This window comes from Zingiber officinale, chromosome 5B (assembly GCF_018446385.1).
Source record: "Zingiber officinale cultivar Zhangliang chromosome 5B, Zo_v1.1, whole genome shotgun sequence".
In the NCBI taxonomy this organism is placed as follows: Eukaryota; Viridiplantae; Streptophyta; class Magnoliopsida; order Zingiberales; family Zingiberaceae; genus Zingiber; species Zingiber officinale.
In genome coordinates, this window is record NC_055995.1 from 1 (window position 1) to 58,511 (window position 58,511).

At 36.2% G+C, this 58,511-nt stretch overlaps 9 protein-coding genes across 13 annotated transcripts; 2 read left to right on the forward strand and 7 right to left on the reverse strand.

The window, feature by feature from the left end:
- Positions 1-35: 35 nt before the first annotated feature.
- Positions 36-735, reverse strand: LOC121987950 (the record flags this gene model as incomplete). The annotated part of the gene is made up of 2 exons (XM_042541652.1): positions 269-735; positions 36-185 (listed from the first exon to the last, which is right to left on the reverse strand). Coding segments are annotated over exons 1-2 (366 nt in total), but the record flags the coding sequence as incomplete, so codon positions are not given.
- A 1,221-nt stretch (positions 736-1,956) lies between these two features.
- Positions 1,957-6,923, reverse strand: LOC121983759 (18S rRNA (guanine-N(7))-methyltransferase RID2-like). Its single transcript, XM_042536363.1, has 9 exons — positions 5,831-6,923; positions 5,657-5,732; positions 5,223-5,306; positions 5,050-5,105; positions 3,613-3,669; positions 3,371-3,420; positions 3,139-3,291; positions 2,587-2,728; positions 1,957-2,240 (listed from the first exon to the last, which is right to left on the reverse strand). Exons 1-9 carry the CDS (start codon positions 5,924-5,926, stop codon positions 2,076-2,078), a joined length of 879 nt encoding a protein of 292 aa, XP_042392297.1. The 5' UTR covers positions 5,927-6,923; the 3' UTR covers positions 1,957-2,075.
- A 6,604-nt stretch (positions 6,924-13,527) lies between these two features.
- LOC121983760 (KIN14B-interacting protein At4g14310-like) lies at positions 13,528-16,953 on the forward strand. The gene is made up of 3 exons (XM_042536364.1): positions 13,528-15,492; positions 15,593-16,194; positions 16,260-16,953. Exons 1-3 carry the CDS (start codon positions 13,627-13,629, stop codon positions 16,789-16,791), a joined length of 3,000 nt encoding a protein of 999 aa, XP_042392298.1. The 5' UTR covers positions 13,528-13,626; the 3' UTR covers positions 16,792-16,953.
- Positions 16,954-19,197: 2,244 nt separating this feature from the next.
- LOC121987951 (CRIB domain-containing protein RIC1-like) lies at positions 19,198-20,952 on the forward strand. The gene is made up of 4 exons (XM_042541653.1): positions 19,198-19,261; positions 20,208-20,311; positions 20,478-20,559; positions 20,606-20,952. Exons 1-4 carry the CDS (start codon positions 19,198-19,200, stop codon positions 20,950-20,952), a joined length of 597 nt encoding a protein of 198 aa, XP_042397587.1.
- Positions 20,953-21,262: 310 nt separating this feature from the next.
- LOC121983761 (mRNA-decapping enzyme subunit 2-like) lies at positions 21,263-25,208 on the reverse strand. The gene is made up of 8 exons (XM_042536365.1): positions 25,046-25,208; positions 24,680-24,831; positions 24,217-24,344; positions 23,247-23,345; positions 22,833-22,985; positions 22,087-22,190; positions 21,920-21,990; positions 21,263-21,684 (listed from the first exon to the last, which is right to left on the reverse strand). Exons 1-8 carry the CDS (start codon positions 25,123-25,125, stop codon positions 21,497-21,499), a joined length of 975 nt encoding a protein of 324 aa, XP_042392299.1. The 5' UTR covers positions 25,126-25,208; the 3' UTR covers positions 21,263-21,496.
- A 1,748-nt stretch (positions 25,209-26,956) lies between these two features.
- LOC121983762 (serine/threonine-protein kinase GRIK2-like) lies at positions 26,957-34,972 on the reverse strand. 2 transcript variants are annotated; one of them, XM_042536367.1, is made up of 13 exons: positions 34,830-34,972; positions 33,054-33,150; positions 31,112-31,398; positions 29,727-29,801; positions 29,604-29,648; positions 28,897-28,971; positions 28,681-28,768; positions 28,479-28,603; positions 27,698-27,793; positions 27,548-27,614; positions 27,357-27,472; positions 27,193-27,271; positions 26,957-27,101 (listed from the first exon to the last, which is right to left on the reverse strand). In XM_042536367.1, exons 3-13 carry the CDS (start codon positions 31,394-31,396, stop codon positions 26,986-26,988), a joined length of 1,167 nt encoding a protein of 388 aa, XP_042392301.1. In that variant the 5' UTR covers positions 31,397-31,398; positions 33,054-33,150; positions 34,830-34,972; the 3' UTR covers positions 26,957-26,985. The 2 variants fall into 2 exon arrangements, with proteins under 2 accessions (XP_042392301.1, XP_042392302.1); XM_042536368.1 differs by lacking the exon at positions 33,054-33,150 and having other exon boundaries at positions 34,830-34,928.
- Positions 34,973-38,042: 3,070 nt separating this feature from the next.
- On the reverse strand, positions 38,043-42,226 carry LOC121983763 (histone-lysine N-methyltransferase ASHH3-like). Of its 3 annotated transcripts, none has more exons than XM_042536369.1 (12): positions 42,073-42,226; positions 41,839-41,974; positions 41,526-41,637; positions 41,122-41,221; positions 40,048-40,126; positions 39,760-39,931; positions 39,612-39,692; positions 39,342-39,519; positions 39,194-39,221; positions 38,958-39,048; positions 38,425-38,476; positions 38,043-38,334 (listed from the first exon to the last, which is right to left on the reverse strand). In XM_042536369.1, exons 1-12 carry the CDS (start codon positions 42,082-42,084, stop codon positions 38,263-38,265), a joined length of 1,113 nt encoding a protein of 370 aa, XP_042392303.1. In that variant the 5' UTR covers positions 42,085-42,226; the 3' UTR covers positions 38,043-38,262. The 3 variants fall into 3 exon arrangements, with proteins under 3 accessions (XP_042392303.1, XP_042392305.1, XP_042392304.1); XM_042536371.1 differs by having other exon boundaries at positions 38,043-38,338; XM_042536370.1 differs by having other exon boundaries at positions 41,839-41,971; positions 42,073-42,219.
- Positions 42,227-43,469: 1,243 nt separating this feature from the next.
- Positions 43,470-46,458, reverse strand: LOC121983768 (beta-glucosidase 18-like). Its single transcript, XM_042536379.1, has 12 exons — positions 46,116-46,458; positions 45,927-45,993; positions 45,787-45,845; positions 45,616-45,691; positions 45,466-45,540; positions 45,283-45,370; positions 44,942-45,194; positions 44,750-44,865; positions 44,426-44,669; positions 44,213-44,315; positions 44,002-44,110; positions 43,470-43,909 (listed from the first exon to the last, which is right to left on the reverse strand). Exons 1-12 carry the CDS (start codon positions 46,251-46,253, stop codon positions 43,720-43,722), a joined length of 1,518 nt encoding a protein of 505 aa, XP_042392313.1. The 5' UTR covers positions 46,254-46,458; the 3' UTR covers positions 43,470-43,719.
- A 4,576-nt stretch (positions 46,459-51,034) lies between these two features.
- LOC121983767 (beta-glucosidase 18-like) lies at positions 51,035-54,214 on the reverse strand. 2 transcript variants are annotated; one of them, XM_042536377.1, is made up of 12 exons: positions 53,910-54,213; positions 53,746-53,812; positions 53,617-53,675; positions 53,446-53,521; positions 53,296-53,370; positions 53,109-53,196; positions 52,768-53,020; positions 52,568-52,683; positions 52,243-52,486; positions 51,963-52,065; positions 51,743-51,851; positions 51,035-51,637 (listed from the first exon to the last, which is right to left on the reverse strand). In XM_042536377.1, the coding sequence occupies exons 1-12, from the start codon at positions 54,048-54,050 to the stop codon at positions 51,448-51,450; spliced, it is 1,521 nt and encodes a 506-aa protein (XP_042392311.1). In that variant the 5' UTR covers positions 54,051-54,213; the 3' UTR covers positions 51,035-51,447. The 2 variants fall into 2 exon arrangements, with proteins under 2 accessions (XP_042392311.1, XP_042392312.1); XM_042536378.1 differs by lacking the exon at positions 51,743-51,851 and having other exon boundaries at positions 51,480-51,637; positions 53,910-54,214.
- Positions 54,215-58,511: the final 4,297 nt, after the last annotated feature.

Here is a 58,511-nt window from a genome sequence, read left to right on the forward strand (position 1 = left end):
TGCAAAACTCAAACTGTTGGCTACAGAAAACGCACCTCAACTAATCGAAGGCGGATGCTCTCATCGGCGAACTGAACATCGGTGAGGTTTTGACCTCGGAGCCCTCGCATCAGCGAGGCCAGCTGCTCGTCCTCTTCCATTTGCTTCCGCACCTTTTTGATCTCCTCCGATACGTTACCGAACCTCTACCAATTTCCCACCAAAACTCCACAATAAATAATCAATCTCAGCTTTGCAAAATTAATTAAAAATAAATAAAATGTCTTACATTCGACGCAGCGCCATTGACTGAACCGGAGACTGAACTCGAAGGAGTAGAAGACGAAACGGAAGATTTAGTGGCCACGGCGAAGACTCTGATACTGGAAAACCTAGATCTGAGATGAACTGATCGATGCCGGCGGGTCCTCCGATGCGAGGAGGCCGCTGCCGCCGACGGCGGGCTGTGGAAGATGCCGCAACTGGAGAGCCGAGCCACTTCCATGTGAGAAATCCAAGCTCTCTCTCTCTCTCTCGACTCGTGTAGAGAAGAGAGACGACAACGGCGCAGTAACACAATTGAATGGCGTAAGCGCCGAGGATCACTGGCTTTTCTGGTGGGAATCTCCGGACCGTAATACAGCCACGATGATCCAACGGTCCACAGGAAAAGAATCAGCTGTAAGATTCGTTCTGGCACATCTCTTACAGCATCGACCTTGTCCACAAGTTTTCTTACGACGCTTGTGAGTTGTGGTTGTGGCTTCTCGATTTCTATTTTTTTTTTATCATTTTCCCCTCTTTTTCTATTTTAAGGGCGCGAAGCGAACGAGTAAGACTGGAAAGAGTAACAGGTGCCACGTGGCAGCGTTTAACCCACGGAAACGCCTTTGACGACGGGAGTAGACCACGTGGGCCTTCGTTGTTCAGGCCAAGCCGATAAAATTTGATTATAAATAAAAATAAAAAATAATATATATATATATACATTCAAAAAAGGAAAAAATGTATAATTACACGGAGGAAAATACAACACCTAATTAGGGTTGATCCGGTGGTAAGGATCGGAGGTCCACATGGGAAGGGGTTAACGACACGGGAGAATCAAAGTCTCAGCTGAGCAGGGAAAGTCACCTGCCCGACCGGCCGGAGTAAATCCTGGGCCAGCGTGAAGATAGCTCGACCTCGGGTCGAGCTTCCGACGCTCACGAGTTCTCTTATAGAGGAACCGTTGTGCCGAGCGACGATCCGCTCGGCCGAAACACAGATCAACCAGCTCGTACTCCCGTTCGAGTATGCGATCGATCGACCTTCTCGCCCGGTCCGATGCGCATACACACTCGAGCGCCCTGGAGGCCGAGCGGTCATCCCGTCCAGCCCAGTAAGAGACAAAAGACTTAAAAGAGGACAAAAAGGGCAGCTAGTGATATCATTCTCGAGACATCGACCGGACAGTTGCGGTATGGCGTCAGACACGCTTTTCTGACACAACCATTCTAAGGTATGCTTTGAGGAGCGTGCACGCCTCGAGGAGTGTGCACGCCTCGAGAAGCATGCACGCGCCTCTTCGAGGTCCTATAAAAGGACCTCCAGACTTCGACGGAGGTATGTTTTTCTCATCTACTGTAGCCACAGTCTCGTTATTTTACCTCTGCTTCATCTCGCTGTTGCCTGACTTGAGCGTCGGAGGATCGGCGGCGGAAACCCCTTCCTAGCTCAACTTTATTGCAAGTTCATCGAAGGTCCACGTCACTGCGAAATTCATCCAAGGCAACAGAGAACACCACGTCTTCAATTTTCATCGACTCAGCGCTCGGACAGAATCAAAGGTAAACAAAAGTTAGATTAACTCGAAGCAACTATTGAATTTAAAATTTTAATACGATTATTTCAGTATTTCAAATTTTTTAAAAAAAATTAATTCAAATTTTATCCTAATTAATTAGTATTTTATTAATTTGATTTATTTAATTTTTATTAAAAAATTCGATAAAAATTCGATTTATTAAATTTGGATTAATTACAAAAACACTGTCCCAAAAAAATTATACGGTTTTTCATGATCCGAAGCTCTGTGAATCTCGATCGAAGAACGGTCAAAATCGATCCTTGCGCTTTCGACCAGTGTGTTTGGTATCAGGAGGGACATCGTATCCCTTTTTCCTCATCTGTTCCTTCTTCTTTAAGATCCATTCTCTACCTTTCCCTTTCTTCTTTACCTTCAACTTCTTCCTCGGTCGGTTTCGATCGTATACATCAACCTGCATCCAACACCAAATGGACATTGAGGTAGTTCCATACAATCATGCACTTGAAACACTGGATCTAGGACAATTTACTGCTATTTCTACTGTAAAAATTGAGTAAATGTTCCACTGGATCCCAAACTTACACACACTCCAAACTCTGAATAACTCAGCTGTAAAGGAACAGTTGTGAGTTCTCACCAAACTCCCAAGTGTCACTAGACTCACTTAAATCAAGAAAGAACCAATGGAAAAAGTACAAGGGAAATCGGTAGCATTGCTATACATTTTACTGCCTAATGTTTACTAAATGATATGAGAATCAATCTAAAAACAAGTATGTTAGTCCATGAATTCTTACTGTTTGGTTGTCATCAGTGTCGGCATCGCTTTCCTTATCTTCACTGCACACCTCGCCATTTTCACCTTTCCCCTTCGGCTGGTAAGTTTGAGCCGAGGGCAGACCACAAGTAAGAACCAGATATTCTTTCCGTGCTTTTGAGCTGTAATTGATAGTTGATATTCATAGGAATTGAAGTATTTCATCACAAAGACTAGAGAACTATATATAAAAGGCATTCCTCTTTTGTTCTGATGAAATATTTCCCTCCCCAAAAGTGCGCACTGATCAAATTATTTCGTCGATTGAATTTTACTTAGCGGTTTACAAGCCCATTGCTAATGCTTTGATAGAAAATTCAAGATCAAGCCTTCTACTTTTTCCTCGAAGTCAATGATTATTCCACATTTTTTTCTTCAAGAAGGAACTATAAATATTTGGTGAAAACTGATATCTGTTCTATGTAAAACATAATATGGCATCTAAACTATCAGGAGTTATCAGTGCTGAGGGAGGATGTCATAGGGAAAAATATGCCACAAGTTTTAAATAATTGAGAATTTAATTACGTACCTATGCGGCCAATCAACAACAATGCCACCGGAAAAACCCGCTCGCATGGCATAAGTCGAGATCATCTCATTTTGATCCCTGTTTTCTGCATAAAGTTGTAATACAGCTCTCGCCCCTCTAGCCAAACATCGGTATAGTGAGCCAAAGAATGCCCTAAAAGGCACAGTGGAATGAGTTGAGAATAGATGAGAAACTGACTAGAATGAAGTGTGGTGTGTAATCAATTGCTTACTTTAGCCTCGTTCTTGGCTCATGTGAGGACTTGTCAGCGTAGCATAACCACTGAATTTACACACAAATATGGTAAGTTTCACTAATATCAATCCAATTTAACTGTTTTGAGAACAACAACAGAACAATAAAATGGAAAACAAATAAATAGAGAGCCAAGTTGAATGAAGTTGATTTTAAAGCCACTCCCAATACTTCAAGAAGGGCAAACTTCAAGAAAAGCTTGTTCAGCAAAATACACACCTGGACTGCTGAAATACTGATCGCACCGTCAACAACCCCTGGCCGTAAGCCTAAGCCCTGCAATCAGCCTTTTAGTTAAAATAGCTTAACTAAGATAAATTCAAAGAAACAATTGAGCAAACATTCAAGCCCATAAGTCAGCACTTCAAGGAAAAATACCATAGGATATCAGACTGAAAATAACATAGGGCATCAAACAAAAACCTCAAACCATCAGTTACTAACACCAGACAACCCAAATTCAGAATAATGATAAAATATGAAATCTACAAGTTGAAGGATTAAGTCCACATTGGTGGGCTTAAATCTCCATAATATGAGCTTACACTTGATTAACACACATACAAAACCAATCGTCATTAAGAAAACTAAACCCCAATTAAGTAATCTAATGCTTAATGCATGAAGGGGGATTTAGATTATTGGATGTGAATTCTGTTGAACCCCGTGGTTGTTTTGATATGATCAACCAAGTTAGGTTAGGTCATGTTTGTTATTTGATCCCTATGTCTAAGTGTGCAGGAGCTTAGAAGCGCAGGAAGTCGAGCGGAAGACGCAGCTAGCGAGAAGGACGGCACGGGAAGGGAGCCAACGGGCTCAGTGCGTCCGAAGGACGAGGGAGTTGCGGAAGAGGTGGATGGTCCCTACATGATGAACTTGGTATATAAGGAAGAAGCTTCCTTTGATTTGGGCATCTTGAATCAAGAGGTTTTGGCAGCTTCTTCCTCCTTGGACTCTTCCCCATTGACACTAAGCTTTGGTTGCCACCCAGTCATGTAGAAGATCATTCTGCGCTTGCAGGAACTCCGACAATAAGTATGAAATAATGGCCCTTGCGATGGATTCAGGTTAGCCTTCGCTTGCCATTGTATTTGGATTTCAGTTTTCTTATTCATTGATGATAGCTTTCAAAAGTTTCAAAGAAAATCATCCTTACAAATATGAAAAATCGACTGAAGATGAGTAGATTAGTGGTTAAGAGGATCTCAACAAATAAAGTGAAATTAAAATACATGTCCTTGTTCAATTAACCATAATATTAGCCATTAATGCGTATTTTATTTGGGGATCAAATGAAGTTAACAGATACACCATAAGTTTAACCAAGTAATATTGTGAGATGCAGCAACTGTTTCACAACCAACCCCATGCTCTGCAAGAGATTCTATATTCTCAAAACCAAGAGTCCCAAATGACATGATCATTTCTACAAAAGGTCATATGCTGACTCCAGACGCCCTCACATGGCTGGTCCAACAGCTAGAGAGGTATATCAGGAATCTGAGCGGGCCACCACATGGGAGACCATTTCCTCCGGCTTCGCCGGCCCTTGCCTATTTCTACAATCTACCATGCGGTGACCCATTCGTCTATGCCCTCGGGGCCCAAAATGACATGATCATGAATCTAGGAAGGATAGAGAAACTGAGTATTCACCTGACCCATATCTGCAAGCAAAAGATCACCCTCTGCTTCACCCTCTAATGCAACATCTGAAGATAACCACCATTTACACAATATAAATAATGAAAAGATGAACAACCTCTAGGACTTAAATGGATTTAGGTATATAAGCAAGCTTAATGTAAACAAGCAACAAAACAACTCACCCAACATTGAACTTGAAATATCATAGCCAAGCCAATGATGCCCATTTTTAGATAGAGTATCACCACTAAGCCCAGATCCACAGCCTAAGTTATAGAATAAGTAAAAGGGCAAGGAGAAGAATCAAGAAAAGTATGTGAGTATACATTGAACAGACGATATAGAAGTGTGAGTTTTTACCAACATTAAGGGTTCAAAATCATAGATTTATATCAGAAAAATGACAATGGAGAATTTTTGGCATTGCAATTCTCAAAACACAGTAAAATCAAGCTAAAACTAGCAAATCCCAATTAATTTTAACCAAACTCAATCAGGAAAAAAAAAAATAATAAATGGTAAAAGTTACTACAACCAAGAAGAACTCATCAAATTAATAAATCATCCCATCAAATACAGTAAGGAAAATGCATTGTTGAAGTAAACCCAAACTTACCAATGTCTAGCAGAAGCCTGGGTATGCCATCATTTGGTAAGGCAAGTAGTTCAAGTGCTCGCTCAGATATCTTTGCCTAAAACAGTAACAATGGACCCAAAGAACCAAAAATCTTTACATCTAAAATCAAAGAAAAGAAATAAGCAAGGAAAGAGGTGAAGAAACAGAACATACTTGGATTTCAATGATGCGAGACGAAGTCGTATACTTGCGTGCCTCCACCTCATTGTAGAATATCTCTGGCGGAGCTTGGAGCTCTGGACGTGGCATAGCTTCTCTTGCACACTGTGACACCAACCACTAAACAGAGTTGTGCTGGCCAATATATGAGCTATCAGCTATCTCCAATGCCTGAGCTATCAGCTATATCCAGATAACATAATGCACATTTTTCACTGTAAAACTCATAATTCCATTTATAACCTTCTAAATATTTAAATTTTTCACACAATCCTGATCATAATCAGTCAAATAAAACTAAATTACTGCTAATTAGGATAAAAAATAGTCTAAATTGTAAAATAATATATCCTATTTTTCATTAATTATAAAATTTCTAAACATTAACAAAACTAAGTTATGTCATTAGATAAGAACATTTATATAACAATTATACAATATAAAGTTGTCTAGCACAGTAGCATAAATACAAAAAATAAAAATAAAAGAGCATAAATACCACTATCTGAAAAAGCTTCATTCGATATAAAGGAAGGATACTTTTATTCTTGACATTTCCTAGTGTACAATCCAACTTAATGGCACCATAACAGAGAAACACGCCATCAAAAGGCATCAGCTATCTCCAAGCAACTCAAAAAGAAAGCGAAACAACAATTCTCCTTAATAGCCTATCTACGCCTATGATTTTGAAAACCATAAAATAAGGAAGATATGGACACAAATGTGCAGTGACACAGATATAGTTGTATGAAGTTCTCTAGATTAAAAAGTTTAAAATTTATCTTCGATTCCAACACTTTTCTTAGGGTGTACCTGACTGGCTAAAGAAACCCAGGCACAATCTATAAAGAGGATACCCTAATAAATGGGTACCCAAAATTCATATTCAAGTAAAGACAGACATCAAGTAACAAAAAAATGATAACACGAATACAATTAATAACACAAACACAATGTTGACAACAAGATAAAAAATATCACAAACAAACATGGAGGATTAGACAAACCTAAATCATGTTGTCAACTACAAAGCTAAAATAAAAAATAAAATTTTTACTAAAAAAAAATGTGATACCTCTCTGTAGCTGATAGAACTAAAAAAAAAAAAAAAAGTCGCGAAGTCGACGAGAGACAAATAGGGCGTGAGTACCGGAAACTAAGAGACTGGCCGGAGCGCCGCGTGAGAGCTGCAAGCTCCAGTGGGGCGGTAGCGGAGAAGTAGACTTTCATTCGGTAATTCGACAGGGAAAAGGATACTTAAAACCTAAACCGGTTCAGACAAAAATTTAAAGGATACTTTTTCCTTTTTATTATCCAAAAAATGCATTTTAATTTATAAAAATAAATTTTAATCAAAATTATTTTTATTTAATCAAAATTATTATTTAATGCTATTATAAAGTATGCTCTTTCTATTTTTCATTTTTTTAAAAAAAACTTTATTCTAGAACTATTATATAAATTTTAATCAAAATTATTTTTATTTAATCAAATTATTATTTAATGCTATTATAAAGTAATAACTTTACTTTAAAAAAATTATAATACAGTGGCAAAAGATGAATACATCGTCCCAGCGCTTCCGCCAATCCATCCTAGGATCAATACGGAGGGATTTCCCTCCTCTTCATTTATCATTAATCTTTTCAAAACTAAATGGGAATTTGCATTGTCTCAAATAACATTTCGTCCATGCACATGCAGTGCTTCATTATCACATATCACAGTATATTCATATTTAATCACACATTATTTTAATATTAAACTAGCTAACCTATATTATATTAATATATTCATTCTCACATATTTATTTTAATATTAATACTCATTATTATGATCGGTTACTCATTCATTCATTTTTATTCTTATTTTACATTAAATAAATATTATTTCAATTTTATTTACTCAATTTAATTGACCATATGAATTATTTGTGGGCATAATGATTGCACCTGGATTAGATTAATAATTTTTTAATATGGATAATTGATGAATATGGACTATATATATGAATTATTTGGTAGATATGAATTGTTTGGATAATTTGATAAATATGAAAAATATAGATAATTTGATGAAATTTATGAATTTTGGAAAGAAGTATTTTCTAAAAAAAATATTTTTCTCATGAAAAATAGTAGAAAGAAAATTTTTAAAGAGATTTAGGTATTTGTACAATTGAAATAAGTTGTGTAAGATGATAAAATTGTATAGATGAAAATTTATTTATTTTAATTAAAATAACCGTTAACCAGCCTTATGTGAATTTATTAGCTGTTGTGTGGATCTACCAGCTATTTAATTTTTTCATTTTAACCTCGTTAAAAATATACCACTAATATAATTTTATTTGTTGGTTTTTAATTTTAAATTTTAAAATTAATTTTTATTTGTTGATTTTTAATTTGTAATTTTTAAAATTTTATTTTTTAAAATTAAAAAAAAAAAATCTCTCACCTGGGGCGTTTCTACGCACCAGATGAGAATTTTGCTTTGTGTTTTGTTTTTATTTTTATTTTTGTTTTTTTGACATTATTTTTTTTTGACAAGTTGGATTTAACATGTGACTCATATTGTTTAACACTAATAACATGGAAGCCTTCATCTCTATTTAAAATTATTATAACGAATAGTAATTTGTTTCCAAAACTACTATAATATATAATAATTTTAATCAAATTTATTATTAATAATCTTGGTTAAATTATTCTATTAAATAAAGTTACTATATATACAGCAATTATAAAACAAATAATTATTTATTATAATAATTTTAATTAAATCTATTATAATAGTATTAAAATAATAGCACTTGCGGGTTGAAAAAAAGAAAGTGACACAATAAAGAGTATGGCATATGAAAACGAGCTCCCTTTCCTCTATAATTATTTTTATTTATTAATGCAGATATCAATTCTTATCATCCAATTAATTATAGAGCTAAACGATTTGGTTCATAATTTTTTTTCATCAATTATCCTTATAATAAATCCTGACAGATGACCAATGCTATAAAATTTTCATCCTCGCAGCTACATTTCTATGGTAAGGTACAAATATTCATGATTTAATATTTAAATATTCATGATTTAATCCCTAGTTATAATATATTTATAGAATTTTTTTTTTCAAATAAGGGGGTGTCATCCCGTCCGAAAGTCGATGAGATAGATGCTGGAGATGCGGTGCTCCCGCTGACCTCCTGTAGACTTCGCTTCGACCTGCAATACAACCGACGTCAGTGCCGAGTCAGGGAAGGAGTCTCCGATGATGACTTTCCGACGCTCAAGTCAATCTCCGGTGGAAAAGAAGCAAAGAGCGAAGCAACAAGAAGACTATAGCGCAATAGTAAATATCGCATATCTCCGTCGATACTTAAACTCTCCTTTATATAAAGCTTCGGAAGCACGCGTGCACGCTCCCCAAGGTGAGCATGCATCTCAAAGCTTCCCTGAAAAAGACTCGTCAGTAAAGTGTCTCTGACACAGTACCTTAATATGTCGAGCATATCTCTGAAGCGACAGTGAAAGCTTCTGTCATATAATCCTCTGTATGGCTATGCCGACTTTCAACAATACTAGCTCCCAAAAGGATGTCGAAAGATAGCCTTCTGTGTCTGTTGTGGAATAGCCGCTCAGTCAGAATTCCACTGTCCACATGCTGTCCGTTGTCAGGCCGAGCGGGATAGCTGCTCGGCCAGAAGTCCATTGTCCGTATGCTTTGTTGCTGGACCGAGCAGGATAACCGCTCCGTTGGAAGCCCACTGTCCGCGTGCTGTCTGCTGTCGGACTGAGAGGGATAGCTGCTCGGTTGGAAGTCCACTATCCGCATGCTCTGTTGTTGGGCCGGTGCTATCACTTGGCCACTATGCGTGCTTGGCCGATGTGCCTGCTCGGCCTAGGTGCGGACTCGGCTACGGTTTCTGCGTACTATTCCCTTTATCGTCCTCTTATTTGAGAGTCGAGTGTTTGATTGCTCCTCGTGTCGAAGACGATGGGTTAGAGCCTAATGCCCGGTCGGAGCATGATTCGCTCGACCGACCGATGTCATCTACTTGTTGATCATCTTGACTTTGACCTTCACTGTAGCAGTAGGGTAGAGTCCTTCATTATCACCATATCAGGGTACAACTAAAGAATACTAGATTTCTGGACTGATCATAGCGTACGTTTTCCGATTTACTCTGACAACTAATGAAAATTTTTTATAGAGTCAAGTTGATCATCTAAACATAATCAATAAAATTAACTAAAATTAATCATGTTATCAAATTTTCAAAGTCTTACTTAAAATTTAACCCCTCTTTATTCGAAAAATCTATCTCATTTTTTTTACCGTGGTAACCCGGGAGTACATTTTCCTTTATAACGTTCCATTATTTGTGTTGATGTATAGGTAATATATGAAATCAATAGAGACAGTTCAACCTTTCTTAGCTTTTTGACCAAACAAATCCAATCTTTCAAATTTCACCCAACTTTTAAAAGGAAAAGGAATTATTGAGAAAAAGGGTCCTTCTCCTGTTTAATTGAATGGAACAAAAAGTGAGAAAAGAGGGTGATGGACCAATTATTGTACCTCCTTTTCCTCCAAAATAAATTACACAGGTTAAAGTTAAAAAGAAGCGCAACATCCTCTCAACGACTTTTCTTCCAATTTTCCAAGTAAACAACACTATAAATCATTAGGATTGAAAACAAGCCGCGTCAAATTCTGAGTATTCATAAGATAATCGAAACAAATTTTTGAAATGATTATTCAAATTTAACTTAGTTTATTTTTTATAAATTTGAACTTGTTTAAAGTTTATCTTGAGCTTAATTCGTTCATATATTATCAAACTTTCAATTCAACCTTAACTTGAGTTTATTTCGAGTTTGGCTTGATTTTGGTTCAAGTTTAATTTGATTGAATGTTATTGAACTCTCAATTTAAATTTATTTGATTATTTGAAACTTTTAGTTGTTCAATTGATTATTGAGTTTAATAATTTAATTTTATTATTTATTTCACATATTGAAAAGAGTTTTATGAATGAATATGGTGTATCAATATTGTTCATCAATATTATTTAGAAATATTAATAAGTTATATATATATATATATATATATATATATATATATATTCAAATTTTTTTATTTAATTTAATAAATTATATATATATTAAACAAAAATAAATAAACTATTATTATCAAACTGAATACTAATTTTTTCACGAATATCTAATTTATTTATATTTATAGACCTATAAACCATGTTACTAATGTTTAACATAAATTATCTATAAAAAAAACTCCAATAATAAATGCATGCCCCGGCATCATATCCTTTATCACTCTTTGGCTTCTTTTGCCGTGCTGTGCATGTTACTGTCCCCTCGTGACCGCAGCATCATGAACAAAAAACAACTACACAAACACAAACAAAAGAGATTTTTTTTTTTTTTGAAATCTTCATATTTCCACACAAAACTGGTGATTAATCAGATAAAATGACTGTGAGCACACAAAAATATTGATCGTCTGTATATTTGCATGCTGTTTTGAAGACAGAGACCGATCACAAACACACTCAAGGACCTTCAATCTTGGCCCACAAATATAATAGATGAACAAGAGGAGCTGGCCTCTGCCACAATCACAATATCGAAGATGAAAACTCTGAGAACTCACAGTAACTGTGGAGGAGCGACTCAAACTGAGCAGAGGAAGTGGAGCTGTTGGGTCTCTTCTGTGGACGTAGCTTCATGGATGATTGAGTCGAAGAAGAAGAAGAAGAAGGTGAAAGCAGAAGCCTGTGGCTGTTGATCTCCATCTGGATTTGAGGTTGCTGGAGCAAAGCAAACAGAAGAAGGCAGAAGAGAAAGCAAGACAGTAATGCATTTGATCTTCCATGTGTTGCCATGCAGGATTAAGTTTCAGTTACTGAAGTTTCAGAGATTTCAGTGTTCATGATGAATAATGAACCACTTGAAACACTGGGAAAGAAAGAGAGAGAGAGAGGTGAAAGATGGAAAAGGCTTTGGATGTTCCCAAGCTGTCAATGAGTATCCGTGCCTCTGTATGATAATGTTTTGTAGCCATTGTCTGTTCAAGAAGTGTTTGTCCAAAAAACAATGGAAGGAAGCATTTGTCTGAAAAGCAGAGTCTGGCCAATGTGGGTGCAAAAGTGATCTTCTATTCTACAGCTTTGGGACCCAGAGTTAATTAAAACAAGATGCTGGGAGAGAGCTTTATCTAGGATGATAATCAGATTTTAATATTTATCTATTTATATCTATTGAAAGATCAGATATTTTCTATATTAATAATTTTTTTTACTTTTCATTTTATTATCATTATTCAATAAAAATATATTAAAATAATTATTATTATATTATATGATCATGTCCGAAAACCAACGTGATAGATGGTGGGGATGTGGTGCTTTCGTTGACCTCCTACGAATTTTACTTTGACCTATGGTGTCAATGCCTAGCTAGGGAAGGAGGCCTCGGGGATGACCTTCCGACGTTCAAGTCAGTCTATGGCGAAGAAGAAGAAGCAGTAAACGGAGCAATGAGAAGACTGTAGCGCAATAGTAAAATATTGCATACCTTCGTCGATGCTTGGACTCCCTTTATATAGAATTCCTGTAGCGTGCGTGCATCTTTTCAAGATGGGCACACACCCCAAGTTTTCCTGAAAAGACTCGACAGTAAAGTGTCTCTTACACAGTACCTTAACAAGTCAAGCATATTTCTGAAGTGACAGTGGAAGCTTCCGTCATATGATTCTTTGTCTGATCATGCCATTCACCGTACAATTCTTTGTCTGACCATGTTGTTGTCAGCGACACTAGCTCCCAAAAGGATGTTAAAAGATAACCTATTGTGTTTGTTGCTTGGTCAAGCGGAATAGCCGCTTGGTCGGAATTCCGCTGTCCACATGTTATCTGTTATCGGACCGGATGAGACAACCGCTCGGCTAGAAGTCCACTATCTACATGCTTTATTGCTGGGCTGAGCGAGATAACCGTTTGGTCGGAAGTTCACTGTTCACATGCTCTGTTGCTGGCCGAGTCGGATAGCAGCTTGGCCGAAAATTCACTGTCCAAATGTTCGGGTGATGTCGAGTCTGTTGCTAGGTCGAGTGGAAGAGTCGCTCGACCCGGTTTCTGCATACTGCTCCCTTTGTCATCTTCTTATTTGAGCGTCGGGTGCTCGATTCATGGCCAAGTCAAAGGTGATATCAGATCAGACTTTTCTCTTCCCGATCAGGACCTCATCGTCCGGTCGGCAAATGACTTCTAAACGTTGACTATCTTAATTTTGACATTCTTTAAACTCCACCATCCATCGTGACAATAGAATAGGACCCCTCATCGTCACTCTATCTTTATATATATATCATTTAATCAAATATATGAATTGAATATCTAATATTGCGACATTCAGATCTGATATCAAATCTTCCCCTCCATGAAATTTAAAGAAAAATTTCATCCTTCACTTTATGCAAAATAAAAAGGCAAATCACCTCTATGCGCCCGTCTTTATTTTGAACACTGTGCGCCTTCCCATTTGTCAGGTAGTGAGGGCGGGCAAGTTGGGCCGGTTCTTTGCCTTTTATTTACATGGGCCTAACCATCATAGTCGGCCCATTAAGTCTGTTACTTCAATAGGCTTCGTATTCTCCCGCTCGATTCGCAGCTTTAAAATTCAAATCACTCTTTCCTCTTTGTAGAGAGAGAGAGAGAGAGAGAAAGGGGGGATCTCCAGATCTGGCCGGTGATCGCCGGGATCCAGATGTCGACGCGGCTCAAGGAGAGAGGAGGCGGGGGGAACAAGATCATGGCGTGCAAGCCGAACAACAAGGGACCACTCAACTCTACCCTTAACGATAAGCGACCTGTCTCCGCTCCCCGGAGGAGCACCGTCGCCGTCGGCAAGGAGAACCCCAGGGACGTCTCAGTAGGGAGGGCCTCTTCATCCCGTCGCAAGGTCGAGGAGAAGCCAGCACCACCATTCGCTGCCGTACGCTTCTCCACGTCGTCTTTGCCGAGAGGTAAGTCCTGCAAACCCTCCGATCTGGTGTCTGACATCCGCGGAGATCGCCGACCACCTAGGGTTTCCACGTCCGACCAACTGGGAAGAGCGCCGGGGCGGGATCTGGAAGCAGAGGCTGGAGGGCGGAAGAGTTTCGGCGTTTCGGGTGCGTTGCTGCCGGGGAAGGGGCTTTACGACCAGGCTTTGATGAGAAATGCTGAGAGATTAGCGACTGCGACTGGCGGCGTCTCGTACCTTCGTAACCCTAAGCCTAAAGGAGATACAAAGTCCTTGGATTTGATCGCAGAGAAACTAGGTCGCAAGAGTGATGGCGATTTGAATGCAAAAGGATCCTCGAACTCCTCGAAGCAGAAAAATGAACCTCCTTTTCTGGAGAAGAAGGTAACAAATTTGAAGGAAAATGCATCTCTGCAAAATAGTAAGAATAAGACCTTTCTGGTCTCAAGTTCAAAGGCTATCGATGGAGAAACCCCAAGATTTTTTCCCAGTGGCCTGAAGGACACAAGTTATGCAGTATCTAATCCGAAACCTCAGGGTCAAACTGATGAAATTGTTGCTCATGCTACAACATCAAATACGAAGAAGGAAGACTGTTTGGAAGTACAATTGGAGCCGTCAAAAGATGTAGGATATGATGTTAAGATCAAGGATATTCCCTGTGAGGAGGAGCGTGTTGATTCAGTTCCGAAAGTTGAGGTTGCGCATGGACGATCTGCAAATATTAGGGTTTTTGAGAAGTCGAATGATGATGTCAAAGGTGCTCGAGTTGTGTCCAAATACCCTAGTAAGTTGCATGAGAAGTTGGCGATGTTGGAAGGAAAAGTTCAAAAAATTGCATCTGAAATCAAGCGGACGAAGGAGATATTGGATGGCAACAACCCCGATGATTCAAAGCTGATTCTTTCTGATATCCAGAGCCAAATATGTGGAATCGAGAAAGCTGTTGCCCATGCAGTTCGTGGTACTACTACATCTCAACAGGATTCCTCTAAAGTCATCAAAGCAAACTGTGAGGATCAAAACAACTGCGTACCTGATCACACAGATCAAACAATCATTCCGAGCTATACAGTTAGAGAATTGAAAAATGACGTGATAGAAGCAAGGTTCTTCCCGCATCATAAGTTTTTAAAGGACAGGAACTCATCTGGCATTTTGGGAGGTCATGGTTCAGATCGCAGTGATTCAGATCTCGAAGATGGTTCATCGTGTTCTGTTGGCGAAAATCCAATTGCAATGAAGTTCTTGGCTTCTCTAGATTTGGAGCAAGGTGAACCTAGCAAACATGTGAATTTGGCATCTGAGCACATGACTGTACAAGCGAGAATCATCTCTGCAGCAGAATATGCCTCAAAGAAGATGGTCAGCGACTATTCCATGGGGGGAATTGAACTCGTGGCAGATGAAAATTTTGAAAAAATTGACAACCTGGAGAAAAAATCTGCATTGATGTTGCATGAACAACCTAAGGGACCTTACAAAGATCAGTTGTGTGAGATTGGACAGAAGCCCTCGACTGGCGGATGGTTTGTTTCTGAAGGAGAAGCTGTTCTTCTTTCCCATCACGATGGATCCTGCTCGTATTATGACATGACTAACTATGAGGTGAAACATTCAACTTTTATTACTGCTATACATCTTCCCCCTTTGTTTTTTTTTTTAAAAGAATTTCTCGTTTACACTAACTCACTTTTCCATGTTTCAGTTCAAGGCTGAATACAATCCACCATCAGCCATGTCGAATAATTTGTGGGGTGATTGTTGGTTAATCCGAGCACCAGGTACAGACGGATGTTCCGGGAAATATGTCGTTGCGGCATCAGCTGGGAATGCTTCGGAATCTGGATTTTGTTCATGGGATTATTATACAAGAGAAGTAAAAGCATTTTGCATAGGAGATTCAACAGATAACTCCCCATCGCCATGGCCATCTAGGATACCTCTCGGTTCGCTAAGTAATGCCAGTCTGAGAACATCACAGCAACAATGGTGGTACAAGCCTTGTGGCCCGCTCCTAATCTCCACTGCCACCAGACAGAAATCTGTCAATGCTTACGATATCCGCGACGGAGAGCTAGTGATGAAGTGGGAGACTAGCAGCCCTGTGATTGGGATGGACTACTCGAGCCCTCTGCAATGGCGAAGTAGAGGAAAGGTGATCGTAGCAGGAACTGAAGCCATCAGCCTTTGGGATGTCAACTCTCTAAACCCACAGCCGCTATTGTCTGTTGCCTTTTCCGGAAAGAGGATCTATTCACTTCATGTAAACAACACTGATGCTGAACATAGCGGCGGCATTCAACAAAGGTTATCCTCTCCCCTCGTCAACTTTTTATAGATAAATTTGCAACTCTCAAATTTGTTAAGTACAGGGTGAGTTCATCGGAGGTGGAGGGCAACGATGGTGTCTTCTGCACTCAAGAAAGCATCAATGTGCTCGATTTTCGGGTTCCGTCCGGTATCGGGATCAAAGTGTCTAAGCACGGAGGCACAGGCCATTCGATCTTCTCTCGCGGAGACTACATATTCGTCGGGAGCACCGAGGGAAGATTGCCCATCAAAGCCTGTCCGCGATCCCGCATACAGCATTACTCATTGCGCAAAGGAAAGCTCGTTGCGTCGTACCAACTGCCGGAATTCAATTCCCACGCTCACCACTCCTCGCTGACTCAAGTTTGGGGAAATGGCAACACCGTGATGGGCATCTGCGGGCTGGGGCTCTTCGTCTTCGATGCCTTTCGTGATGAAAATTCTCAGACCTTTTGCTTCGACCGAGGGAATACGATAGATGTGAAGGAAACAATCGGCCCCGACGATTTGTACTGCCCTACTTTCGACTATTCTGGATCGAGAGTTCTGGTGATATCGAGAGATCGCCCTGCTTCCTGGAGGTATGTGTTATGATCAGGTATGGACTAAGCTATAAGTTTGTAGTGTAAGAATGCCTTGGTATTGCTTTTGTTTTACGTTTGGTGGTTCTGCGAATATCTTATTTTGAATGCCTTCTATATGCAAGTGAAATTTTAACAGTAGATTCATGGATGCCCAGTTTCTTAGTGATTTTGAGCATAGGTTTAAAATTAAATTGCTGTTACATTTCAAATCTTTAAAACTATCACTTCGCTTAACGAGGTGATGATGTGGGAATTCTCAACTCGACATAGATTAACAAAAAAAAAGGACTGTCTATTTTGACATTTTGAGAAAAAAAAGAATGTAAATGTAAAATTTCAAGTATCATCGTACGCTTCTTGATTTGATCAACCAGCTAAATAAGTTTTTTTTTTATATACATAAAAAAAATATTTGACTAATCAAGATTAAGTTTGCCACTATGCAAAATGTGCAGAATGTGTCTATGACATGCAAATCACGCGTAAAAAAATAGCCACATTACTTCAACGTGATGCAAATCGCTACTAATCGACTGACTTGCACAAATGATACTGTGAGACGTTCGAGCAGAACAACATCTTATATTTGTTATCACCAAGGAGAAAAATGCACCATAGCCCGGGACTTCAACTTGAGTATCATCTTTTATTATTTTTTTTTTATTTTTAATTATCATCAAGTATTCAATTTACACTAATTAATCTTTAGGATGATTGATCAGACTCCACATAAATTTCTCATTTGATTCAGGATAACTCGAAAAGTGTTCGTAACGAATGACTCATCCATTGAACATTCTTAGGTCAATTGCTGATTATTCAAACAGAAGTATTATTAATTTTTAGTTGACATAAGGTATCTAGTTTACGCTGACTAATTTTGGAGGTAACTAATCCGGCCATTGTCAGTCCAACATTCTTATGTGAACCGTTCATTAAGAGAAATTCATCTATTAATTTATCGAGGTTGGGACTTGATCCTTAGATGTTTGAGAAACTGAGAAGGCGTCGATGCACCATTGCCTCAAGGGCAACATGAGTATCATTAATGGAACAAAAGTGAAGCCGTCATTTTAAGAATCCCTTTAGGTCAACCCCACACTCTCTGAAAGGGGATAAATCATTGAGGTGCATGGGGGCATTTGTTCTAGCGCAACATCCCTTTGCATGAGAAAAATGAGACACCCAAGTAAGATATTTTGAACCAGTTAAAAATATATTCCATGATCGATTAGAGTAATTATCCATTCAGATACTAACTATGTTATTTGGTAGGGGGCATGTGGTCCCCAGGGCATAGCACAGATGGAGAGTGTATGGTTCTGTGGCTGAAAGGTCCAGGGGTCGATCCCCGGGGTGTCACTGCCTGGGGTTAACGTCTCCGCTATGCACTTTCCACCTGTGTACCTGTATTTACCTCCCTCCATATCCGTGGGACCGGCTCTAGGGGAGCCGCTGATGTGGCAGTTCCACATTTTTTTTTGTAGGGAGCATGTGAGTATCATTTTTTTTAGTTAGCACTAAGTATCCAATATATACCGACTAATTCTGAGATCATCGATCCTATAAAAATTTTTCATCATTTATCAAGATAAATCAAGAAGTATTCATAATGAATGGTCAATCAACCCATTAATTTTAAATCAATCGTTTATTAAAAAGAAATTTATCGGTTTATCCGTTGAAACTAAGATTCAATTAATAGATACGTGAGAAGTTTTAAAAAAAAACGCACCATTGCCCTGGATGGGCACACGAGCATCATCGTTGTTTTCTTAGCTCGATATGTTTATCCAGTATATATCTCTCTTATTAGAAATATCCACGACTCCACCATTTTTTCATCAATAATAATAATACTAATAATAAAAATAAATAAATAAATAAATAAAAATATACATTTATATATTTTTAGAAGTGTAGGCATCGTCCTCTAATTAGTTAGCGGCGTTATATTTCTTAACCATCTAATTATTTGTCCCGTTGATTCAGCAAGTAACTTCTCGACCTCTCTCTACTTCCCGCGCTTTGTGCGTTGACACCAAAGACCTTCCAAGAACTAAAATAGCAAAACCTAAAATATAATAATAATAATAATACTTTTTTTTTTAAATAAAAAAAAACTCCACTTGAATCCTTCTTTCCCTAATTTAATCACTTCAGCTCCTCTCTAACAAATTTTTACATTGTCTTCTTTCCCATTCTAATTTCTCCATGCCATTCTTTTCATTCTATTTGCCATTTATCAAATGCCTTGATTTATAGGGTTTTCTTTTTTTTTTCTTTGTTTTAAAAGATACAAATTAAATTTGATTGGAAGTGGTAAGAGCTTGTTAAATTATATTGGTTATAAATTTGATTCTTATTCTTTGGTTGCCGTGGTTTATGCAGTTAGAGCTAACTGCGTTTGGGCAACATGGGGACCGGGATGAAGATGAAGAACATCCTCAAAGGCCTTCGTTATATTTCTCAAATATTTGGTGCGTTTTTTTCATAATTTATATACACTTTTCTCTAAATCTATGGATGAAAAGGATGATTTTTTAAAATAAATTATTAAAAATCACATTACATTTTTTTTTTTCATGTTTAACCATTTCTTTACTCTCCCAAATAGTTTAACAATTTTGCTACTATGGCACCCTAAAGCGTAAGAATGTCTCTCTTTTTCTTTCTTTTTACAAATTTCAATTATATTTACAAGCTTAGTCTTGACCTCATAGTTCAAATCTCCTGAACCTTAAATCCTGATTTCCTCTTGTCTCTCCAAAATGACACACTACACTTCGAATATCATTTCATTTATACCCATAGTTTAAATTCTGACAAAGAATAAGATAAAGAATATCATACTGAACATACTTAAGCTTAAAAAAATTTATACCAAAAAAATAAATTCAATCGAAACTTACAATTTTCATGAAAAATGTTAAAAACAACCCCCCAATAATTATAAAATACCTATATTTTATTAAAAAACCACATTGAACATACTAAAACTTAAAACAGCACTAATTTATTATTTTTGGTGTTGTGAGCGTAAATAGATATCCAAAATGTGTCACTTTATAGAGGTCTGGTATTTGAATCTCGATAAAGCCGAGATAAATATCTCCCTTGTGTGTTAGTCACTATTCCAAAGACTAGTAGTCACCCGTGATTTTCCTCCTCCATGTTAGACTTGAGACGGATTGGTAAGGATACTGGGAGCGAGCGTATTCACTTTTTTACCATCAAAATTTAAGATCCAAGAGATCTGAACTATTGACTCCGAGACTATGTTACAATAGTAAAAAGTGAGATAATTACACATATTCGTGGTTCATCAGGACTAATCTATATTTTTATAGGATTAGTTGATCATCTCTAATATTAGTCGGATTGTTTTTAGTTGGATAATTTTTTTTTTAATTTTTTTTTTATTAGATGAAGAGGAAGAACCGGAGATGCAAATTGGTCACCCCACAGACGTCAAGCACGTGGCGCACATCGGTTGTGACGGTCAGTCCATCAATAATTCTCCTACTTGGGTACGTTAACTACGACGAGCTCAAATTCCATATTCATTTCTACATTTTTTTAATTTTAATTTCTAGGTATTTACTTATTTTAAATTACACCCCTAGATATTAAAAATCTACCCCTCTAAATCTTATTATTTTCTACATTACCGCTACATTTATAATCCTCTTCCAGATGACCGAGTTCCGATCGCCGGCGGTGGCCGCCGGCGCAGCTGCACAAAACAAGGCCGAACCAGGTTCATTCCGTTTTCGCTGTTAGCTCGATGTAGCCGCCTTATCTCACTTCGTTTTCGCCCGCAGATCCCCACCCGAGCGACGCGCCGCCTCCGCGGTCCTCCCCCGGCCTCGACGGCGGATCTAACCGGAGGTCGCGCCGCTCGCAGCCTGCCGGAGGCCGCGCCGACAGCGTTGCGGTGGCGGAGGACGAAGGGGCCAAGCAAGGGCGGAAGAAAGGGAGCGGCGAGGATGCACCGGCCGCGCCCAGGAACCCGCAGCGGCGCAAGCCCAAAGGCGGCGCTTCCTCCTCTTCCTCCCACGCCAGCGGGGCGTCGACGCGGCCGAAGGCGGCGAGATCGGGCGAGCAGAGACCCGACGCGGTGAAGCCCGCGGTGGCGAAGGGCGAAGCAGAGCCAGGGGAAGAGAACTGAGGGTTTTAATTGATACAAACAGCGGCAGCCGCAGCGGCTGCAGGAGGCGAATAGCGGACGAAATTACGTCGGAGGAAAATTATAGGTGCTAATTTGAAAAATGCACATAATGCAGTATAAAATTATAAACAAGTCCTTTTTTGATAGTAAGTTTAATTAAATTAACTTATTCACCCCTTGAAATTGATCTATTCTCTTTTATTTTTGAGATCTAGTTTATCGTTTTGATGTAGAGATCTCATTTTCGATTTGGTTCCCTTTAATTAATTACATTCGAAATACATTATATTTATACCAACCTATCGAGAGATATATAAGATCCCATCATTTATGCATTTATAGATTTTGCACAAGAGCAAACAAGTTCTACGCTCACATCTGAAGGTTCTAAGTGGATAGATTTAGTGACATAGTTCATGACTTACTAAAAAGATATATATATCTTTCTAAGTGGATAGATTTATCAAATTTGAATTCTTCTGCTCATGGCAGCAGTTGCAAGTGCAATGGAGGATGGAGAGTAGTTTGTAAGATGGAGCACACCTCAGTTGGCAGCAAAAGCAGCTTCCATTGCCTGTAAGATACTCGCGGCGTCGAACCTGAAGTTTCTGAAGCTTTTACCAGGTCCGTTATCGACTTTCTGAGGTCCAGATCCAGCTTGAAACAGAGAATTCTCGGGTACCACCGTTGCCGCGCCTTCGGAACTGCCCTTGGCCTTCCATACACTGGTTACTGCAAAATTAGAGAGGAAGCATTAAATCAAAGTCTCCTTCTGTAGTTTGAGGTTCATCACTTCTGGAAAAAGGCACTGCATTTCTAGTTCTACGGAATCGAAGATCTTATGCCTTTGTTAAAAATGCTAGGTGAAACTTGGTGATCGTCATCGGCGTTGGAAACATAATTCAAAGGATGAAAAGTGAAACTATGCGAATGAAAGAAAAAGAGAAAAGAGTCTCATGCACTGGACCTTTAGAAGATGCATCTGATTTCTGAGTTACTGGAGGAGGAGGATGTGCAGTGATCCATGATTTCAGAGATCTGCACACAGAAGAAAACAAGAGACTCAGTTTCGTAACAAGATCACACGAATACTAAAATAGAAATAAAGAAAATAGAATGGTACGAGATACTGACAACAAAAAGGGAGCAACCATATAAAGCTTCAACCCATTTACTCCGCGTGACATTACTTCATCGCTAGCTGGTTGAAGTTCGTCAATACGGTGCCATGAGATTTCCTACATGAGACGAAAGAAACTATTTTGAATAACAATGAATAAGGTTCTTCTTTTTAATAATTCCACATGAGACGATATAATTGGCTTATCCAAGTGATAGCAAAAGGAATATATAAGCAAAAAATATACCACAAGCAGATCTAGAGCAGTAGGCGTATTTAGGAACTGAATGATAAAAAACAACTAACATACAGATGATTGAGAAAGGAAGTTGTCTCGATCAATTTCCAAAATATTATAATAAATTGCAAAGCAAACATGACGAATTTTGTTCTGCATAAGAGATTTCAGTTTACATATAGTTGTTTTCCTGTCTGTTGTTAATTGTCCATTACTGTAGATTTTCTGAAGAAAATAAGGAGATGCTAATAATAGCAATAGACAAAGAATGTTAAAGTTAATTGCGGAACTATAGTAAGTAAAATCAAAGCAGAGAACATTAGAAAGGAAAAAGAATCCTAAAGCTATATAGTTGCTGCCAAAAACATGAAAAGCTTAGTCTGACTTTGATTTTTGTGAAAGCCTAGACAAATAGGCTGTTCATAGAGAGATGCAAAGTAGACAAGATCTTGCCAATCTATCAAATGATGCAAAGATTTATTGATAAAAGGATAATATTAGAAAGTTTGTATTATTGCATACGCTGATCTCTTTTTTTGTTAGAGGAGCAAAAACTGTGTCCTCCTTGACTCCAGTGACTATGTAAAGTCGCACCCTTTGCTGACCAATTACTACCTCAATATAGTCGTCCATATTCAAAAGCTTCGAAACATCAAATCCTGTTTCTTCAAGGACCTGCATTAATCATTACGTGAGCAGGGAAATGAATAAATTATACATGAAAGCCAACCTGAACAAACATGTAATAGAGATAAACAATACTACAAGAATGAAGAAAGTGGAGGATTTGGATGTCAACTGATGATCAGGACAAGATAATATTTTCTCCAATAAATTTCTAACCAAAAATATTAGTAAGTTTGCATAACAATTTCTTTGAAATTTTGCATCGAAACTACTTCAACGAAAGGCAGAGTTGCCAGGATATGGATTTACTTCACGGACTGCGCATGTGTGATCTTCCTCATCTTTGCTCTTTTTACCGCGAGGAAAACTCCAACTTGCTCCAGATTTCCAGCCCTTGACAAGTAAACACTGAAAAGAACCATTACCAGATATTAGATGAACAGCTAGTCTCAGCCATATGAACAATCTGTAGATGCTTTACATAATTCTTTTTAAAAAAATAATTGTCAGCCCTCACTTGAATAGAAGTGTTCCTGTAACATAGTGATATTGATATTGTGACTTAAATCAGAAATGATGGAGTGAGTAATGTACAAAACGGTTGTCTCTTCACAACTCTATTCAAGAACCGTTTGTCAATAGCTTTATCAAATTCTTCAGTGCTTCGCATTTCACTAAGCTATATGACAAGTTAGGCAAGATTGACACCCATGGTCCAGCTAAAGGACTGTTCAACCAGTTTATTTTATTATTATAGCTAGACAACTTTATCGGGTTGTTTGCATGGTACATTGTATCCCACCTCCTCTGATTTGTAGAGGTGACTAACTCAAACCTAAGAAATATTTTCCCTTCATCAAACTTTCTGATATTTGCAAGCGACAATGAGAGTACCTTTCCTAAAAAAAAAAAAGAATGGTTTTTTTTGTCAAAGAAATAGAAGCTTGATATGAAAGGTGTATTATCAATAAAACTGGAGTTGTATGCATAAGTAGACTATTTAGGCAAACTACATGGACCTTTGTCTTTTTGAAAGATTTGACAGTTTTATTGGTTAGCAATTGTTTATGAAACTCTTTTCTTTCTCCTAAACTTCAGAATGTAAAATGAATAATCAACATATAAACACAGTTATACCCAATTGAATAAAGTATTTGCTTCAAGGATCTATGATAAGGCACTAATGCAAAACAACAAGATGCTGTTATCTTCATTTCCAATGGAGCAGAACAAAGACTGAAGAGAGCCAAGAAATAATGAACTGCCATTTGTAACTTACCCTGTCGTAAGATTCATCCAAAATGATTGCACCAGTCACTGGAACTCTAAACTTGTAAGAAGTGAAGTCCTTGTATATGTCATCAATATGTGCAATATATGGTCTTAAAGCAGCACAACTCTTAAACACTAAATATAGTCAAAGAAAACTGTAACATGATTTGAGAAGAATATATAAGGTGCATAAGAATGGTAACCCTATGAAAAGAGCCCAAATAAGTAGAAACCTGGAGGATAAATCATTGAAGAGAATATATCTACAAGTCATGAACCACTTAAGACATAATATATACAAAAACAACCAAATCTAACAAACCCAGCCACTTGCATAAAGAAGAAGATAAAAACAACCGATTAGAAAAAATCAAGTTCGTACATAAGCATATAATAAAAACATGAGCTTCATCATATGCCGGCACTTATTTTAGATTAAAAACTAAGAACATTCACAATTTACAGGATACTAAGAGAGGTGAATTCCCTGAAGGAAAGGGACTTTAGAGAAGGATTCTGTTCCACCGAATTGTCTTCATAGAACCAGTGCGCTTGCTCCAGAAGGAATAAGATTCGCTCGAACGACTCCAGATCTTCTTTTGGGACGTTCAACACAAATCGACTGCAGAAGACACGAGTGTCAAACAAGGGGGAAACGCATTCATGCTGGCTACCAGATGAGAACAAAACTCTGAAACTCAATCAACAAAATACAGCAACAGGCAACAAAATAAAAATAAATAAATAAAAGAATCGTGTTCAAGCAAAGTTATAGAATGAACCCTAAATAGAAAATACACGAGATAGAAGAAGAAATGACCGATAGAAGGAAGCACCTGCAGAGATCGTCGAGGAGCTCTTGAGGAGGAAGAAGATTCCTCATGGTGGAACTCGATGACCGACTCGGCGCTGCCATACACACCTCTAAGCTCTGTCTCTCTCTCTCTCTCTCTCTCTCTCCCTCCGAAGGGAAAACCAACCGAGAAAAAGGACAACGGTTTTAACAATAACAACCCTCAAATATAAATATTCACCAATATAGTACTTCATATTGGAAAATTGCGCTTCAACCCTTACTGAAACTTTACGTTAGTTTTTATTTCCACAATGTCCCTTTAATTTTAAAATCTTCAAAATATTTCTACATTGCATGGAATATGAAATTATTTTTTTATCCAATATAATACAAAATAAAATAATAAGCTATGCAGTTAATATGTTTATCATAAAATCATAATTTTTTATTAGTAAATACCATTATAATTTTTTCAATGTCGATTATTAGTTAGTAGCTTCATTGTTAACCATTTATTTTTATTTAAAAAAATGATATATTTTTATCTATAATCGGTGAAGATAGACAGCTGATGAGATGACGTGTATGAGGACAACAAGAAGACCTTGAACGGTAGAAGTCTTCGGCTGCAAACAAACCTGTCATGTCACAAAGAATGGAGGGAGAATAAAACGTCAATAGACAAGACAGAGAGAAGTCTATAGTATAGTCATGTAATGCTCAAATTAGTAAGGAGACTAAGTGAGGGTAATCGAAGAACAGTGATAAGGAATAATGATGAGCTCATTGAAAGAACTTACTTATGTATGAGGAAGAGACCCCTTATATAATGTTATTTTCTCTAGTACACATAACGAGACATATTGCTATAATAAGATCAATCATGCTGGCATATTGTCATCCTGTCCAAATTATATCGATTCACTTTTACATAGAGACGACAGAAGCGTATGCTAGTTGCCAGAGATATCCTAGTGATTCTCTAACAACTATTATACATGGCGTTAAAAGAGATATCGGGCTAATGGGTCGAATGGATTGACGGACAGCTATCCCGTAACAATGGGATTTTTGGAGTTTTTAGGCTTTAATGGGCTCTGGTGAGATTCATGCAGCGGCCATAGCCTTTCATGATATCTGATCGAACTTTTCTCCCAATCAAGTCCGATTGAATAAGAGAGACTGAGTGTTGACTTTCAATAATTCAATTTATCCGAGGGCTACCATCTACTCAACCAAAATATCCGATCAAACCTAAAGAATCCTTTCTCCAATTGAAAATGGAGTCTGGTCGGACCTGCAGAGGGAGATCTAGTGTCTTGGGCCCATGAGCTAACCACTTAAAAGTATCCGTTCAGATCTATACAGAGAAACCTTGAGGGTGTGACCACCATGGGGGGGGATCGATGGTTGTCTCCTTTTGTCGACGGTGAAACCCTTAATATTATGAGATTTCACCGATAGAGATGAAGAATACCGCACTTTGTTTATCATGATCGTCCCTTCATACTTGAATTTTTAGATCCGTCACTACTTGAGAGGTTAAGTTTGAATGGTCTATGTCCAACCAGGACTTATGGAATTACCCCATTACCCCTCTCTTCTTCAGGGGTTAACCCTTCTAATCAGTCTATAGGTTGGCTCAAGGCCTAAGTTGATACTATTTGACTTCAATACCCACTTTGGGAGACCCACCCGACTCACCGTACCATGATACAAGTTCTAAAATTACACTAGCCACTTTGACACCAAGAGAAAATGGCATTAAAAACACTTTCATTGAATAACCTTATCAAATCATATTAACACCATCCCATAGCAAGCAAGTTAAACACAAATTTCCACCTTACAAAAAAAAAAAAAAAAAATGAAAGAGATGGGTAAGATTATATAGCACAAAGTTACTCACTGTTGATACAATCACTTTTATTACGCTTTTTGGTTATAACCGATGACCCAAGGATGCTCCTACTAAGCTCTTCAAGTAGAAGACTTTAGCCTGCTGCACCTACACAAGTACTGTGGGATTGGACCGTCATCACCGATGACCCAAGGATGCTCCGATACGGCACGCAAGGTTAGCCGAGCTTTAGGATCTGCGGGGCAAAATATCATGAGTAGAGAAATGGGAGGAAGAATGAGGATAGTGATATTGATAAATATTGAATGAATGTAAACAAGAAAAACCTTTGCAGAGAAGGCCTTCGATTAAATATCGCAATTGTGGATCTACTTCGTCAGGAATAATTAAGGAATTGTTGACGATCTACATCAAGAGCTAGATTTTTCAGTTGCGGTTGTCAGTTAAAGCAAGTAAAGCAAAAAATGATTCGAGAGTAGTTTGTGTGCACCTTATCATATGTGTCCTGGAGGGTTTCTCCTAGAAAAGGATATTGGCCAAAGACCATGCAATATAAGGTAACGCCAACTGCCCATGTATCGGCAGCCTTACCGTGATAGGTAACATCTGTGTGGAAATAGGAGAAGATGATGTATAAGTTTCATGTGGGATATTGTTAGAACATGATATTGTCATTCATACCTAGACAACATTCAGGTGCCGTGAAAACAGGAGTCCCAGGCGATCTCCTAAGTACATCATTATCATCCTGCAGTTCATCCAGGCTTGTATGAAATGACAAAAATATAAATGTAAGCACAGCGGTTTGAGTTAATAGGTTCCAAATAATACCTCAAAAACTTGGCTAACACTGAAGTCCCCTATCTTTATATTGTTGCTTCTAGTCACCAAAAGATTATCAGGTTTAATATCCCCATGGATGACATTCTGAGATTCAGAGAATGAGCTTGTCACAGCAAAATTCAACAGCCAATAACACGAAATAATCTGTCAGATTAATGTTATTCTTTGAATTGAATTCATTAGATGAGAAACCCAGGAAACAATATATTGCTAACTAAATTCTATAGACTACACAAGCAACATTCCCAATCTTGATCTGGTAACCTGAGGCCTTCACCTACTACAAAAAAGTCCACTTGCAAAACTAAATCCTTTTTTTTTTTCATTCTTCTAACCTCGTGGATCAAAGTCTCCTAGAGGAAGATGAATTTTAGAATTCGCATCTGTATGATTCTCAGTATAGTAAAACATCATTCTTAGTATGAGTACAATATTCAGCATGAGCTTGATTTCGGTGTTCCAGATGAGCAGAGGAACCAAATTGCTAAAGAAAGCTGTCATGTAACAAACAATGGAAAGAAAAGAAAGAAAGAAAAAAGAAGCCTTCTTATGTGTGCTCACTAGGAATATGTTCTTCATCCATTATTTTGCCAACTTTAGAAGCATAACACAAAATAAATTTATAAAGAATCAAATGCATTGTGCAAAAAATAGAAAAAATAAAGGAAAAAAATTAAAGTAATGATTTCTGTAGGCCAGCAGGTGTCCAAGACGATTACAAAATCAATGAAGTAAGACAACTTTTAACTTAGTACTCTGCAAGTCCTACATGAGAGTGGAGATACATCAGACCAGCAACTATGTCTCGCAAGTATCTTCTCGTTGTGCTTTCTCCTAAGCAATTAGCTGCTCCAGAGCCCTCAAAATTCCACTTACCTTCAACATATTCTAACACTGCAAAAGGATAGATGACCAATAGGAAAATTAATTGTGTAAGTAACAACAACCAAATACTAGTTGCGAGAGGATACCCATGTAAAAGTTGTCCGTGTTCGGATCATCAATGACCTCAATGAGATTAACTATATTTGGATGATCCAACATTTTCATGATTGCTACCTGCAGAACCCTTACTGCTCAACTATAGATAACAGATGAAAACAATACGTGCACCTATAGTTTGGGAAGGATAAAAAATACTACAGGGAAGATTGCATTTAGAAGCAATCTGCAAGAATCATACTAACCTCCCGAAGAACATCATTCATGGCAGTTTCAGAAGGAGCCACATGCGACTTTAACAAATGTGATTTGTGGAAAATCTGCAATATTAGCAACCAGCATGCTTAATCAATTCTGATTTTCTGTGGAAAATAAGCAATGTCATCATAAGTAATGCATATAGTGAATGAAAAAAAAATGGAACACATTCATTTGAACAGAACCCACATGTTTAATTAATGGAATGATTCAATTATTGAGAACTTTCTGTTTTCCTCATTAAACCTGCATAAAGTATTCTGTAGCATAGTTTCATAAAGCCTAGAAGAGAGATCGGAAGGAGAAATGACATTACTAAAGGCTCAGAACACATGAGAATGTGATTTTTCAGCCAAGACAGTTAAAGTCTCAGACAACTCAATTATTTGGTGTGTATTATTCAAGGGACAAATCAATCTGATACTCAGGATAAGAACCAATTTTGAATGGTTTTAGGTCATTCTAATTACAAATGCTAGGCGTTGTATCTATGACCAAGCTTAACTTCTCCATAATCTCAAAGAGCATATTGCCTTGAGTGCAGTAACTCTGTAATGAGCAAATGAGGTAAGGAATTCTATCTTCAATAGATGGTACAACATTTCCAAAAAGTCGTATTTGTTATTATATATTTTTTTAATTCTGACCTTACAGACTAAACCAATCAAAGGATTGATAATAATGATTTTGGTACCTTGATTGCATATTGCTTCCCATCCTTGGTGCTTCTGTATAAGACCTGTTCATTTGCAAGAACATTTCTTTACACTTCAGAGCAAATAGCTGCAAGATACACCTAACAGTATGCCTAGCTTACCACTTTGCCATAACTACCAGAACCAATCTTACATTGCCGAACATATTCATTGATCATCTTGTTACCATCATCATCCTAAAGTGCATTAAAGAAAAATAATGTTCAGATTACAAGACAAAGAAACAAAAAAGAAGTGTAGGTTAGTTCGCATCTTTTATCACAATCATCGAAGCATCAGATCAACTTTTAACCATGAAACATAACAAGACAATGACAATGAACCCAGAATAAATAGGGAACGGTGCCTCACTTCCCTAGTGAGCAACTAAAGTTTATTTCACATAAGGTAAGAGGAATCATGTAAGGATGTCTAAAAATATATATCAACATCAACAAGCCATTATTAGTTTCAATAGTGTTGAAAACCTATGTTGCTAAGAAAAAAATTTGAGGTGAGGACTTAAATTTATGGTTTTCAAGTGGACCTATAAGAGTTTCTGCTATCACATTGAGATAACTTGCAAAGATAGAAAGTTTTAGGCTCACTTTACATGGAAGGGTGGAAACAAAAACTGTGAATTTTCCACGGTAGAAAATTCTCTCATATTTATTTCAAAAAAAAGGAATTATTTTCCTATCTTTTGTTTACCTAATGGACAGACGGATTCACAAGAAGCATAACCACATCTTGCAAATGGAGGAGAGCCTCGCACAAGGGAAGTCACTCAACAAGGAGCAGGAAGAGGTTCTCCGCTCCAAGCCCACAATCCCCACACTCATCAATGAATACAAGAAGCTCCAGGGTGCCCTCGCCGACGCCGCCCAGGAGGAACTCGACGCCTCAACCACGCCTCTTCCTCCACCACCCTTGTCGTATCTCCTCCTCCTCCTGTCTCTACCCCTCAAGAAGAAATCCCTATCCCCATTGATGAAAAGGAGGAGCCGGATTGGGCCGTGATTGACATTTTGACCTTGACCTATTTCGGGTGCTTGTTCGATGTCAAGCTGCAGAGCGAGTCTGTGGCATTGATGTTGACCAGGACTCACAAGTGTGGCTATTGCTTGACCTACAACTACGTGACGGACTATGCCACCATCCCTTCCCCTTTCCTTCCTTTCCCCCTTCCCTTCCCTACTCCTTCCCAATGAATATGTTTCTTTTCTCTTTCCCTTCCTTTGCTTTTCCCTAGGGATTTTTTTCCTCAATAAATCCTTTTCCCTCCCCTTTTCATCATTTGGAGTAAACAGAGCCTTAAAGTCAACATGAAGAACCAAAGAGTAACTACCATATGGAGGAAAAATCAGAAGTTAATAAATAAAGAAGCTTGCCATAAATCATAATGTGATCCAGTTAAAGATTACAATGACAAGATTTTTACCACATCTCTACCTTATTTGAATGGAACAACCATTACTTCAATGCTATCAGAAAATCTAAACTTTACCTCTGAAAGAATAAGCCTTCGAGTTTCCTTTACCGGGATCTCCCTGCATATCAATCCATTATGAGCTCTCCATAAGAGAATTTCTTCCGAATGCTTAACAACATGCTGTGAACCACTATCACTGTCATAATGATGGTTCCCATAGTCTCTGTTGTAAAATATACCATCATGATCATCCATGTTTTCTGGCAAAAGGAACTCTTGGAACGGAGCACTAGAGCGTCTGAAAGGGATAAGGTATCTCTGTGGCTTTCTCAAAAATCCAAAGCAACCACAGCAACCCATGCCTATTAGGTCATAAATCTAGAAGTTATTTCAATACATGCAGAATAATGAAAGTCAAGAAAATAAAGAATGTTAGAAGAGAGGATCATATGTCAACTACCAAAACTAAGTCATCTCAGAAGAAAACTATGATAAAGTTTTTTTTTCCCCTTAGAACCACATAGTTGAATCTGTTCTATGGCAGACTAAGGTATTTAGTGAAACATAGTAAATAACAGAGTTTACGGGCTTTAAATTAGAAAATAAAACTGCATGTATTTCATATACTAGAAAAACACAGGAATAAGCACATAATTTGAACAAGGCGATTATCCTGCTAAAAACAATGGTGAACTGTTTCCAGTAATTCTCAAACACCTATGACTCTCTAGGTAAATTTTCCATTTTGCCATCAAAGATTAAAAGTTAAAAAGAAAACGTCAGATTTTCATTCTTCGATAAGCAATTATAAAGGATTAACGAATATATCTTTCTCAAAATAATAACTTGTAAATATAACAATGAAGAAATTGGTGACTGATTTTACATGAAAAATAGCATTTATATCCCGTACATGTTTCTTCTTAAGAGTTTTTAAAGCTTTATTTTTTCACAAGGACAATGTCAACAACTCAATTAATCAGTGCGATAATAGGTGAACGATTAGGTAAGGAACAAAAGAAAGCAAAACATTCAAGCATATTCATGTTTCATTGAATCCTTAGATTATTTGAGTATCATTTTTTATCATTAATATACAGATTCCCCGTAAAGTTCAAAAATCAGAATCAGCAGTAGATCCTCCCAAGACATAACATCTATAATTCCTGTCATAACCCACTCAAATGAGAATTGACTCATCATGTTAACCACCAGCCAAAGTGACTAGTAGTTCATTTAGCTATCAAGGTACCTCCTGTATTAGCCCAAAACTCTCATATAGTACCAGATGATATTGTCACATTCTCCCCACTTAAAGGTTTAATATCCCTATTAAGATCCAAAGTCCAACTCAACTCAAACCACAATCATCCACAGTTGATGATATGTAAGGCTCAATGGTAGCTTCACTATCACACAAGATGTCTTTTCCAAATATCTCACCATGCTTGGGATTATCACTCCGATACCAAAAAGTCACAGAAAACTTCAAATGAGAGAATTAATCCATTAAATTGTTAACTCAACCACTCGCCTCAAGTGCAAGTTAATTGAAATTCAAATGGGAGAACTAGTCCGTTGAATTTTGTGATTCAACTACTGGCTAAAAATGCTTAAGTGCAAGTAAATTGTAAATTATACTTCATTAATCTAATCCTACAAACTCCTTTTGTTATCCTAGAACTCTCAAGGTGGGACTATACTAGGAAAATTCTGTTTGAGATGTGGAAGACATCTTATAATATGAGAAACATTACTTTAAAACCAACCAATTTGAGCTTTAAAATTGTTTACTTGACATGCATGCGTGATGAAACTACAAAAGTGTGTGAAGAGATTCATCCAACATCATCAATACCATTTTACATATTTGTGTATATAGCTCAGACTTATATATTTGCAATCATGTTTGAACAAAATATAAGATCTGAGTATGAATAACAAAAACAAAATGCTTCCAAAGATAAACTTACTCAGTTATGACCTACATAGCAAAGATGAAAGTTAAATAACTAACCTCTTTGTATGAATTGATCCACCTAAATACCACTGTCAAGAATTCAACACACCATAATGCATTATTTTAGGAGCAGAAACCATTGATGAAGAGTGGCCTGTGCAATTTATTGTCAATACTAATAGCATTGAGGATTACTTGCAATACTCCTATCGGTGAAGTAGTCTAAGAATTTAAAAAGAACGCAAGCAGGAGAAAACCAAAAATGAAGCCCAAAAGTGTCAAACTGAGAACATGCATGTGCTTATTCCCAAACACAATAATGAATGAAAGTTACAGACATATATATAAAGAGGAAAAGCCATGCATATTGAAGGTAGCTATTTAGTGGAAGAAATCCATGAATCATGTTACAGAACCTAGCAGCAACCGCAGTAAAGCCAACAATATCCTATACAAGCTAATAATAAACTTATGAGAAGACATAGAAGTGAATTGCCATGATATGAAATTAAGATATTAGGAACTTCAACAAGCATATCTCTTTGCAATTGACTACCTATTATTTGAACAAAATTGTAATCAACAAAAGGAATCAATTTTTTAATTTTTTTTAAAAATTACCGTCTTAAAACTTGCAGGTACTTCCCAACTATTGAACCAAACTCAAAGATATTGCAACTATGCAGCTGATTAAGATATCTGAATCCATCTCTGAAGTCTGAACTATTAAAAATAGTTTCCTTTGGATGCTTTAGATTTTTTAAGAAAGCCACATAGACGCTTATTTCCTAAGAAGCTTTGATACTGCCAGTTCAAAAAGATCCTTCTTTTACATAAGCATGGAAAAATGATGGTATCTATACAATACACACTGAAAAAGGCAAAAACATTCTATACCAGTTGCTTGAAGACGTTGATATGATACTGACTTTTAACATAGTACAAGCAAACACTTGAATAGGAAAATGACTATAGCAGTGGGTAAACCATCTACTAAAAACAATGACAATGGCAAATGTACTTTTGGGGGGAAAAAATGAGTATAGGAGAGGCAAAGGAGGAAGCAGGAGTCATAGACTCCCAACACTTTCAACTACAAATATCAAATGGTGTACCACGTATCAGAATATTGAAACACTTTGTCATTCAAGTATGACCCTATGAAAACTTGAGTAAACTTTTTGCTTATTTTTTATGCTACTCTTCCATCTAGCTTCCACCATTTTCCATTTTCTTCCAATTATCAGGCTAGCAAAAGAAGATGATCGTGGGATAACAAGAAAGTCAAATCACATTCATTCAGCCTAACATGTGATAACGTATTACTCAATCAATTAGATGAAAATTCAGCATGCTGCATGGCCGTACCCAATGATCCATAATATCTTGCGGGGAAGGGAAGAAAGAAAGAAATATAAAATTTTCCATAGATCAAACCAAATCTACACATAGAATATATGCAGAAACAAAGACCAGAACCACAATCCAGATCAAGAAACAACCAAGCAATCCGCTTAAAGCGAACAACTTCAAAAACGAATATAAACTAAAGAACGAAAGATGACCTAAACCGACTCAGCCGGTAGTGGCGATGGATACAAGAGAAGGCAGAGGACGGGCGTTGAAAAGCGAGCATAAGAAAAACAAAGCAAAGGTAACTAGATACGCAACGACGTAGTGGTCTATGCTCAGGAAGGGACGGTTCAGGGGAACGGAAGGAAGAGAAAGGGCGAAAGCTGAGCGAGGGGGATAGAGAAGACGAGAAGAAAGTGCCGGTTGCCGGAACGAGGAAGACCGAGGCGAGGATAGGAAGAAGGAGAGATTATGACTGACCTTGGATAGAGAGGCGGAGGCGGTTAGTGGAGGCGCTGGCCGAGGAGATTCTGGCGATGGCCGAGGAGGAAGTCCCACAGCGAGCGAGAGAGAGGCGATGGACCGTTGAGTAGGCTTAAGTCCGGTTCACAATACTGAATCGACCCGGTCCAGGCATCCTGCGTATGCACATCTCGTGATAATCTTACAATTTTGTTCGTTTTAATTTTTTTTATTTAATACTGTAATTCAACCACTAAATTTTAAATAATTTAATCACAAACTAAAATAAATAAATAAAATAAAATAAACTCGGCGATGCACAGTCATGCCGCACAGCAGGCCCGGCTCAACATAATGGTCATGCCTAGACCCTAATATTAATGAGACTCATTAATTAAATAATTAAGTAAACATTATAAAAATAAAATTAGGTCATTAATATTAATTAATGATAATATATACATTAATAAATATCACGTTAACTCATTAATTACATCTTATTAATTAATTCATTATTCCTATTTATACTTTACACATATCCTTATTTACTCATCATTACAATTAACCAAGATTTTATTCTATTTAATTATATATATCTTATAAAACTAATAAACTATTTCCTTTATCTCTAAAAAAAATCCTAATTATTCTCTCACAAGCATTTTTCTTAACAAAAATTTTATTTTATTTAATCTTATTTCCTCATAATTGCACTTAAGTTAAGATTTTATTCTATTTAATTAAGATTTTCGATAATCTCATAATCAAGAAAAACCTCAAAAATCAAAGGTAATCTCATTCCGATTTGAATTCCCGAATTAATGTTGTTTGCTATTGATGGGCATGTATGTTTAGTCGGGAATAATTGAATCCCTAAATCAAACATGGTTATCAAGATGACCCTCGATCAAATAATCCCTAACGTACCCGCAAGCTAAAAAAACATAATAATAAAAAAATAAAAATGAAATGCACAGTTGCCCACGGTGGTCGACAGGGTCGTCTCAAGATTCCCAAGGCCCTAGGCAAAAAATAAAAATAATCCTTTAATAAAATTTTAAATTATTTGCTTAATTTTTTTATTTGAATTTGGGATTGAGAATGACCGATTTAAAAAAATTTGATTTATTTTTTAAAAAATAAAATATTATTTTAAAATTATTTAATCTTTTTGAGATATTGTTGAATGTAAATAAAACTTTATTAATTTTAATTTTGATTTTTTTTCTGATGAAACATTTTATTTACGTTAAAAAAAAATCTCTGATTCATATTATTATCGAGGAAGAAAAAGAAAAAGTAAGAAAGAAATATTATCGACGAGGGAGGAGAAAAGCATTATCTGAGAGTATCACCAGCGAGAGAGCATAAACTTACAGAATTATTGATGAGAAAACAAAAATATACTGGCGAGAGCATAAACATACAAAATTAATGATCATAAAAGAAATAGGCACCGAGCGCTAGTGAAAGAATAATTAGGATTTTTTTAGATATATTGAGAAGGAAATAAATTTTTAGTTTTATAAGATATATAATTAAATAGAATAAAATCTTGGCTAAGTGTGATTATGAGGAAATAAGATTAAATAAAATAAAATCTTGGTTAATTGTAATGATGAGGAAATAAGGATACATGTAAGGTATAAATATGAATAATGAATTAATTGATAAGATGCAATTAATGAGTTAGCATGATATTTATTAATGTGTATGCTATCATTAATTAATATTAATGACCCAATTTAATTTTTTTAATTGTCTACTTAATTATTTAATCAATGGACCCAGTAATATTGGGGCCCTAGGCATAGGTCTTAATGGCCTATGCCTTAGCCGGGCCTGGTGGTCGATCATTGTGGGTGAGCAGGATATAAAGTTTAAATATATAGAGAGAGAGGATGATATCCTACATATCTTACGTCGCACATTTCGTACATACATCCATCTTAATATACTCATCTATGCAACTCTCATCTTCTGCTCATGTGTTGAGTCATAACTCAACATTTAGCTCTATATAATATAACAGATTAAGCTACGATTTTATAGAACTCTCCTTTAAATTTTATGAACCTACCAAAAAAATAAAATTATATATAAAAAAATATAATTTTTAAATTTAGATTACGGATTAGACAGATCAAACCCATAATTTAGTACACAGATGCGATAATATTAAGTATCTTCATATCCAAAGTTTAACTGGGAGTGGGGACTTTGCATTGGGAGTGGGGACTTTGCATTTTTAATTTAAGAGTATGTTTTTATGAGCATTTGCTTTTTGTTCTTTTTACACTTGTGTTTTATTTTATTTAAGTATAAAAGTTGGAGTTAGCTGATTCAAGTTAAAGTTTGCATTTTTAATTTAAGAGTATGTTTTTATGAGCATTTGCTTTTTGTTCTTTTTACACTTGTGTTTTATTTTATTTAAGTATAAAGTTGGAGTTAGCTGATTCAAGTTAAAGTTTGATCTTTAAAGTTGTTGAATTTTTCATTTTAATTTTAAGTTTTGGGATATTTTTTTGTCCTTAACCTATAGGATAATTCAAGCCCATCGAGAACAGACCTAAGCAGATAGGCCCGCCTAGATCCGTTTTTAAATGAGTTGATAAAATTTCAACTCAATCCACTTAAATTGTTTGACGGAGTACGCCAACCCGATTTGCCTAAACCAAATCAAAAGCTCTAGCAACATATAGAGCTGTCATATGGACCGACCCGTAGCGGAATAGACCTTGTTTCTTGCAACAATAGACTATGGCTTGCAATGGTCCAAATCATAGTTGATAGAATTATGATCCTATGCAAGATGTATTTGGAATTAGGATAAAATCTTTAGGGTTTGTATCTTCGGATCAAAAAAACACCACAAGATGATCTAGTTTAAATGCCAACAAATCAACCCAAACAAAAAATATATAGAATCGTTGTAACGTAAGATCGATGTTGCTCTAATTTTACCGATCTCACCGATTCTGCTTTGATTCCATCGCAAAAGATGAATCCAAACGACCCAAAAGCGATTTGATATTTCCAGATCATACAATCCATACCACAATTCAACAAATTATGGTCCAAATCCCTTGCTTATCATCCTAACTTATGAAACGATGTATGCCCGTATCTCAAAAGGTAGCTCAAAGTCACCTGTATCGTCTATTTGATGTATTTCATATGCCACTTGACAGACTGAATGATGAATTTCATCCTTACAAATCGATCGAGAACTAAATAACAAACCACTTCTTAGGTTATGATTGAATGATTTAAGTTATTAGCCATAGCCTTAAATAGAATGCTTATTGACCCTAACAATTTTGCACATCTTCAAGATCACTAAAATTCTGGAGTTCGACAAGAGCTTACATTCAGAGCAGCTAGTAAACCTAGTTTTTAATGCCGTCGGAGAGCGGTAGTAGACGCTCAGAATGACTCCACGACTGGACGATCACTGACGATCATAAGAGATCCCAATCTTCCTTCGAGAGATCGACTTGCACAACTCGCTCATCCTCTGTGACTATCTGGTGAAACAGAAAAAGTAAAAGATTGCAGAACTTCTCAGGAGTCTGTAGATTCCTCAACTATCCATGGAAAATAAATTACTTACAGTGTGTTCCTTGGAAAAGCGGTGGAACGCTAGTATGACTCCGCCATAATACCTGCGACATTTGATACTTTACATCTGAGCACTAAAGGTAAAACATAAAAAAAAAAAGTTTCGAACAAGCAAACACAAGTCTAGGTGAGCATAAAATAAAAAGTTTCAAACAAGTGAACACAAAAAGTTTATTAGCGAGCATCATTGAGAACTTCAGAGATAGAGTTGGCTCTTTTAGTTCGAATCATGCAGAGTTCTTCAGCTAACATGATCACGAAAGGCTTTCGCTCTAAGGCCCATCCCCTGATGCAATGTTCGAATGCGTATGCTTATTGGCGGTAGAAAGCGTAAGTCCAATTTCAGCTGCATTTCATATCCACTTCAGAAGTCCTATAGATGCTTTTTATACCAAATTTGTACCCATACTTATTTATCATGAAAATCGCCACTTGAAAACTAGGAAAAGTGGACTATAAGTTGAACCATATGGTGTAGCAAGGAATGAATGTTAGAATGCATTCAGATAGAGAAACATTGGGTACCTTTTATCCTGCGGGGACCATACTCGCACAACTTCACCGACGCAACTCTCGAAATCACTCTTTCTTTTGGGAGCAAGAAGAGAGCATGATCCTTCAGAGTGTAGAAGAATTTTAATTATATATTTGACTAACAATTCACAAAACACAGTGTATTCACAATTGTCCGAATCATATGATGCAATGATCAGTTAAAAATAACAGTTACTCATAATTCAATAAATTTGATTCTGTCTTACCCATATTCGGTCTCCCACTTTGCAAATCCTATAAAATAGAATTCCAACATTAATCAAATTTGGTAAAGAGGAATCTTTCAATTTTGTCACAGAGACTTTAAGAAGCATTGTAAATCTCAACTTAATTGAAGCGGCATAAGAAACTTACAGTTTTTGCATAAAGAAGTGACTTTGAACTGGGAGCGGAAGCTGCCATCTGACAAAGTATTAATTCCAAAGAATCATCTGAAGTAGGAATTTTTAGCTTTCCTGGTTTGCTACCCAACTTTTTCCTGCAACCTACTGAACCACAATAGCAATTCTGGTCTGCTCCAAATTGTACAAACCTGTGAATCACAGGGACTTCTATTGAAATCACAAAAATACTCTCGATGAAAAAAAAGTTTAGGGGGCAAAAAAAACATTGATGTAAACTTACTTATAATCGTAGGTCAGTTCCTCCCCCTTCTTTATGTCCCGGGTTGCAAATATTCCAATGCGGATTTCTCCATCAATTGTCCTACATAAGGAATCGTGAGAAACAGTTTCTAATTTTATGGATTCTATGACAAAGTATAGAGGATAACCATTTTTGCATCTCAGTATTAGGCTGGCAGCTATGGTTTATAAACCTAGACTTGTTTCCCTTGAATGTAGCATCAATGACCATGTCCCTACTGATCTCGCACAGGTAAAAATTGGTATCGCCACAATGTTTCATTTTCCACAGCCTTTCCTCACATGTTTTGTCATCAATCACTGAGGAGATTTAGCAAAGGAGAGAATACAGTCAGAAATATACAAGTGTGTATATATATATATATATTCATCTTGCTGCCTATTTGAATATATGGTGATTATTATCAAATATTTACCTTCGCCAACATATTCAATCACAAAGTCCCCTCTTTTTATATCTTCTTCAGTTACTATCCCAGCTCCGCATTTCTCTGTCTACAAAATAAAGATCGGTTTCATACAAGACTGATAAACATATCTAATTTACAACTATTTGTTTCAAAGGAACACGATTAACGGAAATAAGATAAACCAAGAAAGGGTTTCAAATTGAGTCATTGTAGGTGCAACCCCCAGTAAGAGAGGGATTGGCACCGTGTTTGCATTCAAAAGTGGATTATCAAAGGTACTGTGAGCTAGAGTAAAATTTTAAAAGTAAATGAGTGCTTGATCATTTGACTTTCGAAATTGCTTAGTAACTGAATCAGTTTGTTGATTAACTCTTACTCAGTACCTAGCTCACCATCCAGTAATCTCATTATATAAGATTACCAATCTGTGAAAAAAAACATATCATACCTTCTCTTAACCAGGCAATAATTGTAACAAAATATCATACTTTTCTTCCATTGGTCCAAAAAATAATGCAAATAATCATACATCAGTAACAAAAGTGTAGAACGAACTATTGACTAACTATAACTACACTTCGTTGTCAGGATACTAAACTGTTAGGTATAAAACATAATCAGAATAAAACTAAAAGCAAATGATGGCAAGCTAAATAGATGCATATACAGATAGTGAGAACCAAAAGAGTGGAACCAGATAAAATTAAAAGTGATTCCATCTAAGCCAGTCATTTTCGTATTCTAGTTAGAAAATTAAATAGATGTAAATACATTATCATAATTAAGAGCAGGAAAGCAAACCAGACAGAGTTCTTGGAGGCCGAGGACAGAAAAAAAAAACAAAATGGTCTTTGAAATTTAAGCATATGAGGATCTCTAATTAAGCCGACCTACACAAAACAAACAGCTGAGAATAGTTAGGAATAAAGAATCTGTTGATTTGAGGCCATTGATAGATATTGGTTGAACACACTATTACTAAATATTCGCCGTTGCCTTTTTTCTCAGAATAATCACTGTAAAAACTGTGAACAGACTCCGAACAAAAAGAAGGGGCAAGGACATGGTCAAGATTTGTACCTCAATTAACTTCATTTGCTTCACTGGTCGGTACTGGAACGGTTTGTTAATGCATAGATTTCCACACTTGCAACTCATAGAGCAGCAAGACAAAAGCATCCTGTTAACCCAAAGATGTCATTTGTTGAGATGCACTGTAGTTTTACTCCAAACTTCGAAGTGAGTAAATATTAGGAGAAATGTAAATCTTTAAGGCATGTAGAGAGTCATTCAGCCCACACAAAAAAACTGATTAATGGGTGAACAGGCAAAAAAAAGAAATTATTCAACTAATTTCGAGATTGTGAATATGTTGGAAGAGGAGATGCTAATAATAGACGATGCTCATCCGTCGATGATGGTTATTGGATAAGGTTATCTCATCAATGATATAACCAAGTTCCTAAACACTGGGTAAGACTTACCCACAAAGGCAATCTTTTCCACAGACGGCTGGCATTCCCGGCGAAAGAACGCAGGAGCAGAAAATGCCCTCATCTGGCACGCGCGTTTTCATCTTCTTGGTGAGATAAACATCTTCTTTGGTCAAGGAAAACAATTATAATCGACAAAAAAAAAACTGATTTTTAATCCCTTTTCCTTCTCAAATCCCCTCTTCTAGAAATAAAGACTTGCTCACAAACAGTTGCTGCAGTGGAAATGTCGGATCACACGCACATGAATCAGAATCGTTGCATGAAAGGACGGAAAGGGGGCGATGAACAAGCAAAAGGATACTGCGCCTTATTGCGGTGTAGCTCGTGTAGGGCGTCAATTTCCGCTGCTTCGACCAATCCGGGAGTTGGAACTCCACGGGCTCGTCGTCTCCGAGCTGCTGCAGCAGCTCTCGGAACAAGTCTTCGCTGGAGAGCTTCTGCCCGCCCGATCCGCGTCAAAGGGGAGAAGTAGATGGATTACGAAGACGCTAAGAGCATGAAAAGGGCGATGGCAAGCGGAGGAGAAGATGCATACCTTCTTCTTCATGGCGGAGACGGATCAAATCGCCGCTATGGATTCGAGCCTCTGGAATCCATGGCGAGCGACAGGAAATCGAAGAGAATGCCGTAATTTTCTTTTACTTTACCTTGGCTTTCTCTCTGTTTTTTTTTAACTAAATAGTTGACTCAGCCGTCCGTCCTTAACCATGATCCCTAAAATGTTCATTTTGCCCCCTGCCATCTTATTCTCAATTGGATCCCAACTTGGCGCTAACCACCGATAGCAAACTTCTATGAGATTTGTTCCTGATTGGTACCTGATTCAATATTTTTTTTCCTAACATGTTAGTTTTATTTTAATTCCCTTAATTTAAAATTTAAAACCATACCAATTGTTTAAAAATATTTCATGCATGCAAAAAAGTGTTTTTTAAAATTGAATAAATGTATGTTCGAAAAAATAATATGTTAGTGGAAATATACGGGATATTAGTTGAATTTAAAATTATATAAAATTTAAATTCAATTTATAATAGAGATGATCTGAGCGGATAATCTCATACTGTCAGGTTATGAAAACAGTCTGTACAATGTTGACAAAACGAGTTGATCGACCGAGCAGCACGAGCGGACGTAGCAGATCAGAAAGGTCGACCGAGCAGTATGATCTAGAGGTAGAAAGAGTCTGACCGGACGGGGCAGACAGACCGAGCTGATTGACCGAGCAGCACGAGCGGACATAGCAGATCAGAAAGGTCAACCGAGCAGCACAAACGGACATAGCAGATCAGAAAGGTCGACTGAGCAGTACAATCTAGAGGCAGAAAGAGGTCGACCGGGTGGGCAGACAAATCGAGCCGAGCAATCAAAGAGACATACCAAGTTAATGGTTGATTAATGACCATTATTTACTGAGCAATGAAACGTCCACCGTTTCACTCATTATCGCTTAACCGTTTTTATTCTGTATTAATCTCGACCGGTCCGACATTCGATGCACGAAGATCGTGCTCACACACGAATCAACATGGTTGAGTGCACCCCCTACGCACCCACGCATGAGAGAGAGTCTCTTCCCATACATTTATTCACATCCTCAATATATATGAATCAATATAAACCAACCAACATGCCATCAAACTCTCAATATAGAACTAAAGTCCACCTTTTCTCTATTCACATCACTTATATCCAACAATATATTCATGTAATTTTTTTTAAATTAAAAGGGCATTGTTTTTTCTATATCACAAAAAAAAACATTTATCTTTTAAAATTTATTAAAACAATATTTCATTAATAATTAAATTCCCAAAACATCCCTCTTTAAAATAATTTTTTTTTAGATAGAAAATTATAGATAAGTATTATTTTAATGTTTTTGAATGATATAGATTAACAAAGAGATATTTTTGAATATTTTTTGCCTTTTTTAATAAATAAATTCATTACATTATCAACAATAAATTCATTACATTATCAATAAATAAAGTACATTAAACATAATTATACAAATAAAACTACACAAATTCTCCTTAATTAACTTTTTTTTTTAAAAAAAAATATGGAATCGTCACATCAACGACCCTTTAGAACTGGTCCCACGGATATAAAAAAAAATCACCTCCAGCTGTGCTACGTCTTGGGGACAAACCTAATTAACTTTTTACGATTCCATCTTCTAAGTCTTCTTAATCAACAATTTTGAATCGCCAAGAAACTGTTGATACCAATTGGCCGAGCTCTTTGGAGTTCTTACTTGTGTCTCATAATCCACATGATAAAGTCCAAACCTCAAACTATACCCGTATAACCATTCGAAGTTATCAATCAAAGACCATATGAAATACCCCCTCACATCAGCACCTTGCCTGTCACCAAAATTAATCATCATTAGTCATTAATCAACTTCATTAAGATCACAATTACTAACAAATAAAATTAATTAATTAGTTAATTATACCTCATTGCTCGGTGCAAAGAAGTGAGGTAGGTTTGCAAGTATTCCACTCTCTCCTTATCATTTAACAGTGTTTTCAATGGAATATTCTGGTCGCTGTTTTGTGGATATCCTGCGTAAAATTTTTATTTCATAAATAATTTTTTATAATTTTGAAAATATTAAAATTCTCATCATTAATTTTCTCATGTGATTAATGAGCATATATACTAACCATTTTCTGTAATAAACATGGGTATATTTTCGTATCTTTGCTTCACGTACATCACGACCTTCTCCATGCCACGTGGAACTACAAAGAAGTCTTTCATGGCCGTCTGCACGTGTAAAAATAAATAAGTAAATAAATGTAAATGAAATAAGAATAATTTAAATATATGAAAATTATTAAATTCTAAAACAATTATATAAAATAAATTCCTCTCACCTTTTTTCCAATGGGGACTCCGTTTCTTTCTCCGGTGGTGAGCACGAGGGCATCGCCTTGGGGCCCCACGGAGCCACACTCCGGGCAATCTTTCGCATAGAGACTCGTATAATGATTTATTCCAATGAAGTCCAATTTACTTTGCAATTTTCTCCTGTCACTCCCTGAGAACTTTGGCAGTCTGGATCCCAAAATTTGCCGCATTTCAGGAGGGTAATCGCCGCGGATAATGGGATCAAGAAACCTGTAATTATTATTATTTTTTTCATAACATTTTTTTATGCATAATTAAGAGAATAATTAAAAAGTTAATTAATCGATTACCATGGAGTATTAAATGCTAATGCTCGTTGAGATGCCTTGTAATCCTCCGTTATATTCCTGAGTGGCTCAAACCAAGTGGCCGCCATCACAATTCCAATAGCACCTCCTTGTTTTATCTAATTTAATAAACTTTCAGGGGTAAAATGCCATAATTTTCAAATGTATTTTTTCTTAAAACTACAATTTTTCTACCTGATACTTGCTCCGGTAAGTTTCTACTGCAGTAGCATGGGCCAAGATTATGTTATGAGCCGCAACATAAGGCTCGGTGCTCGAGTCACCCGACCAACAATTGCCAAACTCACGTGAGCAACGGTTGGGGGGAAACGATCCGAACCGGTATCCGTACGTGGCTACGATATTGGGTTCGTTGAAAGTCGCCCAATACTTGACCCGGTCGCCGAATTCCCTAAAACATATATCTGCAAATTCTCCAAATTCCTCCCTGGTAGATAATAATTTACACACACTGTGAGCTTCATTTTTATAAAATGATAGCAATTTTTTTCTAAAATATGCAAAAAGGCCCTCACTGTAGTTGCGGGTTTAGCCATCCACCGTATCTGACTTCGAGCTCTTGTGGAATGTCATAATGATTCAAGGTAGCAAATGGCTTTATTCCTAATATTTTATTTTTTAAAAATATCAAAAAATATATTCATTAAAAAATAAAATTAATCAATTTTGGATTAATAAATTTGTGGTTTTAAGATTACCTTTAAGCAACAAGGCATTAATAAGTCTGTTGTAGAAAGCAATTCCTAGTGAATTAGTTCCTCCAAGCCTCCCTCCTGCCAAATAAAAAATTTAAAATTTAAATTTAAATAATAGAAATTAATATAATTTGATTTTATAAAAATACTCACTTGGTAAAATTCTGGACCATGATATGGAAAATCTATATGCATTGACTCCAAGAGATTCCATTAATTCTATATCTTCCTGTGCATAATTAATATTTTCACTCAATTAAATCATATTAATTAAAACAATAATAATTAATTAATATTTATGCATATTTAGAAAAGTATTGGCACCATGTAACGATGGTAATGATCGTCTGCTATTTCTGCATTGCTTCCATCCCTGATTCGCCCTAAACATATAATAAATAAATAAATAAAAACTCAAATATATTATTATTATTATTATTATTCAATATATAATATAATTATACCAGGAATATGTGTGAGTATATCCCAATTGCTTAAGCTCTTATTATCTTCGGAATAAGCTCCCTCGATCTGTATATAAATATATCAGTTAATTATGATTTTATTATAGTAAAAGATGATTATATTGTTAAATTATAGTTCTAGCTAACTACGATACAGAATGATGTAATTTTTTAAATATATATTCATACCTGAAACGACGAAGTTGAGGTGCCAAAGAGAAACGAGGAAGGAAAGTAGCTCCGATCAATGCAAACGACGGACAAAGAGAGCAAATTGATCACTATCAACAATTGCACTAGCAATGCTAGCAATCTCTTGGTCCCCATGACACAAACAAACAAACAAATAAATTATTGTCTTTCTATATATCTCTATGAAATAGATCGAAGAAGTTAAGGGAGGGGAGATTTTGCAGGAGTTATATAGCCTACTGCATGCGTTTAAGGATTAAATTAACACGTAATTAATAATTAGGATGAATATATCCAAATGGCTGATTGCTTGTCCATTCAAGCATGCATGGCTTGGACGTTAACTTCCGTACGATGACTACGACCCATGCAAAGTCAACGTTCCAAGTTTTTGGGTGGAATAGTCTTCGAATTTATCGATCCAAATGGATAATTGGAGGAGAGTTTGGTCGGTTTGTTAATAAGAGAAGAAGAAGAACAAAATCATATATATATATATATATAAAAGATTGCGTGGAGTGGTGGTGATTAATAATTGCGTGTCTACGAGTTAATCTAAAAAATTCAAGATCAAGATCTGACTGTAAAAATACGTGGAATTAGAGCAAATTTAATTTGGTATATTTTACTTCAAAATTTTCCCCACAGTGTCTCTTTCTTTTACTTTGACCAGAAAAGAATTTGTTTGTTCGTGGATCCAACAATGGTTTATTAACTAACAAATCCCAATTAGGGCAGTAAACGAGTCGAGTCGAGTCGAGTCAAATTTTAGGATGTTCAAGTTTGTTTGATAAGGTAACCGAGTCGAACCGAGTCAAACTTAAAATGAACCAAACTTTTAAAATGATTGTTCAAGCTTAACTTGGTTTATTTTTTATGAGTCTGAACTTGTTTGAAGCTTAGCTTGGCTTGAGCTTGACTACTTATTTAGATGTTATCGAGCTCTCAATTTAAGCTTGACTTGAGCTTAGTTCGAGTTTGGCTTGAATTTGGTTCAAGCTTGATTTGTTTAGATGTTATCGAACTCTCAATTCAAGTTTGCTTGATTATTTGAAAATTTTAGTTGTTTGATTGGTTATTGAGCTTGATAATTTAAACTTATTTATTTGTTTTATTTTATTATTTATTTAGCATATTGAAAAAAAAATATTAATGAATATGGTTCGTGAACATTGTTCACGAACGTTAACGAGCTGAACACATATGTGTTCAAACTTGTTTGTTTAGTTTAACAAGTTATTCAAACTTATTTATTTAATTAATCTTGTGTATATTAGACGAACATAAATAAGCTCTTACCAAACCGAATACCAAATTAGTTCACGAACGCTTGATTCATTTATAACCACCCTATGCTCCCAATGATCACAAGGATACAGATCTTTAAAATAGCATGATAGAGATCTAAAATTTGAGTATTAATTGAAGATTTTCTTTTTCAATGAGAAGCAAGTCTAAAAATATTAGTTATCTGGATAAATCTCTATGAGTACTGCTTTATCCTTATAACCAAAATTTATAGTCAGTCATCCAAAATTAATCATGAATATATGCTGTTAATTAAAAAAAAAAATAAGAAAACGATGATTTGTATAATCTTTTGTGATGGTCTACTGGCCCCCAAGGCGTATCGTAGACGGTGGGCGCATGATATCTCTGGCGTAATGGTCAGGGGTCGATTATCAGGAACTGATAACCTGAGGTTTACCCCGCCATGTGCCTATGACCTATGTACCTACATGAACCTCCCTCTATATCCGTGGAGCAGTGCCGCTAAGTTAGCCAGATCTATTTTTTTTTTGTGATGGTCTACTAGACTAAGAGATCGTGCATGTTGTTACTAGTCTACTCTTAGTTAGCGGCTTACACATTTTGGCTAGGTTGTGTCTCGTGTTCACCTAGATTGATCTTGAATTATTGTATTGCTTGGACGATCTATATCGCAGCATCAAGACAAAAACCATTGGTTCATTAATGACACCATTTGGGTTGAATTCATGTCCTTCTTGTTTTGGGTTAATCTCTTGTTATTATCAATTAATCAAACTATCAATATTGCATCTTTTAGGACACAAGGAGAATTAGAGGGGGTGAATAACTTCTTTTGCTTCATCTTATTGATTTATTGCAACGGAAAACTTAAAACAATGTTAACATCTTCGTTTACTTGATATCTACCGCCTTGAGATTACTAATTCAAGGATCCACACTATGCACACAACTCCACTATGAACATACATTCCTTCTCGAAAACAATCCGGAGATGAACAATAATACAATAAAAACAAGGTAGTAAATACATAATACAATAAACACCTTGCTAGCTTGATCTCTTGTTGTTTGTAAATGTCTCTTGATCAGTTGGAAATGCAGCAACACTTCTTCCCTAACTTCGCAAGAACCGGCGGAGAAGGGTGGAGAAGAAGAAGTGATTTAAATCTTCATGAAATCCTTTATATCGCATTGATTTAAAGCTCCTAATCGATTGCCCTTACCCCCAATCAATTGCCAAGTCAGATCAAGTCAAATACAATCGTCCAAACCACGCAACGACTCTTTTCTACTTCTCCCAATCGATTGGCTTGGGATGAATCAATTGGCCAATCGATTCCCTAACTCTCTGTATTTTCGTGAACTAGCCTTTAATCGATTGCCCTAATCGATTGCCCCAATCAATTTCGCCTTTTTGCGACAAATTGCTGCCTAATCGATTGACCCAATAGACCTTTGTTATCGTGAATTTCCCTTGCGAAGCTCCCAATCAATTTAGCACTGCATAATCGATTGGACCAATCAATTAAAGATGATAGAATCGATTCCAGTACCTTCTATGCTCTCGCGAATTAAGCCCTAATTGATTAGCTTAGGGCCAATGGGTTGCCCCAATTGATTGCCCGACCCTAACTTGCTTAATCTAAGTTTTGGGTTCTCTTGCCTAATATCCGGTCAACCGTGATCTCTATTGGAACTTCTTCATCAAGTGTTCAGTTAACCTTTGACTCACTTGAATTTTTCATATTGTGAGAACTTCTTGTTGGACTTTTAATCATCAAGTGTGGTTCTCCTTGACCCCCTTGGATTTTCTTTTCACCAAACCTCAATTAGGACTTTCTTTTGCCAACATGTGGTCTTATTTGACTCACTTGGACTTTTTCTTTGCCTAATCATAGTTAGGACTTCCTTTTGCCAATGTGCAGTTATCCTTGATTCACTTGGGCTTTCCTTTGCCTAACTACAGTTAGAACTTTCCTTTGCCAACGTGCGATCCTCCTTAATCCACTTGGACTTTCCTTTGTCTAATCGTCGAGTTAGAACTTTGCCTTGCCTAACCTCCAGTTAGGGCTGTCTCAATCAAGTATCCGTCTTCCATGACCTACTTGACTTGATCTCTCTCCCATATACGACTATTCCATTCATTTCTCCTTTATGCATTGTGTCATTGGCTTGACATTGATATCAGTCTACATATCTTCCATGTCATCATTTACTTAGCCAATGTTAGCACTAATCGATGGGTCCACATGCCTCATTGCCACATTTTAACCTCACTATTAGTGTCATTAGGTTTTGATGTCGCCTTGGGTGATGTCAAAGTCCTAAATGAGTTTGGCATTAGCTAGTGTTCATGTAGATGATCATGAAGTTGTGTCTTAGAGGAGAGAGGATCATCATCAGCCTGATCCAAAGGATCAACATCAGCATGACCCAGAGGATCAGCCGCAACCTGATCTAGATCCAGCAAAGGAGGAGGACATGCCTGACATTCTTGTTGATCTTCTTTAGTTATCTCCACCTCCTGCCCCTCCTACTCTAGAGGACAGAGTCATCAGACTTGAGGAGTCTTTTACCCATCTTAAGCCGTCTTTGACTAGTTTTCGACAAGAGATGTACAGTTTTAGGGAGGACTAGCAGACTTGTCATCTTGAGCTGATGGATATGCTCTAATCTGGGAGATCAAGCCCTTCTCCATCATCCTCACAGTAGATAATTAAATTTTATATCTTGACACTGATGTGTACTTACTTAGATTCGACTTATCCATTTTGCCTATAGTTGACTTTATTAGACTTTGACTTTAGCTTATGCTCCTAATGGCTGACTTACACTTTAGTGATTATGCTTATATGTTTCTTTTAAACTTTTTTTTATCATATCTCAAAGAACCTTGTTTTTCAAAACCTATGTTTTTCTTACAACATATGTTTTACAAAACTTTTTTTTAAGTTAATGTTTTCAAATTTTTATGGACTTAGCCTAGGTTTTCCCCTAGAAAGAATATACTTATAGTTTTAGGTAGCCAGCATCTCACAAGTACATTAGAATTACATTACTTATGTATTTAAAAACTTAGAATAGTGTGAGATGCATAAGATCTTGCATTGACTTCAGATATTTATATCAGTATATCAATATAAGTGTAGGAAAAAGGTTAGTAGGAATCATACTGACTACATCACCATCCAATTAGTCGAAATCTCGTCTCCTTCAATTAAATTTGAAAGGAAGACTTGTGATATGGGAAATGATCAGTAGGACGCCATGGATGAGAGGAGGTTAGATTCGGTTGAGAGGAGGTTAGTGAATCTGCTAAAGTGGTTTTGAAGGTCAAATTAATGTTTGGCTCGGGCCACCTGACTCCTTAGCCTCTCGGGTCTCTTAGCTATTTAGTCTCTTGGGTCTCCCGACTACGTAGTCTCATGGGTCTCCCGGCTACCTAGCCTCTTGGGTCTCATGGCTACCTAGCCTCTCAGGTCTCTTGGCTTCTTAGCTTCTTGGGTCTCCTAGCTACATAGTTTCTTGGGTCTCCTAGCTACGTAGTTCCTCGAACCTCCCAACTTTTCATTAATGCAAGATAAAGAACCGTTTCAGGAAAAGAATAATCATCACACAAATTCTAGCTATTTTAGAAAAGAGACAGTGATAAATAAATCTTACATTATTTAAAAAATTAAATATTGACAGCATAAAGATCAGAATGGAAGGAAAGTGTTTGTTTTCTCTTTATAAAATATGGTCATTTTTAATCTCTAAGAAACACAGACACATTCGCATCAGTACATATATCGTAATCATATTATTCATTTTCTTCATCCTCTAATTTGAGTGTCGGAGTGGTTGGGCCGGGGAACTCTTGACTATCATTCAAATCATGATCTTCTTCTTGTTTGTCTCCATCCAGGCTCTAAACCAAGCCATCATTCTCATTGTCATTCGACGATTGACGATTAAATTGACAACATAGCCAATTTACCGATGATTCATCCATCAATACTCACGGACAAGATCAATAATCATACAAATAAAACTACACATTCAATGATTCCATCTTCTATGTCTCCTTAATCAACAATTTTGAATCGCCAAGAAACTCTTGATACCAACTGGCCGAGCACTTCGGAGTTCTGACTTGTGTCTCATAATCCACACGATAAAGTCCAAACCTCAAACTATACCCATATAACCATTCAAAGTTATCGATCAAAGACCATATGAAATACCCTCTCACATCAGCACCTTGCCTACAGTCAAAATATAATTAATCATCGATCATTAGTCATTAATCAACCTCATTAAGATCACAATTACTACCGTATAAAAGTAATTAATTGATGGATTAATTATACCTCATTGCTCGATGCAATGAAGTGAGGTAGGTTTGCAAGTATTCCACTCTCTCCTTATCATTTAACAATGTTTTTAATGGAGTACTGTGATTGCTGCTTTGTGGATATCCTGAGTAAAATTTATATTTCATAAATAATTTTATATAAAAATAATAAAAAATATTGAAATTCTCATCATTAATTTTCGCATGTAATGTAATTAATGAGCATATATACTAACCATTTTCTGTAATAAACATGGGTATATTTCCGTATCTTTGCTTCATGTACATCACGATTTTCTCCATGCCACGTGGAACTACAAAGAAGTCTTTCATAGCTGTCTGTATGTGTAAAAATAAAGAAGAATAATTTAAATATATGAAAATTATTAAATTCTAAAATTTTAGAAATTAAAATTTTAATTTTAGTTAAAATTAAAATAAGGAATGTGCTTTTTGATTAAAAAAAAAAGAATCTCAAAAATCGCCAAATAATTATATAAATTAAATTTCTCTTACCTTTTTCCCAATTGGGACTCCGTTTCTTTCTCCGGTGGTGAGCACGAGGGCATCGCCTCGGGGCCCCACGGAGCCACACTCCGGGCAATCTTTCGCATAGAGACTCGTATAATGATTTATTCCAACGAAGTCCAATTTACTTTGCAATTTTCTCTTGTCACTCCCTGAGAACTTTGGCAATCTGGACCCCAAAATTTGCCTCATTTCAGGAGGATAATCGCCACGTATAATGGGATCAAGAAACCTGCAATTATTATTATTTTTTTCATAACATTTTTTTGATGCATAATTAAGAGAATAATTAAAGAGTTAATTAATCAATTACCATGGAGTATTAAATGCTAATGCTCGCTGAGAGGCCTTGTAATCCTCCGTTATATTCCTGAGTGGCTCAAACCAAGTGGCCCACATCGCAATTCCAATAGCACCTTCTTGTTTTCTCTAATTTCATAAACTTTCAGGGGGTAAAATGCCATAGTTTTGAAATTCTAAATTGTTTTCTTAAAAAATACAATTTTCCTATACCTGATACTTGCTTCGGTACGATTCTACTACCGTTGCATGGGCCAAGATCATGTTATGGGCCGCAACATAAGGCTCGGTGCTAGAGTCGCCCGACCGACAATCTCCAAATCCACGCGAACAACGGTTGGGAGGAAATGATCCGATCCGATACCCGTAAGTGACTACGATGTTGGGTTCGTTGAAAGTCATCCAATACTTAACCCGGTCGCCGAATTCCCTAAAACATATGTCTGCAAACTCTCCAAATTCCTCCCTGGTAGAAAATAATTTACACACACTGTGAGCTTCATTTTTATAAAAAGATTACAATTTTTTTCTAAAATATGCAAAAAGGTCCTCACTGTAGTTGTGGGTTTAGCCATCCACCGTATCTGTCTTCGAGCTCTTGTGGAATGTCATAATGATTCAAGCTAGCAAATGGCTTTATTCCTAATATTTTATTTTTAAAAAAATCAAAAAATATATTCATAAAAAAAATAAAATTAATCAATTTTGGATTACTAATTTTGTGTTTTTAATTAAGATTACCTTTATGCAACAAGGCATTAATGAGTCTGTTGTAGAAAGCAATTCCTAGTGAATTAGTTCCTCCAAGCCTCCCTCCTGCCAAATTAAATTAAGAAAATAAATAAATAAATTAAAATTAAAAGAATAAAAAATAATATAAAAAATACTCACTAGGTAAAATTCTCGACCATGATATAGAAAATCTATATGCATTGACTCCAAGAGATTCCATTAATTCTATATCTTCCTGTGCATAATTAATATTTTCACTCAATTAAATCATATTAATTAAAACAATAATAATTAATTAATATTTATGCATATTTATAAAATTATTAGCACCGTGTAACGATGGTAATGATCATCTGCTATTTCTGCATTGCTACCGTCCCTAATTCGCCCTGAATATATAATAAATAAATAAATAAATATATTATTATTATTATTATTCAATATATAATATAATTATACCGGGAATATGTGTGAGTATATCCCAATTGCTTAAGCTCTTATTATCTTCCGAGTAGGCTCCCTCAATCTGTGTATATATATTATAAGAAATTATAGTTCTACCCCCCTCCTCTCCTCTTGCAAAGTTTTGAGGGGGTGAAATGATATTTCTTAAATATTCGCACCTGAAACGACGAAGTCGATGTGCCGAAGAGAAATGAAGAAGGAAAGTAGCTCCGATCAATACAAACAACAACCGACAAAGAGAGCATGTCCAGCCCTATCAACAATTGCACCAGCAATGCTAGCAGTCTCTTGGTCTCCATATTTACTCAAAGTGAAATAACTAGCTACTCTGTGGTGCGACACGAACAAATTGTCTATGTATCAAGAGAAGAATTTGCCTTCCGTATGGATTGACACAGTTAGTACATGAACAAACAAATGCTCATGTGAAGTTAAGGGAAGGAGAGAGAGGAGATAGGCAGGAGTTATATGGTAGTGGCGATGGAGAAAATTAAATGTTGATAAATTTAATTAAGGATCAAATTAACACATAATTAATTAATTAGCTATGATGAATCCAAATGGCTAGCTATTTGTTTGTTCAAGATCATGATGTGACTTTAATAATTAAAAGATTGCGTGGAGTGGTTACTACGAGTTAAGCTACAACATGCAATTTTATATTAACTTCAAATTTGGTATATATTATTACTTCAAAATTTTCCCCACAATTTCTGATTTTTCTTTTAAATAATACTTTGACTATATATCTTTTGTTTTTTTTTATGGATCGAACAAAGAACAATTAATGGTATATGAACTAACGAGAATGATGAGATCGTCGAATCTTTTGTGATGGTCCACTAGACTACGATCGGGATTATGTTGCTATTTCGATGTTACATAAAGAGTTTGTGCGTAGCCACCTTTTGAGTGACTTGCACGTTTTGGTTAGATCGTGTGTCGATCTTCATTTGGATTTATCTTGAATTATTGTATCGATTAGACAGTCTATATAGATAGCATTAAGACTAAAAGTGATACCACCACTTGGGTTGCGTTGAATTCATGTCCTTGTTGTTTTAATCAGGTTAATATCTAATTATTACCAATCAAATGATATTACGTCACTATGAAGCATTATTGTTGGGAGATTTTTGATGAAGTCATCTTCGGATCAAAGTTAGTTAGTTAGCTAAACTCGAATGGATTTGGATTTGAATTTTGATGTTTGAACAATATGTTTTGGATAAATATGATCAAAGCAGTCAAGTATGTTAAAATTGATCGAATACTTGATAGTATATGAGAGAGAAGTCAAGTAGGTCATGGAGGATCAAATACTTAATTGAGAAATTCCTAACTGGAGGTTAGACAAAACAAAATTCTAACTCAAGAGTTAGGCAAAGTAAAGTCTAAGTGAGTCAAGGACGACCACACGTTGGCAAAAGGAAATCCTAACTGCGGTTAGACAAAACAAAATATAGGGGTGTCAATTCTGGTGGGTCGGGTCGGGTTGAGTTTTTTTTTTTAACCCAACCCGAACCTGAGTTCAACCCAAAACACCTAAACCCGAACCTGACCCATATAACCGGAAAATCCGATTTAAAATGACTTTTTTGGACTATTTTTCTTATAATTCTTCACTTTTATCTCAATACTTTATCATTATCATACAAACATGATATTAATATACATAAAAACATCTAAATTTTTAAAATAAAATTTAATTTAACCCCAAAAAACCCACAAAATCATATATTTAAGTCAACCCGGGTCAACCCGAACCTGACCCGACCCGACCCGACCCGAAAATTTTTAACTCTCCAACCCTCCAACCCGAACCCGACCTGAACCCGAAAATGCCCAACCCGAACTTGATTTTTTTCGGGTCGACTCGGATTGGGTCGTCGGGTCGGATTCATTTTTGACACCCCTAACAAAGTCCAAGTGGATCAAGAACAATCACACGTTGTCAAAGAGAAGTCCTAATTACGGTTAGACAAAGAAAAGTTCAAGTGGATCAAGGACGAGAACCACACGTTAGTAAAGGAAAGTCCAAGTGGGTGAGGGAGAACCGCACGTTGACAAGGAAAAATCTTAACTAGGCGATGGAAGTCCTGGCGGGGCTAGGAGGTTGAAGACCTAGTTGGGAACTAGGCGATGGAAGTCCTAGCAGGGCTAAGCAATGGAAAACTCCAAGGGGTCAAAGGTGGACTAAACACTTGGTGAAGAAATCCTAGTGGGACTAGGCTAATTGAGAAGTCCAAATGGGTCAAAAATTGACCAGACACTTGGTGATCGGAAGTTTAACATGGAGTTGACATGCAACGAGGAAGTTTTAATATTGTAAACTTTCAAATGACATAATTTTTTACTCGGATATCAGAATGAGGTAATTTTTATTATGAAACGAAGTTCTTTCATAGATCTATGTTTGTCAAAGATAGGTATTGATAGGTTTGATAAGTCAATTGATGGCTTGAGCAACTGACTAATGTAAGTCGATTCAGTTGCTAGATTCAACTAATAGAATTAGTCAATTGATAGCCTTAGAAAGAGAATAGAAGTGAGTGATACTCTCTTGTTTTGTTCGATTGATGAGATCAGTCGACTGATATGGGACATCAGTCAACTGATATCTAATTGGAGAGCACAGAAGTAAGTGAGACTTGTGTGCTCCATTTGATTGTTGTGATCAGTTGATTGATGTTTTCATCAGTTGACTGATATTCAACTTGAGACAAAAGCATATAGGTTTCAAAAGCATTAGAGACCATTTAACGATTAGAGACCACATCAATCGACTAATGGGCAAGATCAATAAGCTAGTATACGACCTAATGGCTTTATAGGAGGGGTTTTGAGAAGTTTTTCACAGTCGGTTCTTGAATGATTTAGAGTGAAGTGCTACTGCGTTTTCAAGTCTACAACATGATATTCCAAGCAAGAAAAGAGCAAGCAAAGTAAGGTTCATAGCTATAATTGTTTTAAATTCCTTGTGTAACCTAGTCAGTATTTCTTGTTGTGAGCTTGTGCGAGGCTTCTCCCCCTCCGAATTATTTCTGAGAAGGAGTGTGTTCCTAGTGGAGCAATGTGCATCGTGTGGATCCTTGGATTAGTCACCTTAATTAAGGAAGTGGAGACCAAGTAAATCGGAGATGTTAGCATTGAGGAGTCTTCGCTTCGAGTATCTGCTGTAAATTATCATCGAAGAAGCCAATGAAGTTATTCACCCCTAGCTCGCACGAGTCCTAACAAATAGGACAAAGTATATAAATATAAAAAATAACTATGCATGTTTAAAAGAAGAATTTGATCAACTGAAAATACAAAGTTAAAAGGTAAAATAGAAATATTAGAAAATTCTGCATGCTCAAATCCTGACATTTTTCGTAGTTTAAATTTTGTAGGACTAAATTGATATTTAAAAAATTATAAGGGTCAAATTATAAAAAGTAACTAGAAAATATATTTCATAAATTTTTTTGATAAATGGAATAGGTATGAACTTATTTTAAATTCTTAAATCATGCTTAGTCAGATTAACATTAATTTTTTATGCATGCTTTAATTTTTAATATTGTTTACAAAATTATTTCGTACACCTACTGTACATGTTTCATATTGAAATTTTTTCCTATGGTAAATGATGATATTATCTATTAACAAAAAAATTTTGAAAATTTTTCACCATTATATTATTTTTTTTATATTTTTTACTTTCAAAAAAAGAATTTTAATGATTAAAATTATTTCAAAAATTAATTTGTAAAAAAAATCATTTTTTTGTGATAATTAATTATTTTTTATGTTAGATAAAAAAAAATTCAAGATTTTTTTTGATAGTTAAATAGTATTTTATGATTTTTTTTTATAAATTTTTAATTTTTTAGAAATTAATTTTGAAAATCTATTTTTTAAGATGAAGATTGTTATATGTTAAATGATTAAAAAAATAGTCAAATTTTGTAGGAGTCTAAATATATTTTTAATTATTTAAATTAAAAAATTATTATTTCTATAAAAAATATTATTTCTGATCAAATAAAAAACTTGTTTTTCATAAAAAAATTTTATCTTCCTGAGATTAATTATGATTGATATGAATAAAAAATATGCAGGATTTTTCTAAACTTAATAATAATTTTTAATTTATTTTTGTAAAAATAGAGAATTAATTTATAAAAAATTATTTCTTTGAAAATAAATTTCAATAAAAATATATATCTCTAAAAAAAAAAAAATCTGTTTTGTACTCCTAGAAAAAATTCCAATATTTTTCTTAATTGTTTTCATTTTGTTTCTATTTTATTTTTGATGTGATCAAAGAGGAAAAAATATGAATTAAGTTAAGGGAAGGTTTAAATTTTTTATTACAAATTTATGTCATGTTAAGGCAAATAAATGTTTTATTTATTATTTATTTTTGCCCCAAGTTAACTTGTGTTGATGCAAATAAAAAAGGAGGAGATTGTAAGTACCCAGGTGAGTTTTAATGTGATCAACCGAGTTAAATTAGGCTCTACGTTTTTGATATCTTGAGTCTAAGTGTGAAAGGACTTAGAAACACAAGAAGTCGAGTTGAAGACACAATTAGCGAGAAGGATGACACGGGAAGCGAGTCGACAGACTAGGTGCATCCGAGAGACGATGTGATATGGAATAGTACATCGACGGACAAGAAGGACGTGCGTGATGCTTCCAAGGGACGAAAAGCATGAGAAGAAGATTGCTCGAGGAGAAGGCCGAAGTTAGGTTCGGGTGAGCTCAACTCTTGA

Excerpts from the sequence above, each read along its gene's own strand:
- LOC121983760 (XM_042536364.1), top strand. The coding sequence starts at position 13,627 with ATGTCGACGCGGCTCAAGGAGAGAGGAGGCGGGGGGAACAAGATCATG. Across the intron at positions 15,493-15,592 it reads ATGACATGACTAACTATGAG|TTCAAGGCTGAATACAATCC; the intron begins GTGAAACATTCA and ends TCCATGTTTCAG. Across the intron at positions 16,195-16,259 it reads AGCGGCGGCATTCAACAAAG|GGTGAGTTCATCGGAGGTGG; the intron begins GTTATCCTCTCC and ends TGTTAAGTACAG.
- LOC121983761 (XM_042536365.1), bottom strand. The coding sequence starts at position 25,125 with ATGGCAGCGCCGAGTCGGTCATCGAGTTCCACCATGAGGAATCTTCTT. Across the intron at positions 23,346-24,216 it reads TGGATGAATCTTACGACAGG|TGTTTACTTGTCAAGGGCTG; the intron begins GTAAGTTACAAA and ends GGTTCTTTTCAG. Across the intron at positions 21,991-22,086 it reads ATGGTTGCTCCCTTTTTGTT|ATCTCTGAAATCATGGATCA; the intron begins GTCAGTATCTCG and ends TTCTGTGTGCAG.
- LOC121983763 (XM_042536369.1), bottom strand. Across the intron at positions 41,638-41,838 it reads CTACACCGCAATAAGGCGCA|ATGTTTATCTCACCAAGAAG; the intron begins GTATCCTTTTGC and ends TGACCAAAGAAG. Across the intron at positions 39,693-39,759 it reads AATACTGAGATGCAAAAATG|GACAATTGATGGAGAAATCC; the intron begins GTTATCCTCTAT and ends TTCCTTATGTAG.
- LOC121983762 (XM_042536367.1), bottom strand. The coding sequence starts at position 31,396 with ATGGGTTGCTGTGGTTGCTTTGGATTTTTGAGAAAGCCACAGAGATAC. Across the intron at positions 28,972-29,603 it reads GGAAGCAATATGCAATCAAG|ATTTTCCACAAATCACATTT; the intron begins GTACCAAAATCA and ends CTAATATTGCAG. Across the intron at positions 27,615-27,697 it reads GTGTTAGCCAAGTTTTTGAG|GATGATAATGATGTACTTAG; the intron begins GTATTATTTGGA and ends GATGAACTGCAG.
- LOC121987951 (XM_042541653.1), top strand. The coding sequence starts at position 19,198 with ATGGGGACCGGGATGAAGATGAAGAACATCCTCAAAGGCCTTCGTTAT. Across the intron at positions 19,262-20,207 it reads TTATATTTCTCAAATATTTG|ATGAAGAGGAAGAACCGGAG; the intron begins GTGCGTTTTTTT and ends TTTTTTTATTAG. Across the intron at positions 20,312-20,477 it reads TCAATAATTCTCCTACTTGG|ATGACCGAGTTCCGATCGCC; the intron begins GTACGTTAACTA and ends ATCCTCTTCCAG.
- LOC121983768 (XM_042536379.1), bottom strand. The coding sequence starts at position 46,253 with ATGGGGACCAAGAGATTGCTAGCATTGCTAGTGCAATTGTTGATAGTG. Across the intron at positions 45,195-45,282 it reads TGGCTAAACCCGCAACTACA|GGAGGAATTTGGAGAATTTG; the intron begins GTGAGGGCCTTT and ends ATTATCTACCAG. Across the intron at positions 44,316-44,425 it reads GAGTCCCCATTGGAAAAAAG|ACGGCCATGAAAGACTTCTT; the intron begins GTGAGAGGAATT and ends TTACACGTGCAG.
- LOC121983759 (XM_042536363.1), bottom strand. The coding sequence starts at position 5,926 with ATGCCACGTCCAGAGCTCCAAGCTCCGCCAGAGATATTCTACAATGAG. Across the intron at positions 5,307-5,656 it reads CAGGCTTCTGCTAGACATTG|GCTGTGGATCTGGGCTTAGT; the intron begins GTAAGTTTGGGT and ends TCTATAACTTAG. Across the intron at positions 3,670-5,049 it reads TGCTTGCAGATATGGGTCAG|GGCTTAGGCTTACGGCCAGG; the intron begins GTGAATACTCAG and ends GGCTGATTGCAG.
- LOC121983767 (XM_042536377.1), bottom strand. The coding sequence starts at position 54,050 with ATGGAGACCAAGAGACTGCTAGCATTGCTGGTGCAATTGTTGATAGGG. Across the intron at positions 53,197-53,295 it reads TAATGCCTTGTTGCATAAAG|GAATAAAGCCATTTGCTAGC; the intron begins GTAATCTTAATT and ends ATAAAATATTAG. Across the intron at positions 53,021-53,108 it reads TGGCTAAACCCACAACTACA|GGAGGAATTTGGAGAGTTTG; the intron begins GTGAGGACCTTT and ends ATTTTCTACCAG.